The sequence below is a fragment of the Cibotium barometz genome, chromosome 50 (genome assembly GCF_041138505.1).
Source record: "Cibotium barometz isolate CiBa-2024 chromosome 50, ASM4113850v1, whole genome shotgun sequence".
NCBI classification, from domain to species: domain Eukaryota; kingdom Viridiplantae; phylum Streptophyta; class Polypodiopsida; order Cyatheales; family Cibotiaceae; genus Cibotium; species Cibotium barometz.
Window position 1 is genome coordinate 21,898,239 of NC_141095.1, and position 72,089 is coordinate 21,970,327.

At 44.9% G+C, this 72,089-nt stretch overlaps 1 protein-coding gene across 4 annotated transcripts; it reads right to left on the minus strand.

Moving 5' to 3' along the window:
- Nucleotides 1–3,947: 3,947 nt before the first annotated feature.
- Nucleotides 3,948–56,410, minus strand: LOC147609940 (uncharacterized). 4 transcript variants are annotated; one of them, XM_086786668.1, is made up of 16 exons: nt 55,937–56,410; nt 46,326–46,415; nt 44,700–46,214; nt 44,549–44,591; nt 41,518–41,596; nt 41,306–41,397; nt 41,147–41,216; nt 19,221–19,311; nt 19,086–19,114; nt 7,811–7,895; nt 7,643–7,732; nt 7,402–7,548; nt 7,270–7,313; nt 5,971–6,037; nt 5,815–5,864; nt 3,948–4,337 (listed from the first exon to the last, which is right to left on the minus strand). In XM_086786668.1, exons 1-16 carry the CDS (start codon nt 56,060–56,062, stop codon nt 4,211–4,213), a joined length of 2,745 nt encoding a protein of 914 aa, XP_086642794.1. In that variant the 5' UTR covers nt 56,063–56,410; the 3' UTR covers nt 3,948–4,210. The 4 variants fall into 4 exon arrangements, with proteins under 4 accessions (XP_086642794.1, XP_086642792.1, XP_086642793.1 ...); XM_086786666.1 differs by having other exon boundaries at nt 7,252–7,313; XM_086786667.1 differs by having other exon boundaries at nt 7,805–7,895.
- Between the last annotated feature and the right edge of the window lie 15,679 nt (nt 56,411–72,089).

Here is a 72,089-nt window from a genome sequence, read left to right on the forward strand (position 1 = left end):
CAACGGTAAACCACACAACCCGAGCGAGCCCACACCCCCATTTGGACCCTTGGGATGCTCCAATCCCAAGATATAGCTCCCACACTAGAACTCAATGCAAATGAGCGTTTATCCTAACTTTATAGCCTCAATGGTGAGTTCGCACTAATATAAGAGCTCTTTACCCAACCTCTAACGAGGCTTTATATATATTTATTTATTTATTTAGACACACACACACACATGTATGTAAGTATATATATATATATATATATATATATATACATATATATATGTGTATATATATATATATATATATATATGTGTATATATATATATATATATATGTATACATACATGTATGTGTGCGTATATACACACATACATGTATGTGTGTATACACACACACATGTATGAATGTACGTGTACGTATATATATATATATATATATATATATATATATATATATATATATATATACACACACACACACACACACACGTATGTGTGTGTGTGTGTGTGTACATAGATATACAAGAATCCACTAACATGTGCCTCCACGCAAGGCTGAGAACTCTCTTTTGATAGCTTAACAAGCACACCCATACCATTGCTACACCACATACAAGCCAATATAACACGAAAAAACAAGGGAAACAAATAGGGATTCGGCTAGTACTCGCCACACTATAGGCTCCAAACCAAATACAACAGTAAACCACCCACGAAACTACACATTGACACAACCTGAGTGAGCCCACACCCGCAGGGACCCTTTGGATGACCTAATGCCAAGGTATAGCTCCCACATTGGAACTCAATGCAAATGAGCCATAATTCTAACATTACAGCCTCAATGATGAGTTCAGACTAATATAATAACTCTTCGCCTGGCCTCTGACACTACACAACATGGGACATAACATTCTCACCTTCTTAACGAGAGAGATATTGAGAGACAAGCTCTGGATACTGGCATCGAAGTGAAGCAATGTTTTCAACACGATCCTTCCATTTAATTAACCAATCAAAAACTGTCATATTTCTAAGGGTCCATGAGACCACCTCGGATTGCGAGAACTCAAAGGTGACACCATGAGACACCGACATTCATGTCTTTGGATACATGATCATCACTTGCGAAGGCTACAAGCATTGGACACATCACCCTGCCAAATAGCATCATCTTGCATATCATACTCAATGAAGAACAAGCCCAAGCAACATTGCACTTGTTGATTATTCTAGAGGATTACAACTTAGGTGTCAAACTTATAGAGCAGCTCTAAAAAATGTTCCAAAAAAGCAAATCAACAACCATGGAACCATCAGCTTGTGCGTTGGTGATGCTAACAACATAGAGGATTGCAAACCACTATACGTGCATCTCCCCCCATATGCTCCACAAGCTATATACAGGCAAGGAAGTCAACTGGACTGAGTACTCCATCAAAAAGCTTCGTGGTTGTTGCTAGAACTATCAACGAAAGGTAAACTGCAACATTAATCTCACAAAGATAATCGTGTTGACCTCTCCCTAAACCTCATCCACCACCATTTCTCACAAGCAACCCTCTTGACGAAGTTTCATGAGGATCTCGCCTCACCACCAGATTCTGTGCAGGCGTCAGCATCTCCACAAGAAGCTCCATCAAAGAAGCAAAAACACTACCAGTGGTCACCACAACCACCACCGTAGACGATCACACCTAACACCCATCATTGCCTCTGATCTCCACCATTATGGCTCTTCGCCCACCAACCATTCTCTATTGCTGCTGCGCCTCAAGCCTGCACGTCACCTTCAAGCTCCTGTACTCTCCCACGCCATCGTTTACCTTGACACACCCACCTCCTTCGAAACCAATTGCTAGAGCATCAACTTTTTAGAAGACGCTCACGACTTTCATGACAACCTTCTGGCTACTGTTGCACCCAATATCCCTTCGCATCACAAGAGGCCTTTAATCTCTGTGATGCCTCGCAACCCAAAAAAAAAAAAAGGTTGGCCGCTCAAACCACGGCTTGAGATACTTTACACAAGGTACCACAACATTCAAGGACACAATCCAATGCTAGTCTAGTGAACACTATTAACAAATCCCAACTGGCCATGGCGATACAAAATACCAAGAAGCTCACCAATGATCTCATATCAAAGACAACTACCCTTGCGTCTAGCTCAATCTCTTTGCAACCAATGCACATCACAAAAATCAAAAAAACCCTCATCATCTAGACATACACCCACTCCAAGAAATAGGACATCATGCAACGCCACAAATGAAGAGCTTGAACGCAAGATGGACGTATTGATGGATGTAGCTGCAAATCTTAGCACACTTCTAGTGGATGGCCACATTCCCATTCAAACAGTAACCCTTTTGTTTATAATGCTAACCCTCTATTGCTTGTGGTTTGATAAAACATTAACCACCATCACAAAGGAAGGATGGAGATACAACCACCATGGAGAGTCGGGTACCTCAAGGACTCTACCTGTCGGTGACATCATCGCCTATGGAGCACTGAACAAACACAAGGACAAGCAAACAAGAGTGCGTGAGGGGGATGTCCATCATAGAGACGCATTTTAGCTTGAAAAGCAAATAAAGCATCATGGCACTCAAGCGCAGGTATAAGTGGGAGCGTTTACGAAACTACACAAACATAAGATTCTCTCGATCTTTAACTTTTCTAACTTAAAAGGTCCACCATCACTCTTCATCAAGGATGAAGCTCTCCATCACCGAGTACCTTGGTCACATTCCAAATCCAATTGTGGTGGCCACTTGCGAGTTCTTTCAGCTTTTAATCCTCATCCTTTAGAAGATTCCGTAACATCATCATAATAAAGGAGGGGATAAGTTAGTTACTTCAATTAACAAGGCCATATACACCACTTATGATGATCCACCGTGTATGCATGCTCGACACTCTTGTAAAAGACGCCATGTACTGTAATGTAGCTCCAGAATGAGCTTAATGGCTAATGCGGAGCTGAAAGCTCTTAATTTGTTACAAATAAGTGACCTAGAATGAGGCCAAAGACTCTTGTGAGCACAGCCTATTTGTATATAAGCCAACTTGTAAAGAGCTTTATCAACTTCCTCTACACTCTTGTAAAAGGTGTCCCGAAATATAATGAATCTAAAATTTAAGATTATTGGCCAATGAGACGCTTAAACCTATTGAACTGTCATAGATAGATAAGCTAGAATGAGACTAAATAATATTTTTTACTCTTGTTTGAGCTAATGCGAACACAACCCACTTGTATACAAGTCAATTCTAAAGAGCTGTAACTATTTTTCTAGACCTTTTGTTGAAAATTAAGCAATAGAGCTCTCATTCAAGCTTTTGAGAGTACATTGTGTTGTGTATATGAGTCCTTTCTTATGTTTCTTATTCTTATGGAAGCTATTGTTAAGTGTGTGAAAGTGGGAGGTTTTTATTTGCTTAGTGACAAGTGGCGAGAACAAAGCTTCCCTAGAGCTTAGAAATCTCTCGTGGTGAGGAGCGGCACATTGTGAAGATCCCAATGACAATAAGTTAAGGCAAAGTAAGTGCTATAACTAGTTAACACATTGATTTTCTTTCTTTGCGAGAAGAATTAAGAAGCATGTACTTAAACCCTACATAGCTTCGTATGTATGAGTACCAGCCGTATTTATTCTCATTTTTCAACTCCTATCTAATATATGCACTACTATGACTACATGCATTAACTTTATATACAAGACCTATATTAAGTGCCTATCTACACAACTATGGTGGTGCCAACCTACCACGTTATGGCATGAGTATCTACTTTTGGAGGACATGGAGTTCTCTCTACAACATCAGGTGATGTAATGGCTTGGCACAACAAAGAACCATGCCCCCAGATCTCTGAATAAAACCGGGCACCCCATCAATGTGTGTTTGCGTGTGTGTGTGACAGAGATACACAGAGAGAGAGAGAGAGAGAGAGAGAGAGGGTCTCGTTAATCATACAACATGGTGTGCATCGCCACTTAATGATACATTTGGGCCACCTCAAACCTCTATTGCTCCATTGAGAGAAGCACACCTCATGGAAAACATCCTTGGATGCTTCGAGGTAAGTCTTTTAATACCAAATGCCTTAATCAAATGACAAGGATCTCATGGATCAAAGAGATAAATTGGCACATGCCATTTTTCAACCCTTGCCCAGAGGTGCAGCCACGTTTGAAGAAAATCTGTGGTTCTACTTTGCACCTACATGTTTTACGACTTTTCGCTTTTTAGCTTTATCCCTACAAAAGGGGCTGTTGCAGCGACATTTAAATGCTTTTACTTGATGTGTGCTGTCGTTAAAATCGATTCCATAATCCCTGCATGTAAAAACAAAGCATCTGCAGTTTAAAAAAATGCCTGGAGAGAGAGAGAGAGAGAGAGAGAGAGAGAGAGCCTGCGGGGCACGCGTGCGTGGGTGGGGGGGGGCGGGGTTTGGGGTGGTGTTGAAACTCAGCAAAAGGGGATCCCTCTGTCAGATGGGGAGTTGCTGGTAAGAAAGAAAGAAAATACGTAATATTAACATCTACAAAAGACCCGGAGGGTCTAAGAGACCATAAGTGATACAATGATACCATGGATATACTCAGCCATGGAAAGGAATAAAAGACTAGTACTAGTGTATACAGATGTGATATCAGCACGTGACCCTGTATGGGAGAGACTAGCCGCGATCAACTAATAATGAGAGAGAGAGAGACCACCAATGTTTTGGCCAGGTGAAAGTTTCAAAGTGTTCGTGCTCTTTAATCCAAGCAGTACCAATGATATGGTATCCCTATGAGCAGGGCACAAATCCAAACTCTCAGTGACCCGAATGCTGATGCAAGTACTGGACAGAGCCAAAAAGGCCCAGATATGGTGAGAGCCAGCCAAGAATTGCCACCACCGCAGGTATCGGACTATATTGTCACCAGAAGTCTAGATGATGCAGCAGATTAGAAGGCAAATAATGAAGAACTAACAACAACAGATGCAACAGTCTTGGCTGCATTAGCGACAATAAATGGCCCGGAAGCAACTGGAACCGAGCACAGCATTTGGCTGTCAAAAAGCAAGCCCGTGTCAATCAACTTACTCAAACAACTGCCCAGATGCAGCAGCAGAAGCAGGCGTTGCAGAAAGACTACCGCTTAGCCAAGAAAAAGAATGGCTTTGCAAAGAAAACACAGAAGCTCAATGCTAGCAGCAGCAAGAGCTCAGAGTACCCACCTCCAACGCCAAGAAGAGCATCTAGCTGCTTACCTGTTGCTTAAGCAATTTCTCTGCAGATATGGTGACTTCCAGTGTCTTGACACCAGTCTCCGGGAGGGACGGGCTGCCCAAGCACTGATTATTTGAAGCCTTTGCACTGTGTGCAAGCTGGCCAGGTTCCGGGTACCTGCAAGCAGGGAGGGACAGGCTACTGGGGGCAGTTGACAGGCTGGTCAGGGTGAGGGTGGGTAGACTGCTAGGTAGTGGAGAAGGCTGGTCAGGGCACCCTAACTGTGGGGCGATCCAGATGTGTACAGGGGCTGGTTAGCATGTAAGAAAAAAGCTTGTCCCAACCACAGGAAAGACTACCCCACCCCTGTTCTTCATTATGATTGTTTCTCCCCTCAGTCTTGCTGTTCAAGACCCTCAATGAGCTCATGCGCAACCCAAACAAGCAGGAAATCCGCATCAAACCAATCCCTACAGTGTTCACCTTCAGACACAGGTTTTGGGTTGACTTGGGCTTGCCATAGAGCCATTGTTTACAGAAGTAAAATGGTTACAATATTTTAGGTACGTGGATAGAGCGCTCGCAGAACAAACCAGGTAAGCTCTTCCATCTCTTGTATGTCCCGCACAGCGAAAAAAGCAGCCTGCAAATCATGAAAACCCACATTTACTAAAAGCCCCATGCATAGAAAATACCCATTGCATTGCAAGGACTAGCATTTTAAAGAATATAGAGTGAACAGCACAAACATGATAGTAATGTGTGTCTCTTGTTTCGATCTGTACCGGCCGCATGAATAAATTGGCATCATTACACCTAGCCGTCACAACCAGAAGCTCAAAGTTAGAATGCTCATTTTCCTATTCCACATACAAACACACCCAACATAGTTATCAAGTCACCCTTTGAAAAGGGAAGGGTCACTGAGGCACGCCATCCTCAAAGCCTAGGCATCATGACAGCATAAGTAATACCATCCCCAAAGCCTAGGCATCATGACGATCATGTGCTCCAGGTGTAAGAGTATAGCCACACCTAAATGAGATCTATGTGCCGGAGAATGCACCACAATCCAAGAACTGTATGCACCAATATGTAACCTCTCAGGTAACCAAAATTGTGTTTGCTAGTAAATACATGTGTGCCATGCTTGAATAGCCCTAGCCTAAGAGTTGTAACCGAGGTTGCATGAGAATAATAGAGATGCTTTGCACATATGCATCCTAACCAGGTGTGGGATTGAAAGATGTTACACCATGGCAGCGTTTCCACAAGAAAGATCCATGGGATACAAGGATATCCTTAAGAATCGTGATATGCACGACAATGCAAAAAGAAATGCAGTACAGTGGCACAAAAGCCCAACTCGACCACACAAATAAGATGAAGAATTAAATATAACGTTTTTTCTTTTTTCTTTTCTTTTTTGTTGTGGGGGGGGGGGGGGGGGGGTGGGAGTGGTTTTGTCATTGTTGGCATTTAGACCTGAGAAGTAGCAAAATGCAGGAAGGGACCTAATGGTGGTTGTGCATAAATAGAATAGAAAATGAGAAAGGCAATCATAGTCCCTTTAAAGTCTAACCATAGAAGGCCTGCCTCTTCCAAACACCCATGCGTTATATCTCTCATGAGGAATGTAAATGGCGGTTGGAGCGAGAAAAGGTGGCAGAGAGAAATGCATGGGAGCGGCAATGGCCAAGGTCTTTCTTTTCTTTTTCTTCATCAAGACTTGGGCATCAAGCCTTGGTGGAGTGTAAGCTACTTGAACATATTGACATACTGCTCCCGGCGCCTCCCGCTCTATTGCTACTCTGTTGAGTGCTGCACTGCCTACATGTTGACTCATGAGGATCCTACTCAGGATTTCTTTTCAGCATACTACAACCTAGCCTTTGCCAGATCCTCAAATTATGATTTACGCATCTAATACAGGTGTCTGCAACCTACAAAGGACTTGAAACTTGAAAGTGCAACCCAACCACAGCCCAAGGTAAAAGAAAATGATTAATAACCATCACAAAATTAGTAACCTTTCCAGTTTAAGCCACCTGTGATTGACGAATCGTGAAACATTTCCGAAAATTGTTGCATCCTGTCAAGCCACAAAAGCACATTTTTCAACAGTTGTGTCCAGGAAGCAGAAAAACATGTTTCTAAGAAAACTCTCTATCCAAACCCACCAGCACCAAGGCTTCAGTATCATTCAAGCCTTCTCCGAAATGCTTCTTCTCCATGTCAAAGTCAGCATCCAAATTCATTGTGTAGGTGTACACACCATTTTTTGCATATTCCATATTGCGGTAGAATTGCTCCTCATTTGTTGCTACCTGCAAGAAGTATAAGCACAACATCAAATCTAGAGCCTCAACTTGTGAAGCCATTATGGATATAATTATAAAGCTGAACAGAAACAAACTATACCTCTCCTAAGTATTCAAATACAAAGGAGTGGGCAAGAATTCTTTCAAGTGTCCTCACACCCCAGCCCTTTCTAGTAGGGGTCATGAAAACCTGCACAAGCATTCATGATCTGATATAGAAGCCACTCACATGTTAAAAACACACCTTTCGATAAATACACACCTGCACCTTTTTGGTGATTCCCCGTTGAACGACACGGTTACCACATTTCATACTACACCGGCACTTGTTGCAACACTCCGTTATGAAGTCTCTAGTCATTTGAGCTGAAAAATGTCAACACTCCTCCCCCCTCCCTCCCTCTCTCTCTCTCTCTCTCTCTCTCTCTCACACACACACACACACACACGCACGCACATGCACACATGTGAAGAGACATCATGGTCAGTCTAGGCCAGCCAAGATAGTGCAGGCAAACTTTGATGAATAGAGGTGAGCTAAATGGAAGCTCCTAAACTTAAATCCATGGGTACTGAGTCAAAGGATGAGACATCACCTATGTGATTCAAGAAACGATGGGCATCCAAGAGCCACAAATTGAAACGGCTCGGTATGTGGGGAGACCACTCAGTCTTGGAGATAGTGACTGCTCACTTGGCTGTCCTCAGGAAGAGCACCACTCTGAAGGAAGCCACCCTACAAAGACTTGACACACATGCAGATTGTACGTAGTAAGGAATGTCTTAAACAAATCCAAGTAACAAGACATTGAAACATGTGGGCTGTATACCACTGTGGCAAAGTTATCATTGCCAATAAAAGAGAAGCAAGAAAACAAGGAGGCCAAATACGGATGCAAGGCCTGTGAGACCAAAGACACCATGCCATACAGCTCACCTTTGACCATGATATTATCTGTAATATGAAGAGATGCATATGACAGAAACATAACGAGATATATAGATGGCAATATGCTACTTGCCCCAAGATAGGAAGGCTTTGGCCAGATTGGAAACAAGATCCCATAACATGCCTTGTGCACAAATAGGAGAATTCTCTCAAAAGGAAGACACTACTAGTAGGAGACTTCAATGCAAGAACAGAGAGAGAAACAAAGACCCTAGACTTTCAAGAGGATGTTATCAATGCATCATCCTCATTCACTGGATGTATGTGTCATGCTGGGCTACCAATTAAGGCAACTACTTACATAGATATGGACTTTCCAAAAGTCGCAAGAGTTCAAAAGATCGGAAGCCAAACCACATGTATAACATTATTAGAATGCAAATACTCTCCGATACGTGCCCCCCCCCCCCCCCCCCCCCCCCCCCCCCAAAAAAGGCGCAGCCCCCACTGCTGCAGGCGTTTTTCAGGGCAGCCAGTTGACTGAAGGTGCTGAACAGCTAGGGTTAGGGTTTGGAGGTACTTCCAACATAAACGTGAGAGACAGAGAGAGAGAACACGACTAGCTCTTGTATTCAGTTATGATAAAAGTGAAGTACAATAGCCACATAATGAAGTGACCTAAAAGATGTGTTCACATGTCCGGCCATAAAGTGTGCCGGGTGGACCAAATCACTTATAAACTATTATAAGTGAAACTAAGCTAAACTGGGGGAAAAAACCTCCACTAACTAAAGTAAAAAGTGCCCCAGTAATCTACTGATGATCACTAGCACTCCTCTGGGTGCATACACAGCATAAAACCCAACAAACCCCCCTGGAGTGATATGTGATCACCGTACATCATCCACCAAAAGGAAACAAATTCAAAGCAGTGCGGAATGCTTCGAATTTCGGACATAGTAATGCCTTGGTGAAGATGTCTGCCACATTCTGATCTGTGGGACAGTAGATCAGACTGATATCACCTGCCTGGAGTCTCTCTCGAACAAAATGATAGTGAATCTCAATGTGCTTCGTGCGAGCATGAAACACAGGATTCCTGGCCACAGCAGTGGCACTCTGACTATCAGTATAGATAGGTGTAGGCTCCTCCACTGAAATATCCATATCAGTCATGAGACGACGCAGCCAGACACACTCAACAGTAGTAGTGTAGGCTGTCAGAATACGCAGCAGAGATGATGACCAGATCTGGGAACACGAGCAAAAAATGCATGCAGAAATACAGCACGAGAGAGAGAGAGATGTAGGTGTGTAACTTTGCTCTGATATACACAAGAAGATCCCAGTATGATACAATGAGTGGTATGGGGCTGGGGGCCTATTTATATGCCCCCATAGCAGCAGTCGGCCTGCTGTAGGCAGCCGATTGGCCCTGAGAACTCCACGACCAGCATCACATCCAGTCGGCCATATCATCAGCAGTCGGCCAGCTCTGGCATGGATTCGTGGACCAGTTCAGCAGTCGGCCAGCAAATGGGCTGCCTCCCAAGCCACAAAAAAATGGGAAAAATAGGGGAAAAATGCGGGGAGTGAGGAAAAATGATAAAACACCTCATAAGGGCGGGCACACCCACAACAAAGGCCCTGGTGTATAAATCTAGACAGGAGATGACTTCTAACACGCCCTCTCAGCTCCTGGCTGCGAAACCAACCACAGGGAGCTGGGGTGCCGCCTGAGGAAATCTTGAGAGAGCGACTTCGTGAAGAGGTCCACCGTACTGTCCTCCGTCGAACAGAACTCTAGCAAGATGTCATCAGCTATGATCTGTTCTCGAATAAAGTGTCTCTGGATGACCATGGGTTCCTCCAGTGGAACCCCAAACCTGCAGTGTAACCTCTGCATCCGCACCACCTCACAAGCAGCATCACAAGCAGCCCGGTACTCTGCCTCTGTCCGCGACAAGGCAAAAGATGACTCTCTTACTGCTCCAAAAACCTGCTCCTGGGCCTGAAGTAGACCTCCTCGTGTCCGGATCTCCTCCCCAAACCGAGTCACTCCAACCGTGGAGTCGGACTCCATCGAACAATCCCCCTCCTGTGTACAAGAGTCCCTGATCCTTCGCATGCCGCAAAAACCACAGGAAACGCAATCCTGCCTCCCAAAGAGTCATCCGCAACCATGAGCTCAAATGCCTCATCAGGAAGCTCCCGTCCAATCTAGTGTCCATCAACCAGATCAATGAACCATACAGCTTCTGAGTCACTGAGGCATCACACAACTCACAAGGATCAACACCTGTTACGCTGTATAAACAAGTCCTGGAAACCTGATGAAACCTGTCAACCACCCCCTCTGAGTCCGGAACCACAAAGCCTGGAGAAACCACCTCCTTCTACAAGTAAGCACCTGCCACCTGCCTGGCTTTCTGAAAGGTCCCCGTGGAAAGAACATCCTCAACTACTGGAGGTTCTTTGTCCCAAATACTACAAGACATCAGAGCATAAGTGACCTGTTCAGCTTCCTCTGACTGACGAACACAAGAACTACCAACATCAGTACTAGAAAGTTCCTGCCAACTGCTGCCATCTACTGGCAAGCTATCCACCATCTGGTCCCGGAAAGCCCGCACCTGCAACGTATCCACACTTAAGTGGCCATTACCAGACTGCCACTCATCACACACCTGAGGACCTGGGAGAGAGAGTGCTGAAAGCTTGTAAACTCCATTCTCCACTCCACCTTCCCAAACCACCTGGCCTGTTGCTTTGTCCCGGAGAGTAACAAAATGCTCATCAAACTCCACCCGTACGCCAGTCTTGCAAACCTGATGCATTGACAACAGATGAAAACCAAGTGCCGGAACATACAACACCTGGGAGGAATGCTTCCCCCCTCTGCCATCGGGAACTATCTCCATCCTGCCCTCATTGTGAACTGGGATAGTGGACGTATCCCCAGTAAGAACATGACCAGAAAGCCTGCAGAGATCCTGTAAACCGGAACGGGAAGGAGTCATGTGCCTGGAAGCACCACTATCGAGAATCCACTCCCGAGTATCCGTTGCGGAGAGTCCTCCAATCTCCTCCCTGCCTGAAGAAAATGAAACATCGGTGTCCATCACCTCCAGGTGCACAAAAGCCGGAGTCTTCATGATTGCTGCTGAGGAATCTTCACCCTTCTCGGTCTTCCGCTTGGGACACTGCCTCCAATAGTGGCCTTTCTCGCCACAATCATTACAGGTCCTCTCTGCCTTCAATTTCTCGCGGTCAGCGTCAGACTTCTTCTCAGAAGACTTCTCCGATGAAGCCTTCCCTTTGCCCGAGTTACGGCCTTTCGACCGTTGGCCAGTAAAGGCCTCCGAACCTCCACCCTGAGGAGGGTTCGTGAATCGTTCCTCCTAGTCCAGGACCATGGGCACAAGCTCCTCCCACGTGATGGTGCTGAGCCTGCCACTGGTAATCAACGACGAGTAAAATGCTGAGTACGAAGAGGGCAAGTGTGACAACAACGTTATGGCCATGTCCTCTGACGATATCTCCTTCCCAGCTTGAAGAACTTCCTGCTGAAGAGCCTACAGCTTGTTAATATGCTCTCGCATCGTTGACGACTTTAGAGGGCTCATAACCCGCATCTGTACTTCCGAGGAAATCCTCTTCATGGGCGATACCCTGTTGTAAAGTGAGGCCAAATGCTGCCATATACCTCTGGCCAGCGTCATGTGCTTTACATGATTGATTACTTGTGGTCTGCAGTTGAGAAAGATAAACGAACGGACCCTGGCGTTGACACGATCCCACATCTGTGTCTAAGCCTCCCGGTCCTTTCGAGTTGACGGTAACTCCCCTTCCTCAACTTCCGGCCGTGAAACCCCAACAATGACGAAATCAGCGAGGTCGTAGGACTCCAAAACAGATTCCATCATAACCTTCCATATGCCGTAGTTGCTCCCGTCCAACTGACGGTCCACCGGAAACGTGGGGAGTGTCGGGATCTTCACATCTCTCTCGGCCATCTCAAACAGATCTGCCATTGCGGGGATGTACTCTGAAAAGGGTGGGCGGGTGGGAACAAAGAAGAACTAAAACCTGCAAGTGGCTGTCCAGCAAATCAGCCCGCCTTCCTCTTGCTTCTCCTCTTCCCGAACAGTCCAAAACAGTCCACCAATCAGCCACAAAACCGTCCCCCTCTTGCTCACACAAATCCCAAGAACTATCTAGAGCCTAGGGCTCTGATACCATGTCAAAATACGCAGCGGAGATGATGACCAGATCTGGGAACACACGAGCAAAAAACGCATGCAGAAAAACAGCACGAGAGAGAGAGAGATGTAGGCGTGTAACTCTGCTCTGATATACACAAGAAGATCCCGGTATGATACAATGAGTGGTATGGGGCTGGGGGCCTATTTATATGCCCCCATAGCAGCAGTCGGCCTGCTGTAGGCAGCCGACTGGCCCTGAGAACTCCACGACCAGCATCACATCCAGTCGGCCATATCATCAGCAGTCGGCCAGCAAATGGGCTGCCTCCCAAGCCACAAAGAAATGGGAAAAATAGGGGGAAAATGCAGGGAGTGAGGAAAAATGATAAAACACCTCATAAGGGCGGGCACACCCACAACAAAGGCCCTGGTGTATAAATCTAGACAGGAGATGACTTCTAACATAGGCTGCTCTGTACTCTGCCTCACAAGACGAAGTGGCCACTGTGGCCTATTTCTTGCTTAGCCAAGAAATACACGAAGAGCCAAGAAAGAAACAATTTCCACTAGTGGCATGTCTGGTATCAAAATCACCAGCCCAATCTGAATCGCTGTAAGCATATAACTGCATGTCACCCCCCTCAGGATAAAGCAATCCAAGAGACAAGGTACCCTGCAAATACCGGAATACACGCTTCACAGCTTGCCAATGTGACAATCGTGGGCTGTGCATGAATCTGCTCAACTGAGATACGACATACTGAATATCTCGCCGTGTAGTACACAAGTAAATAAGACACCCAACAGCCTGAGCATATGTAGTGGCATTAAAGGAAATACTATCATCTTGTAGTGACAATTTCATCCCAGGCTCCATAGGAGTGCTAATAGGCTTGCAATCCTGAAATTTAAACTTCTCCAGAAGTTTAGCAACATATCGAGATTGCAACAACCCAATGCCTCTGTTATCCTGCACAAACTGTATGCCCAAATAGTAGTGTACGAGCCCCAAATCAGACATGTCAAATGTCTGTTGCAGTATCTCTTTAAAAGCTGCAATTTTGTCATCATTTGATCCCATGAGCAAAAGATCATCTACATAAAGACTGATGACCAGCAGATCTTTCTCTTCTTTCTTTACATACAAAGTGGCTTCTGATGGACTGTTCACAAAGCCTTGAGTGAGTAGGAAAGCATCTATCTTTGCATACCAAGCTCGTGGAGCTTGTTTCAAACCATACAAGGCCTTTTTCAGCCTGCATACTTTCCCTTCATGACCATGTTCTGCAAAACCTATGGGCTGATATACATAAACTTCCTCCTCGAGGTCCCCATGTAGAAAAGCAGTCTTCATGTCCAACTGGTGAACAACCCAACCACGATGTGCAGTCAATGCAATGACACACCTAAGTGTCGACATACGGGATGTAGGAGCAAATGTCTCCTCATAATCAATGCCCTTCTTCTGTGCATAGCCCTTTGTAACTAGACGGGCTTTGTACCTGTCAATGGATCCATCTGCATGTCTTTTCAACTTATAGACCCACTTAGGACCAATGGCTTTCTTGCCTTTGGGCAGATCAACCAAATCCCATGTTTGATTCCTTTTAATAGAATCAAGCTCATCCTGCATGGCTGTATTCCAATGCACATTGTCTCGTGCATCCACAAATGAATCAGGCTCATCATCATCCTGTAAACTGGCTACCATAACCATATTCAAATCCATATAAGGCAGGGGCAGGGCCTACATGACAAAACAAATCCCTACGAGATGTGATATACTTTGAAGCACCACTATCAAAATACCAAGTACATGCATGCTCTGTCATACTGAGTGCCTGTGAAGACCAAGAGACATCATAGCTGCATGTATAGAAACAGTAATCCCTGTCCTCAACAAAAGAAGCAGTCTCTCGAGGAGCTTTAGAGGCATCATTTACAGACATCCCAGATTCCTTTGCCTTCTCTTTGGCAATCCTTTTTCTACACTCTGTGATGTAGTGACCTGGCTTCTTACAGTAATGGCATTTGCCCTTCTTCTTGGGCTGTCCATCACCTTTCTTGGTATCCTGAGATGAACCACCATCACCTGAATTCTGATTTGAACTCTTTGGCTGAGATTTGCCTTTCCCTTTTTGACCTGTAGTAAATTTGCTGGGATCGAAGTAGAATTCTTTGAAGGTTGGTCCGAAGACTTTCCTTTTCTGTCGTGCTAGCCATCAGTACGGAGAACTTCCTTTTGTGCTTGTTCCCCTGCTCGGTCACGGGTTTAGATTTGGAAGAGACCATTGTATCGTCATAAATACGAGCAGAATGAATGGCGTCGTCCAAAGTTTTGCATTTGTAGTTTTCAACATGTAAACGATATGAGTCGGGTAAACTGGCTACGAAGAAACCCAAAAGAGTAGTGGAATCCATCTTCGTAGCTTTCATCTCCAAGTCTCTAAATTTCTGGAGGTAGACCTCATAAGTGAGGTTCTGCGAGGTCATGGTTAAACTGGCAAACTGAGCAACGATATCATAGTCATCCTCCTTTTTGAGGAATTCTTTCTTGAAGACTTCTTCAAACTGTGTGCCCAGGTTGTAGGTTTAGGTTTAAGTTCTTTCTACCAAAGCAAAGTTTTGCCTAAGAGGAAACCTGCTGCTAACTGAATCTTTTTGCCATCGTCATATGGATGAAATTGAAAATGGACTTGCCACTTATGTAGCCATGTGTCCACTATCTCCTTGGTATGCTGCTTTTGCTCGCCCCCAAACTGTTCCGGAGTGATGTTGGGGCCTAAAGAAGATGCCAAGGTATCCATACCCGAAAGAGTAGATAGGGTAGTGGTCAATAAAGAGATAGAGTTCTGTAAAGCTTGCATCTGCGTGGCGACTTGTGCTTGACGTTCTGAGAAAGAAGCTTCGAAAGCAACTTTAAACTCTTGGAAATCAAATTTTGAAACAAAATCGTCGAAAAGATTGCCATCGGTGGCTTCCGTAGTCTTCACGTTCGGAAATGGGTTCCATCTCCGACTCTTGGGTCGACATCTAGAAGAGGGCAAGATGAGAGAATGCTTCGCCTTGTGCAAAGAAGAGTGCTAGAGAGCTTGAGAGATGTGTGGCAAGAAGCCTTCTTGAGGGGAATTTATAGCCTTCCCCAAAAGCATATGTAGCTTTTGCTTTTGTGTTTTTTTTTTTACTATATATATATATTCTTTATAAAAAAAACACCCATAAAGCAAGGCATGGGTTTTTTAAACCCCTTTTTCTAAGGTTCAAAAAAAAAAACAAAAGCAAGGCGTGGGTTTTTTTTTTTTATGAAAGCTAAATTTATCAAAAAAAACCCTCCACCCAACGACTTTGCTTTTCGCGATTTCCTTCAGCAACCTTAGCGCCGCCTTCATGCCACCCGTCGACTGCTTGCCTGCCTGCGTGTACCTGCCACCTGCGTGCACCGTCTGGAGGGCTGCCTGCACACATACTTGCTTGCCTGCGTGCGCCGCTTGCCTACCTGTGAATACCAGCCCGCCTACCTACGTCTGGTGCAAGGCTCTTGCGGTTGGCTTCTTCGCTCTCAGAAGGGTGGCGCAACCACTCAAGCGCCACACAGCTCTCAACAACCGTCGATACTTCTCTCTCTCTCGTGGATTTATAGAGAGGCCTAGATACATGGAGGGCTTTTTACCACACGGTTCCCGAGTGGCTATTGGTCAACTCAAAGTTTCATCACACCAATTGGAGATTGAGACTGGCAGAGCAGCACGGATCCCCCGAGAGGAGAGGGTATGCAGATTGTGCAGAGAGGAGGTGGAGAGTGAGGAGCATTATGTATGCAGATGCAGAGCATATACAGCCATCAGAGAGAGATATCCCATTCTATTCAGAGAGCCACGTTCCCTACGCCAGATCTTTGAGGTAGCAGACCAGCGCATACTGGGGAGATACATTCTAGACATACAGCGACACAGAGAGACATTATTACAGGCTCAGACAGCTCCAGAGGGGGGGTAACAGACACAGATTACTGCATTTTTTCAGAGATCCATCCCCCTCCCAGCCCCTACACGGCAGGGAATTACTCTCCAGAGAGCAGAGACACTTAGAGCCCGCAGGAGACAGAGGACACCTGGCTTTCGGACACCACGACTATACCAGAGAGAGATGAAAGAGATCAGAGCTCAGTTTCACAGAGAGGGTGCGGAGCGACTGGCTCGCTTCAGAGCACACCCAGGCATGTTCTTCAGGGAGCTGTAGACACCCCCTTCACTGATGTATACCATTTTATACCCCCAGTATGGTACAGGATGGAGCTAGCTAGGTTGCATATCATGATTGTATACTCCATGCATATAGCTTTGCATTTCTCCTAGTAGTAGAGCTCCATCCCCTGCACACCCAGATTCAGTTTTTTTTTGTTCAGTACTTTTTCATTTTGTTGGGATGACAGAGGATACCCCATACAAGTACTCCGATTTGTCTCATAGGCCGAGTTCGGTCTTTTGGAAGACGTTAATAAAATCTTTCTTTCTTTCTTTCTTTTCTCTCTCTCTATCTCTCTCTCTCTCTTACAGATTTACAGCCAACAGGCTTTTCACCTCTTCTCTCTCTTTCTCAAACTGGTCATACACTTGAAAAAAACACACAGCCCTTCTTCTTGCTAAGCAAAACAACCCTTAACAAGACCTTAATCCCATCACGGGTTCCGACGATGCAAAAAAAACATCCTGAATCTGAAAAAACAGCAGTATGCACATAAAAACAGCAATTTTCTCGAGCTCATACCTTTTCTTTGACCTCTTTTTCTCTACCTACCGACTTGCTCGTTCTCGAGGCTTGCTCTGATACCATTGTCAAATCCCCATACGATCACCTCGTACAACGCTCCTGATACAAGACTCGAAACCTAAAAAATAAACCAAGCAACGTGAAGGGGGTGCAAGCCTGACTCACCTCCCAAACTTGACAGCCGTGGGCAAGCCCACAAGTCTTGGTTGTCCCCACTGAGCAATGAGCTGAGCTAACTAGTTGGACGTGCCAACCAGTCCCTACCTCGTGACGTTCCATACCGCCACGAAGCTACTCTGGCGGGCCTCGAGACTGCTGCTGGCCTTGGCTGCATAAAGCAGGTGCACGTCTGCACTAGATCCAGGCTCCTAACCATAGAGCTCTCACATAGACACGCGAGACTCTATAAACTATTGACTAACCTTGGCCACCCTTTTATAGGCTCTTGGCCGGTCACCGGGTGTCCACACTTGGGCGCCCACCCGTCCATACTTGGGTGCCCGCCCATTAGTCTATCCTTAGCCCAGCTCGCCAATTAGCCTGTCTTTTAACTCCAAGCTTCCCCAAGCCTCGAAGCTAGTCTTGTGTGCATGTAGCACACAGTAGATACACACTGTGCACAATGCATCCCATTAGGAGTGGACTTGGGCACTGAGCCTTGGGTGGTCTTGGGTTTGCCATAATTGTACTTTGTTTTGAACAATCTGCACAGCACCTATCAGTTTCTGGGGATCAAGACTCCGGGCATCCCATTGAATCTGTTGATCTAGCCCATACAAGAAAGTTCCTTGTCGGTCTTCTCTAACTAAAGACCTAACTGTGTGATCCTAGTAGAAAAATGAGCACACTTGCAATCCCATTGAAAATGCCATTTCTGGGGGCATATTGGTGTGAGATTGGAACCACCTCCAAGGCTTAACAGAATTATATTGTATCAACAAAAGATCACTCTCCCTCCGGTAACCTGAAAGAGCCCAGGCAAGATCTACTACAATCTTTCCAGTCTAATCGGTATAAAAGGCCTTCTATCTGCCCAACACAAGCACCAGAAAGGCAGCATCAAGAAGTAGAGCACCCATAAGAACCTACGCTCCACTGTACCCACGGCAATAGCCTAGAGGTTGGAACTTGACTCTCGATGGAGAAACTGTGGTTTTCAAACTCCTGGAGGACACCCCACATGCTCAAATGCATGTACCATGCAGGTGGGCACAATGTGGCTGCCACAGCCACACACTGGACTTCATCGATGACATGTTGGGCACTCTCCACCTTCACCCACGGCACTCGCGCAAGGACAACAGCATGCAATCCAGCTCCTCAAAGCTTCAGCTTCGCTGGCACAGCTATGGACATCAACGATCGAGGCTTTGCTCCAATGTATGGAGCCTACAACAACTCTGTAGGGTGTTTACTACAAACAGTGGAGTGGCGCACTTGTGGGGTTCGTCCTGCGGCATGTCCACTGGCTGGCACATTTGGCGTGCTCATGTTCCCCTTGTAGGTGTTAAAAGATCATTTGACTTGCTCATGTTTTCTTTTAAACAAAATATAAGATAAAATTTGAAAACTACAGGACTTGTGCATCCTACTCTCATACAAAAAAAATGAAACAAAACTGCCAAAGTTTAACTCCAGCAAGCAGCACAGGTCAGAAAAGCTAAGGAGCAAGAAAGTACCCATTTTGAGTAGCACATCCTGATTGAAACTGCAGGATCAATTTTGCACAAGTCAAACACTCACCTACTGCAAACCATACTCCCACACAATCCTAAGAGGCTTTTTGGAACCAAAGAATGGCGTAAGAAACATACACTTGTAGCCAACCGGTCAATGAGTTGGCCATTTTCATTGTACGCATACTCTCCACGAGTCGAATCCGTACATTTGCAAGCTTCCGGTGACCTGGAATAAGAAATCGTGAGTACCTAGAGTGGCTTTTGATAAGTAAACATAGAGATAAGTTTTATTTGGAACTTGAGGACAGGTAAAGCATTGTCAGGGTCTATGACTGGTTTGGAAGGGCCCCTTTCCCTAAACTACCTGAAATCATTACTCAAAATCATTGTTCTGAATGTTTTGTAAAAACCACCTCTCTACAGGCAGAGCAGCAAACCTGCCAGCAGCCAGGCGTCATGTATGGAAAGCAGGTGGCTTTTAGCTGGCCAACCGGTCCCCTGACCTGCTGATTGAGGGGGTCGTTTGTCTTATAAATAGACCCCTACCCTCCTCTCTTTAGTCATCAATAGAAGCCACCTCCTTCAGATACCAAGCAGTCTAGAGAGCTCTTCAGCAGAAAGCAGACAGCATTTGAGGGAGGCATGGTATTTTCATCAACTTGGATTCTTCTACTATTGGTCACCTTTTGGATTAGTTCACATTAGTTGTGGAAACATTTTGAGCAATTCATCATATAGTAGTAAAAATTAGTACATTTTCTGGGAATGCTTGCGTTTTGTGTGTTTCAGTCTTCTACTGTGTGGATTTGCCAAAGCCACAAGGACTTGGGACAACCTATGTGCAGAACTTATCGTGCGATTCCAGCCTGCACGATTCAGCTGCAAGATATGAAGCCAAAAAGGGACAGAGTACAAGACTAAATCACCAAGTTGCAAAGTCTCATTGTCCGAAAGACAAGAAGCCCAAGGTGTTTCTTCTTAATTTAATGCTTGCAACTAGGCGGTAGTATTAAGTGTTAAATATTATAGTGACGAATGTGGGAATAAAGAGGTGCTAGGTGGTTGTGTAAACTAGCACATAATAACTTAGTCTTCTAGGTTTAAAATAAAGCAGTTCTAGTGTTCTTTTGTGTGTGGGCTTTATGTGGAGCTTTATGTTGAAAAGTTTGTTAACAGCCGGAGAGGTGCAAGGTGACACTGCCTCATCATCAGTGCCATACTTGTACAAAAGTAGTACCTTTTTTAGGATTATATCGTACGCCATGACTCCATTGTGAGCCCTAGTCCAGAGACATGTCAAGCACGAGGTACATAGGTATTTCCAAGCCTTAGGTGTCAGTGTCTTATCACTTAACCCACTTGGAGACAACTCAATGCATATACATGGTGGCCCACAAGAAAGGCTCATAGGCTGGCCATAGGGCTGGCCTAGAGCCTTGACTCTCACTTCTAAACCACTTCTGCACGCTTCTAAATGCTTGCTATGCTAAGTAATTGGCCACACCAAAAGGAAGCATACAAGAGCCCTACTGAAACCGATCCCGTCAAGTGGGAATAGACTCCGTTGGACACCCACACGCGTAATAGCACAACTTAAATATCACAACTTGAATGGACAACTTAATAACAACTGAAAATTGAAATGAAATGAAATGTTGATCAATGGACACCAGCACTAGGGCCGGAACCGGCCGACCCCCCCCCCCTCAATATATGATATATTATTGGGAGTATTTAACAAATACAATGCTCCATGGGTTCAATGAACCAGATGATGTCCATGTACAACTGAGATGAATACAGTTACCAAACAAGAGACTCGAAGTAGACGTTCAAAGGAGAGCAGTCCACTTGAGTAATCTAGTCTCTACGGTCCTGTGCCTTCACTGGAATCTGCAGAGAGCGCCCCACTGGTGTTCCAGGACCACGCACAAACAGGCGCTCCCGTACTAGCGCCTGGCTCTCCCGATCTTGGCACCCATGGACCGTGGTTCTCCAAAAGCTCGGACTACCCGGCACCGAACGGGTGTTAGAGGTAGAGAGAATCCTTTATCAGATTTACAAAAAAATCCTTTACTTAAATCTCAATCCACTTACTTGTAGCTCGCGAGTGGAAGACAAATACCCGATGCATCTAGGTGCAGCTACTAAAGATGGACACCAGGGCGCAGCAGCCTAGCGGCAAGAAGGAAGAGTACGCAACTGCCTGGAGGTCTGAGCGCAGCCGCTTGTGGAAGAGGGCAGCCGCCTGTGTTGATAGAGAACAGCCACCTGTACAGCCTGTGGAAGTGCAGCCCCACGCAGCCGCCTGTGTGTAGAGAGTACAGCCTGCTGTGCAGAGTACAGCCTGCTGTGCAGAGCACAGCCGCCTATGGAGAGGCGCAGCAGCCTGTGGTCGCCTGTGGAAAGGAAGCGCAGCTGCCTGCAGAAGAGAGGCGCAGGCGCCTGTGGAAAGGAGCGCAGCCACCTGCTGAGGAGAGGCACAGCCGCCTGTGGTCGCTTGTGGAAAGGAGGTGCAGCCGCCTGTAGAGAGTGCAGCCACCTGTAGAAGGTGCGCAGCCGCTTGTAGTCACCCGTGGGGAGGAGGCACACCCGCCTGCAGAAGACAGGCGCAGCCTACTGGGAGAGCACAGCCGCCTGCTCTGCAGAGCGCAACCACCAGCTGGAGAGCACAGCCGCCTGCAAGGGGAGGATGAAGGATGGTCGCCTGCACAGTGCTCCCAAGCTGGTGAGATGGTCGCTCCTTTGTAGGTGTTGGAGAGAGAGCACACGACCCTAGCTGGCCAGCCCCTCTAGTTTGCATGGAGGCGGCCAGTTCCAAGGTGGGGTGTGGGTAGGTGGCCATGCACCCAACCCCACACATAAAGGGTTCCTTTTACCCTTCATGATTAAACGTGGGTGCCCACCCTACCAAGGACATCATTAAATATTTGGGAGGGTGCCCACTCTTTTAATGAATGTGAACTAACAACCTTATAAAAATAAAGGTTAGAAAGAAAGCTACTAAACAAACAAGTGCAATACACTTACCACCTGTTCACACGCAACAAAACTCATCAGAAGACAGAGCAAACTTCACAACTCACTGGCAGGCGTCCCCACTCAATAAGTGGCACGTCAAACAGGCAAACACAAGAATACAAGTCATGCGAAAACAGTTCCGGACATGCAAAACATGAATGCATGTGCAAATAGTATCATGGACATATCTCCCGCTCATGGAACAAGTACAAAACATCTGTCGGGCCACAACAGAAAACATAAATCCCGATCTTCCTATGGAGTGACAGTCCCATAGGTAAGACACAGATCCAGGCACGAGCCTCCCTATGGAGTGACAGTCCCATAGGCAAGACACGGCACAAATACTGGCTCTTCCATGGCATGACAATCCCATGGATAGAACAAAGTCCAGGTCATACACGGGTGACACCAGTCTGGCTCCCGTCCATACGACACCATCCTGCTAACACACCGGTGGCACCAGTCTGGCTCCCGTCCATGTTATGCAAAAATACTGGCCCCTTCACATGAGACACCGGTCTGGCCTCAAGTGAACGAGACACTAATCTGGAGATGGACCAAATGGTCGGCCAATTGGTGACACCTACACCCGGTCGACAGCCTTACAGTGGCTTGGACAACCGATCAGCCAGGTTCAGTGCAGTTGGCCAGCAGCCAGCACCCCGAATCACACGTGTGAAGCGATGATGAGAAGTGATAGCATTTAATATATACCTAGATGAATCCAGGTCCCAAGTGTTAGCACATTCATCCCCAGTTTCTGCCCATTTCTGGTGTCCTTTTGGTCCCTTTTGCATGGCCCTTGACTGTGGGCTGGCCACCCCTTTTTTCCATATTTTTCTGGGATTTTTCCCAGCCCATTTGGTATTTCACCAGTCGGTCAGCTCTCCTCACCTATAAATAGGTGGGGCTGGCCTCTCACTTTTCATTCAGTCTTGTACATATTTTGCTCCCTCACTTATGAGACTACTTGTGTCTCTTGCTTGGGACTGTTTTGCTTCAGTATATTCAGCATAGTTGCTCCATATCTCTCTCTCTCTTGCACTCTCTATTCAGCACACTCTAGTGCTCCTTTGCTTCCGCTCTGTGCACTCTTTCATGGTATCATCTAGATCTGTCTGTCAGTCTTCCTCCACCGACACACATCCTCCGCAGAGGCAAGGTCCGGCAAGCACCGATTCTTGTATACGAGAGAAACTCCATCAAACCATACTCCCTGAGAATAGAAGTAACCTGCAACTTCCATGACTGAAAGTTACCACCTTCCAACTTGTTTGCCTCATCTAGGAAATAACAAGAGAGTGGTACGGAAGCCAAATTTGAAGCTGTCATCATTGATCCAATCAATAGGACCAACCCTCATAAAATAAAACTGTCCAAATCAGAAAACGCTGATATAGGACTCTTCCTCCCACCAAAACGTAGCCCTAAGAGGCTCGACAGCACCCGAAAATCCTCCTGTAGCAAAAAAAACGTAGAAGCTTCTGTCAAGTACCTCCAACCTTGAGGTCACCAGAAGAGGGAAGCAAAAAAAAATGCAGATTTGATATAGAGAGGAAAGGCAGCCACACAGGGCTGGGAATATGCTGTAAGAGGGTGCAAGAGGGAAAGGCCACAACAAGGACAGTAGCTTAGGCTCTTCTCAAAAAAACGCACAATCTTAGAAGAAGAAGTGTCCTCCACAAGTACCAAGAGTGCCACCAAAGCCCGAAACACCACAAACCCCCTCTGCAAAAGGGAATGACCACTGGAGAGGAAAACGCAGCTAGAAAAGGGCTGCTGTCCTGAAAAAACAGGCCGCCTATGTCCAAACTCCAGGTGGAAAAGAAACACTGATCAGAAAATACCTGATGGCTGCAAGAGGTGAAGCCAATCTGAAGAGGAAGTGACCAGCAGGTGCTGTCCAGAAAACGCAGCGGCAAAGGGGCTGCAAATCTGAGAAAAAACGCAGAGGAGAGGGTGCTCAAGTAGGGCTGAATCTGGGGCAGCAGAGGAGTCGCTGAACCGGGGCTTTCTCCTCCTGAATTGTCAGGATTCGGTTCTTCAACACATCATCTATGCTCCTGATGATGCTTCTACTTTCTATGTGTGGCAGTTGCTTTGTGACCTGTATGGTGATGCCAGTGATCGGCAGATGGTTTCTACTTCTGGGTGCTATGCAACCAATGATCTTGTGGATACTTCTTTTGGAGATGTTCCTACAACGAAGGATAGTGGGCTAGTTTTGCTCACTGCATCTGAGGATTTTGTTTCTCCTGTTGCCTTGCCTTCAGTTTCTGTGCATACTTCTCCTTGCCAGGCTGATATATCTGGTAATGTTTTTGAGAAAGACAGTGGGCTATCTTTGCTCACAACTTCTGAGGGGGATTCATCTCCTATTGCTTCGCCTCCGATTTTTTCTTCAACACCCAATGACGAAGATGTGTTGCTGGTCTCTTTGCCTTCTATGGAGGAGCCTGCTTCTACGATGTGTGATGCTATTGAGGAGGCTACTGCTACTTCAGTTACCACTACTGTGAATGTTCCTCTTTCCCTTACTCTGTGTGAGGATTCTGGATTGTGGTCAGGTGTATCTGTGACCGTGCCTAGGACACAGTGGTACTTCCAGGGCTTGAAGGATTGGGATTTGGATTTGGTTGGACTTGTGGAGTCCCAACATCAGTTTTCACAGGGGGTGTCATGACCCTGTGAAATTGGAACAGCACAAGTGTGGGCATGGTGGTCGGTGAGCAAGATAAATTTTTAAAGATTCATACTTGGGTGTCCGGACAAAAAGGTAACATGTGTGGATAACCCCAAGTGTGAAGGGGGACCAAGGTATTAAACTTTATAAGGTTTATAAACCTTGGGTGGCCCTTAGAAAGTTTTAAAAACTTTAAGGGAGGGCCACTAGGATAATTATGGAGGGGGGGGCTACTCCACTTTTACACGCCTCCCTCTCCATCTCTCTCTCTTACTTTTTGGAAAAGACTAGTCGGTTGGCTGCGTGGAGAAAACTGGTCAGCTGGCTGCAAAGAGAACAAGCTGGCACAGGTCGCCCGAAGAAGAGCCGTACAGTACAGCAGCTGCAGTTACAGATTGGTACAGACACGTACAGCCTGGTACATGTGCTACAGAGGGCGACTGGTACGGACAGGTACATGCGGCTGCTGCAATTTTTCTCACGCAAGCGGCTGCAGGTTCATACTGGTACGGACAAGCGACTGTAGGTACAGACTAGTACGGACAGGTACAAGCAGCTGCAGGTTTTCTGACGACGCAGGCGGTTGCAGGTCAACTGGCGCAGACAGGAACACGCTGTGCAGGCCGACTAGTGCAGAACTGTGCAGGGCAGTTGGTACACGCTGAATCCTTCTTTTTCTCTCTCTCTCTCTCTCTTCTTCTCTTCCCCTCGTGTGAGCTCTATAAAAAAAAGGAGGGTGGCTGCACTTTCAAGACAGCATACTCTATACTCTAGGGCTGGTGTTTTTGAAGAGGATTGGACTGAGGGACAGCAGTGAATCTGCTGAATATTTTTCTCACTTTCCACTGGCTTACGACTGCTTCAGAGTTGCTTCTTCTGGCCCTTTGTGAGAGGAGGGGTGTGGCAGTTGAAGGGTGGAAACAGAGTTAGATGGTGGATTTGTTCTTTGGCTGAGTTTGAGGCTATGATCATGGAACAGCCAGATGTGTGTTTAAGGCTTCCCTGTTGCATTGTCTTGGTTGATTAGAGAAGACAGCAGTGTGTTGTTTTTGTGGAACACAGATCTGTATGTGTATCCTCTATGCTAAGAGGCCTTGAGGGTTGCCAGATTGGACATGCAGGTTTCTTTTCCTTGACTGGCTTTGTTGTACTGAGTTAAGCTTTTCCATTGAAATTGAATAAAGAAATACCGAAAGGGGCGCCAAGCTTTGGGGCCAACAGGTGTCGTTCTCCTTTTTGTTTTGGAGGATTCTAGCTCTTGTTTATTTGTTAATTGTTTGGACTACAATTGTATAGGTGACTGATAGTCTACCGCACTTTGGTTTCTACCAGAGGCCGGTTTCAAGGTTCCGTTGCCGGGACATATCATCAACTTTCTTAAGGGGGTGAGCTCGTGGTTGTCTCGAGGAAAGCCATCGCTGAAAATTTCAGCAACATGTCAGCGCAGGAAGATGAATATTTTTATGATGAAGAGGAAGAGCAAGAGACCTCTCCTGAGAGAAATCAATCTGAGGATATTCTTGCAGGAGAACAGGCTGCAGAAGATGCACAATATGAGGATGTAACGCAGCCAGAAGACATGCCTAGTAAAGAGGAAGATGATGCTCAGTTTAAAAATCGTTTGGCAAGGGTAATGGATGTGTTTATGCAGCTCCCTCAAAGTGAGAAGTTTGCTGAATTTATGAGATCCCGTTCTGAGCCTGAGAAGAAGAAGAAAGTGCGTTCGAGGAACCCACCTCAGGGCAATAGTGGTGCCTTCCCCACAGGATCCTTCTTTTGGACAGTTTCCGAACATGCAAAACACTTACAAACTCACAGAGTTCCTTTTTCGGACAGCCACCTATTCCGCAACAGTCTATGCATCCAGGTTATTTTGGTGGTGGCTCTGTGTTCCAATCTATGACTCGGGGTTACCCTCAAGGAGGCATGGGTATGCAAGGGAATTTTGGAGCTAATTTTCAGCCTGGAATGCAAGGAAACATGTATGGGGGCATGCAGCCCGATATGCATAGTGGTATGTTTGGAAACATGGGAGGAATGTATGGTATGCCAGGTGTGGGAACTGGCAATGTTGACCCTATGATGGGCATGAATGCTGGGGGGTAGCAATCTTGTGAAGCCACTTCCTTACAATAATCTAACGCCTATGGGTAAGGCGAAGGATTATAAGGAAGGGGGAGCTGCAGTGAAATTTGACATGTTCAGCGGGGCCAAAGACAAGCTAAAGGCACTTACCTTTTTACAGCACTTTGATGCTGCTTTTTTGTTGGTATTAGGAGTGAACTAATAAAACTAAGGAGGATCAAACATGGTTATAGTCATGGTTAGGTCATGATTATAACCATGATTAAGAGTGAATTAAGAAACACTAATGAGACATAGCTTGGGCATTATAATGGAAATACACGAGTTGAATCTTCATTAGCAAAGGCCTCTTATATAGGCAAGTAGTACATGACCACATGACATCATCTATGATGTCTTACAAGCATGAAAGGCCATCTCCCCCCATGTGGGTATGCCATCTCCCCCATGTGGGTATGCCATAAATGAGAAATATTCCCTCTAGGCTATATTTGATGTAGGCGCCCTTTTGTGGAGGTGAAGTGAGTGAAGTAATCAAGGTTACATAGCCCCTTTCAACCTTTGAATGGATTTGGGTGTAATATCCAACAAACCCTCCTTCAACCAAATCCATGACAATGCTACCTTTATGATGGCAATTCTAGGTTCTAGTTACAACATACAAAAACTAGTTATGATGACCATGCTGGTGCCCGTAGGTCTTATTCCAGTTAGGTTTACAATGCTAGCAATGATGGATGATGCTAGAATACCATAGTAAAGCTTACAATGAGATAGTTATGTTTAGGATGGAGAGGTTTTTAAACATGGTTTGGGCTATCCCTTGATTTTACTCAAAAGGCCCAATCTTCTTCGATAAAATTGGCCTCTTCGGAGGCCTCTTCTTGTAGCTCTTCTTTGTCTTGACTTGCGAGAAATGCCTTTTGTGCCTTTTGTTTGAAGAAACAATTTTCTTCAATATGATTGTCCTTGCCGCAGAATCCACAAGTCTTCTTCTTTCCTTTTGTGTCGATGAAGTTCTTCTTCTTGAAGTGTGACTTGTTGTTGGAGAAGTATGCCCCTTCCATTATCCCTATATTCTCTTGCTTCTTCTTGTACTCCTCAAGGAGTGCAGCTTCAATGGCCTCTAAAGTAGGATCCGGAAGATTCATAAGAGTTGACACTAAGTGCCCATATTCATCATAAGGCATGCTTTTCAATAAAACTGCAATGGCATCTTCCTCATCTATTGGTGCTCCTATTGTTGCAAGTTGTGACATTAGGCTTTTCATATAATTAAGATGAGTAGGTAAAGACTCAGAAGCTTTCTTTTCAAGTTTAAAGAATTGGATTTTCAGCCCTATCTTGGAATGCTTCCCTTTTGCCCCAAATAATTTCTCTAAGATTTCCCATGCTTCAGCTGAGTTGTTTGCATTAGAGATATGATGTATGTAGTTGTCACTTAGACCTAATGCAATTATGGCAAAAGCTTTCTCATCCCTAGGTAACCATCCTTGTTCACCATCTCTAGTGGTAGGTTTTTTCTCCTTTCCACTAGCAACTCCCCACAGGCCTTTCTTCATGAGAATAAATCTTACTCTAACTTGCCAGGTATGAAAGCCTATCCCATTAAACTTATCAACATGAAATGAGGATGTAGACATGATGATAAAGCAAGGTCTTACCACTTGAGTATCCCTCAAGGGCAGTGTCTAATGCTTTTACAAGATTAGATACCTTCACCAAATAGATGGAGGTTATTTATGAAAAATTCAGACCAATCATGCCCTCCTAAAACATTGTTTGCTCTTGAGTTGTAGACATTGTTTCTTACCCGTCTCCTCGGCTTTCTGCTTTTCTTCTTAGGCCTCAAATGTTGAATATTTGATGATTCAGCATCAGATGGTTCAGTCATTGTGATTCAAAAAATGATATAAACAATATCATCATCACAATATAGTAATATCATCAAGCATATGGTGACCAATGTGATAATGCTTTCAAAACAACTTCCAAACAAATGGGTCACTTGGAGTACTTGAATGAGATAGAAGCCTAAGTCTAAATACAAAATGCCTTTAGCACCTTCAATAGCAATGACTTGAGGCCAGATTAAGCACTAATTACTAGTGATTAAGTGAGTTAATCATCCATGCTTTAACTGTTACCAAATGAACTTTCTGAGATTATGTCAGACCTCAATCCACCAAACCACAAATCCATTCAAGAAACTGACTGCACAGGCGTGTTTGCAGCTATTGAAAACCCCCAAAGCCAAGGCGAATTAGACAATCTTCTACTGGTTCAGTCGGTGGATTGATTTCCCCCAAAAAAACTTGCGCCGGTTTCGCCTGCAATGCTGGCGTCTCTGCGCAACATCCGCCTAATTCCTCCGAGCTGCAGCTTCTTTATGATGTTGAGAATGCACGGTTTGAATCCCGTACGATTTCGTGGAGGCGACTGTGAGCTGTGGATGCTCCAAGACAGCCCTATTTTTCAGGCTATGAAATGGGAAGAGATAAGATTATGATTAAGCTAATTAATCACTAATGATGAGGCTAATGAAAAGGATGAGGCTGTATTAATGTGGCTCTGATACCAAATGTTGGTATTAGGAGTGAACTAATAAAACTAAGGAGGATCAAACATGGTTATAGTCATGGTTAGGTCATGATTATAACCATGATTAAGAGTGAATTAAGAAACACTAATGAGACATAGCTTGGGCATTATAATGGAAATACACGAGTTGAATCTTCATTAGCAAAGGCCTCTTATATAGGCAAGTAGTACATGACCACATGACATCATCTATGATGTCTTACAAGCATGAAAGGCCATCTCCCCCCATGTGGGTATGCCATCTCCCCCATGTGGGTATGCCATAAATGAGAAATATTCCCTCTAGGCTATATTTGATGTAGGCGCCCTTTTGTGGAGGTGAAGTGAGTGAAGTAATCAAGGTTACATAGCCCCTTTCAACCTTTGAATGGATTTGGGTGTAATATCCAACATTTTTCTGGTGAAAATTACACGGAATCCTCTAAGGTGAGAAAAGCTGCGACTTTTCTCAAGGGCAATGCATTGAGTGGTGGTCCACTCTTCTTTTGCAGGGCATAGCACCATCTACTTGGATACTTGGATACAGTTTAAACAGGTTTTCTCTTCCGTGTGGCTCACATCTACTTTTGAAGTGGATGTAATGACCATGGCACAAGTTGGATGCATCGAAGTGTGAAAATCTTGAGGATTATAATAAGAAGTTTTGGGAAGCTTTACTCCCAGTTACTTCTTGTCGTGCAGTGCCTTTGTCTGAGCAGGTGGAGAAGTATTGTTGTGGGCTGCCCAAGGAAGTGCGTGACTATTGCATAAAGACTCGAGTAACAAATATGTCGCACATGATAGAAAATGCTATGACGGCAAATGCGTTACTCACTAGAGTCTCATCTGGATTTAAAGGAAGTAAAAGCTCAAGCAAGAAATCTGAAAGTCAGGGCATGCTTCGCATGATGCAAAAGGGTCTACAGAGAAGCGGTATAAGAAGTTACCAATGCCCAAGAGAACTCCTGAGGAGAGAGAAGCTTTGATGGATGCTCGGAAGTGCTTTTTCTGTACTGAGGAGGGACATATGTCTTTTAATTGTCTCAAGCGTATGTCCCAAATGGACTCTGACACTAAAGGGGAGCCCAAGTCTAAGAAACCAAAACCTTCTGCACGGTTAGTTCCTGATCTTGTTGGGGAACAGCCAGGTGGTGAAGAGACTGAGTTGTGTAGGGCATGGGGCAAAGTGAGAGATCAAAATGCCTTGATTTTCTTTAACACAGGTGCTAGAGCGAACTTTATCTCACCGGATTTGGCTGGCCGATTGGGGATCCGCGCAGAGGAGATGGGGTCTTTGTATGAGGCTAATATGGCTTGTCCTGGATATGCAGAACCCGTTACCTCTATTATTGGGAAGCTCAAGCTTCATGTGCAGGGTTATGTGGACAGTGAGGAGTTCTTTATCATGCCACTTGATGGGTGTGATGTTTTGTTGGGTATGCCATGGTGCCATAGAGTACATGCGGTGGTGGATACGTATAACAGGAAGATTACTTTGACTCATAGAGGGAAAGAGAATATTTTGGATGTAAAGCTTAAAGGGGAATCTGTTCATATTGTATCAGCTTCGGCCATTTCATCAATAATGAAAAAGCATCTTTCCGCGTACTTGGTTTTTGTAAAGGATGCAAAAGATGATGAGTCTAAATCTAATTTGTCTATGTTAGATAAAGACAGGATTGATTTCTTACGTGAGTTCCAAGATTGTTTTTCCAAGTCATTGCCAGGAGAACTTCCTCCGGAAAGGCCAGAAGATCATGCTATTGATCTAATTCCGGAGAGTACCCCACCAAATAGACCGCCGTACCGTGTTAGTGCAGCCCAATAAGAGGTAATTATGAGCCAGGTACAGGAGTTGTTAAAAAAGGGGTTGATCCAGCCTAGCTCATCAGCCTTTTGCTCACTGTGCTCTTAGTGCAAAAGAAAGATGGTTCTTAGCGCATGTGTATAGAAAACAAGAACACCATCAAGAATCGATTCCCTATTCCGAGGATAAATGACATATTGGACCGCTTACAAGGCTCCACAGTTTTTAGTCGGATAGACTTGAAAAGCGGGTATCATCAGATACGCATTAGACCTGAGGATGTGCATAAGACAGCATTCAGACCACTTTTGGGCTATATGAGTTCTTGGTTATGCCCTTTGGTTTGACAAATGCTCCTGCCACATTTAACAGGATGATGGACAGGATTTTCCGGCCTCATAGAGCGTTTGTGGACACATTCTTTGATGATATGATTGTGCATTCATGCACAGAGGAGGAACATAGAAAGCATTTGGCCATTGTGTTTGAAGAACTCCAGAAGCATAGGTTGGTCATTAATGGCAAGAAGAGTGAGTTCTTCTTGGAAGAGATACACTTCTTGGGTCATATCGTGTCTAAACATGGAGTCCGTATGGATCCTTCGAAAGTGGAAACAATTCTCAATTGGCCAGATTTGAGGACCGTGCATGATGTACGCACCTTTTTGGGATTGTGTTCCTATTACAGGCGGTACATACGATATTTTGCTGAGATTGCTTCGCCCCTTCATGCTTTAACTAAGAAGGCAACTTCGTTTCAATGGGCTGATCAGAAAATTGCAGCCTTTAAAAAGCTTACTTTCAGATCCCGTATTGGTATTACCGGATCTCCCAAAGGCTTTTGTTGTCCAGTGTGATGCATGTGGGAACAGCATTGGAGCAGTTCTCATGCAGGAAGGACATGTGATAGCCTTTGAGAGTCGTATATTACAGAATGCCGAGGAGCATTTACAGATTTATGAGAAAGAGATGTTGGCTGTAATTCATGCTCTTTCTACATGGAAACACTATTTGCTTGGGACTGATTTCACTATGCAGACAGATCATCAGACTTTGCATTATTTCCTCACGCAAACTAAACTTTCTGAGAAGTGTATGAGATGGGCCAACTTTTTGTCTATGTTCCACTTTCAGATTGTACATGTGGAAGGCAAAAAGAATGTTGTGGCAGATGCTTTGTCACGCAAGCCACAGGTCTCAGCAGTTTCACTTGCTTATCATCATGAGCAGATGAGATGAAAGAGCAGTATGCCCAGGATGAGGATTTTGGAAGGCTCTATGATCAGATGTCTGAGGGTCAACGGCATGATCATTATACTCTCAGGGATGGCTTTTTGTCGATGCATGGTAGACTGTGTTACCAGGCAGTTACGACTGAAGGTTATGATTGAAAGTCATGCTCCACCATATGCAGGTCATAGAGGTATTGACGCCACGGTAAAGGTAGTTGAGACTTTCTTTTATTGGCCGACCTTGAGAAGAGATGTTGATGCTTTTGTTAGGCAATGCATCGTATGTCAAAAGGTGAAGTTTGACCGTCAAAAGACACCAGGATTACTTCAGCCTTTACCTATTCCAGATAGACCATGGAAGAGCATTGCCATGGATTTTATATTTGATCTTCCGAGGACACAAACGGGGAATGATGGCATTTGGACTATCATATGCAGGTTTAGTAAGCAGGCTCATTTCATTCCCGTGCGTAAGACGATCAAAGTTGAACATATGGTGAAGTTGTACATGGCGAACATCTTCAAGTATCATGGCCTGCCTTCGTCTATTATTAGTGACCGTGATCCACGGATGACGAGTTTAATTCGGAGAGGGTTGTTTGACAACATAGGTACAACTCTCAAGTTTTCATCATCGTTTCATCCACAGACAGACAGTCAATCGGAAGAGGCTAATTCCACAGTGTTAGATCTTCTTAAGTGTTGTGTCAAAGCACAAGCAACAATGGGAAAAGTATCTTCCTTTGGTGGAGTTTGCTTATAACAACACCGTCCATACCTCGACGAGCAAGGTGCCTTTTGAGATTGTGGAAGGAGGGAAGAAGGCACCACCTATTTTGCACACAAAGGATAAGATCTTTGAGGCTGACCAGTATGTGGAGAACATGGATGAAGCTTATCAGAGAGAGTTAAGTTGGCACTCCAAAAAACTTAGCAAAAGCAAAAGAAAGCAGCAAACCGTCACAGACGTGCATTAGAGTTTGCATTGGGTGATTGGGTTCTTTTGCGATTTGAGAAAGCTAGGCTCAAAAAGATGAAGGGTAAAGAGCGCTTATTCCCTAAGTTGAGTGAAACCGATCCCGTCAAGTGGGAATAGACTCTGTTGGACACCCACACGCGTAATAGCACAACTTAAATATCACAATTTGAATGGACAACTTAATAACAACTGAAAACTGAAATGAAATGAAATGATGATCAATGGACACCAGCACTGGGGCCGGAACGGGCTGGCCCCCCCCCTCAATATATGATATATTATTGGGAGTATTTAAGTGATACAATGCTCCATGGGTTCAACGAACCAGATGATGTCCATGTACAACTGAAATGAATACAGTTACCAAACAAGAGACTTGGAGTAGTCGTTCGAAGAAGGAGAGCGATCCACTTGAAGAAATCTAGTCTCTACGGTCCCATGCCTTTACTGGAATCCACAGAGCGCGCCCCACTGGTGTTCCAGGACCACGCACAAACAGGCGCTCCCGTACTAACGCCTGGCTCTCCCGATCTCGGCACCCATGGACCGTGGTTCTCCAGAAGCTTGGACTACCCGGCACCGAACGGGTGTTAGCAGCAGGGAGTATCCCTTATCAGATTTACAACACAGTCCTTTGCTTAAATCTCAATCCACTTACCTGTAGCTCGCTAGTGGAAGACAAATACCAAAGTCGCCTAAGTGCAGCTGCTAGAGAAGGACACCAACTGGGTACAGCCGCCTATATAACAAGAGGAGGATCACTCCTGATTTGCATGGAGGGGCACACGACCAACAGCTGGCCGGCCCACCTAAATCGCATGGAGGCGGCCAGTTCCAAAGGTTCCAAAGGTGGGGGGTGGGTAGGTGGCCATGCACCCACCCCCACACACGAGGGGTTCCCTCCCACCAAGACCCAAACATGGGTGTCCAAAATGGGTGCCCACCCTACCAAGGACAAGAGATATTTGGGAGGGTGCCCACTCATTAATGAGTGTGAACCTGCAACCTTATAAAAAAACAAAGGTTAGAACGAATGCTATAAAATAAACAATTGCAATTCACTTACCACCTGTTCACATGCAACAAAACTCGTCAGAAGACAGAGCAAACTTCACGACTCACTGGCAGGCATCCCCACTCAGTAAGTGGCGCGTCAAACAAGCAAACACAAAAATACAAGTCACGCGAAAACAGTTCCAAACATGCAAAACATGAATGCATGTGCAAACAGTATCATGGACATATCTCCCATTCATGGAACAAGTACTAAACATTTCTGTCGGACACAATGATGGGATGACAGAAAACATAAATCCCGGTCTTCCTATGGAGTGACAGTCCCATAGGTAAGACACAGATCTAGGCACGAGCCTCCCTATGGAGTGACAATCCCATAGGCAAGACACGGCGCAAATACTGGCTCTTCCATGGCGTGACAATCCCATGAATAGAACATAGTCCACGTCATACACGGGTGGCACCAGTCTGGCTCCCGTCCATGTTATGCAAAAATACTTGCCCCTTCACATGAGACACCAGCCTGGCCTCAAGTGAACGAGACACAAATCTGGAGATGGACCAAATGGTCGGCCAATTGGTGACATTGAGCATGCGCTATTATGGACCTTTTCAAGTATTGGAAAAGATTGGTGAGGTGGCCTATCGTTTGAAGCTACCAGATCACTGGAGGATTCACAATGCGTTTCATGTGAGTCTACTTAGACCTTTCCGTGGGGATGTGCCTGAGGATGTATCAGATGAGGCTCAGCCGGAAGTTGAGGAACTTGATGAGGTTCTTATTCCAGAGCAGATACTGGCACATAAGGAAAGAAAGGTACGAGGTAAAGTTTCCCATCCCTATCTTGTGAAGTTCAAGAACTATTCACCGATGGATGCGAAGTGGATGGAGGAAGGTGACTTAACAGATTCACCTCAGGTTTTGCACCTTTATCTCGATGCCTTTGAGTTGGAGCCGACTCTTGTTACGGCTCATTCAGGTTCAGCAGAGCATGGGTCTAGAGCATTGCCTGATGCTCAAGAGGGGGGTAGCACCTCCACTCCCTTGATACAAATAGGCTCAGATGACATCTAGAGGTCGCTTGGTGCAGCTTTTGTCTCACCCGAAGGTACTGATGGCTGACAATACATCTGTTTATGGGACTTCTATGATATATGTGTACTAGTCACATTGGATGTTGTAGTTGTGTATGGTTCACAGTGGTATACAACTTGGACTATTACTACACCATTGGTTTGCAGTGAATGTTGCTACATATGCATGGCTTAAAGAGATTGGGACGCTGATCTTGCTATATTGTACTTTTTACTTTGGATGTCTTGCTGTATCACTAGATTGCAATCGAGGACGCTTGCCATTTTTCAAGAGGGGGGTATGTCATGACCCTGTGAAATTGGAACAGCACAAGTGTGGGCATGGTGGTCGGTGAGCAGGATAAATTTTTAAAGATTCATACTTGGGTGTCTGGACAAAAAGGTAACATGTGTGGACAACCCCAAGTGTGAAGGGGGACCAAGGTATTAAACTTTATAAGGTTTATAAACCTTGGGTGGCCCTTAGAAAGTTTTAAAAACTTGGAGGGGGGGGCTACTCCACTTTTATAGTACACGCCTCCCTCTCCATCTCTCTCTCTTGCTTTTTGGAAAAGACTGGTCGGCTGGCTACGTGGAGAGAACTGGTCGGCTCACTGCATAGAGAATAGGCTGGTACAGGTCGCCTGAAGAAGAGCCGTACAGTACAGCAGCTGAAGGTACAGACTGGTGTACGGACAGGAACAGCCTGGACAGGTGCTGCAGGGCGACTGGTACGGACAGGTACAGACGGCTGCTGCAGTTTTTCTGACGCAGGCGGCTGTAGGTCAACTGGCGCAGACAGGAACAAGCTGTGCAGGCCGACTGGTGCAGAACTGTGCAGGGCAGTTGGTACACGCTGAATCCTTCTTTTTCTCTCTCTCTCTCTCCTTCTCTTCCCCTCGTGTGAGCTCTTAAAAAAAAAGGCGGGTGGCTGCACTTTCAGGACAGCATACTCTATACTCTCAGGGCTGGTGTTTTTGAAGAGGATTGGACTGAGAGACAGCAGTGAATCTGTGGAATATTTTTCTCTCTCTTTCCACTGGCTTATGATTGCTTCAGAGTTGTTTCTTCTGGCCCTTTGTGAGAGGAGGGGTGTGGCAGTTGAAGGGTGGAAACAGAGTTAGATGGTGGATTTGTTCTTTGGCTGAGTTTGAGGCTATGATCATGGAATAGCCAGATGTGTGTTCAAGGCTTCCCTGTTGCATTGTCTTGGTTGATTAGAGGAGACAGCAGTGTGTTGTTTTTATGGAACACAGATCTGTATGTGTATCCTCTATGCTAAGAGGTCTTGAGGGTTGCCAGATTGGACATGCAGGTTTCTTTTCCTTGACGGGCTTTGTTGTACTCAGTTAAGCTTTTCCATTGAAATTGAATAAAGAAATACCGAAAGGGGCGCCAAGCTTTGGGACCAACAGGTGTCGTTCTCCTTTTTGTTTGGAGCATTCTAGCTCTTGTTTATTTGTTAATTGTCTTGACTACAATTGTATAAGTGACTGCTAGTCTACCGCACCTTGGTTTCTAGCAGAGGCCGGTTTCAGGGGGCAGCTGAGTTCTTACATCTGGCGATGCCGACCTTCAAGGAGGATGCTATTGTATAGCATTTGGCTACTCTTGGTACAGAGTTGGAGCAAATGGACTCTATTTCTATTGAGGGTATTATCTTCTTGGAGCTACAGGTTTCTAGGGATTCCTATGACACTATGTTTACATTTGGGTTTGGCACCGATATTTGGAGTAGCACAACGCAACCTTCATGGTTGCTTTCTTCTAGAAGAGCAGTGTAGAAGAAAGAGCAGTGTACCTGGCAGCTTGTTCTATTGCTTTTATAGCTGAGTTGCTGTGGAGATTGCTTGTGGAGCTTTCCTGGTACCTGTTGCTGCTGCATTCTTTTGTCTTTGACAGAGGACGACTTCTTCAGCTTCTCGGAGTATGTTCAGCATCTAGTGCTAAGAGGGGATGTTAGCACAATCATCCCCAGTTTCTGCCCATTTCTGGTGTCCTTTTGGTCCCTTTTGCATGGCCCTTGATCGTGGGCTGGCCACCCCTTTTTTCCATATTTTTCTAGGATTTTTCCCAGCCCATTTGGTATTTCACCAATCGGCCAGCTTATCAGCTCCGGTCGGGACCAGCTCTCCTCACCTATAAATCGGTGGGGCTGGCCTCTCACTTTTCATTCAGTCTTGTACATATTTTGCTCCCTCACTTATGAGACTACTTGTGTCTCTTGCTTGGGACTATTTTGCTTCAGTATATTCAACATAGTTGTTCCATCTCTCTCTCTCTCTTGCACTCTCTATTCAGCACACTCTAGTGCTCCTTTGCTTCTGCTCCGTGCACTCTTTCACCAGGAACATGCCCAAATTCACCTTATAAGAAAGTGCAATTTATAGCCTCATGGTAGTCATCCACAAGACAATAAACCATCAACTCCATCATGTATAGCATGGACTAGATACTATGACATCCCCACTAACGTCATCACTGCCCAATAGTGGGTGTAGAACTTGGTATCAATATATGCTCCCACACACCCCCCCCACACACACACAGCATACATTCATACAAAGGTATGTGTACTGAGTTTCTATGACAACTCCAGAGATACAGGGCAGACTCAGCCATAATGAAGCCTAGCACCAAGGATCATAACAAATAGAAAGAATTATTACAACAAAAAGGTAGTTGATAGGGCATATCAACAGTCGTGGGCATTTTCAGCAGGCTGACAACAGTCCACATAACCGACCAGCATCATAGGAAATCATCTCATTCATAGAAGTCAGCAATAAAACATTGCAGAAGTATGTGTGCTTGAGTCCTTGGACTGGTGCATACATCAAGTGCGCCACACACTCATTGTGCTACGGTCCAAGGCAGTCCGAAGCTATCTTCAGCATTCAGCATTCAGTAATGCATCTCCCTCAGCAGATCTGGGTGTGCATAAGGCTCTCCGAAGTGGCTTCACAGTTGTCTTCAACCCATTTTCGGCAGACGTCTGGTCTACATTGTTCTTGCGTTTGGCAATCCTCAGTCAACCGTCTTCAATAAGTTTTTTGCATTGTAAAGAAGTTCTCCAAAGCAATAAAGCAAATACTCCTGCTTGCAGGAGGGGGCCCTTATATGGGTAGATTGGGACCCAATCTGGTGTCGTCTCTACATTCTCTCTCTATCTCTTCAGCTCTATCTCCTATAAAGATAAAAGTGGATTGCTTCATGCTCACTAACATAAAGGTATAAAGAAGGTTTTGCTATGCATTACATGATCCTACTGGTTGCGATAGTTCACTCAACAAATATAAAGCCCGCTTGGTGGCTAAGGGCTATGCCCAAAATGAAGGCGAGGACTTCTCGGAGACTTTTTCTCCCACCGCCAGGTATACCACCATTCGCATTGTTCTTGCAATTGCTGCTCACTTCTCTTGGCCCATCTTTCAGATGGATGTCAAGTCTGCCTTTTTCAACGGGGACCTTCAGGAGGAAATATATGTTGAACATGCGTGAAAACATGTCCAAACCTGCTATTTTATCCAGGCCAAAAGGGTATTTTTTGGCCTTTACTTGTCTTTGCTGCTGGCCGACAGCTCACCCTGACCGACCAGCAGTCCTACTGCGTATATATAAGAAACTCAACATAATTCAGAAAACATACAGAATATTATAGCTCCGAGTCTTGCTGCAGCCGGTGCTTCTTCGTCTACAGGCAGCGCATCGTTACCTTCTGCTGCTGCCGGTGTTTCCGCATCTACAGATTGCGCATCACCTGCTGCTGCTGCTGCCCGTTTTCATCCTCTTCAGGCTGTGTTTTTACCTACAGCTACTGTTCTGCAGTAGCCTTCGTCTACAGTACATCAGCGTTTCTCAGGAGCTGTTCTGCAGTAGCTTTCGTCCACAGTATATCAGTGTTTTATCTACAGCACATGGGACAGCAGCCCTCTGTGCTACAGTATAGCTTTCCAGCATTTTTTCAGCTTCTATTACCTCGGGATCGCGGCCCTCTCCACCCTCATCCATCATCACCGGGACAGCAGCCCTCTCTGCTCCTTTACCTCGACATCGGGACGGCAGCCATCTCTGCTCATTTCTAACGTGGATCGTCTACCCACAATTCCGGAGGACCACCCTTTCTTACCAGATGTTGATTCTCCTTATTCAGATATAGATCATATGGAGGATGGGACTTCTTATTCACTGGATAGCCCCGTTCGAGGTCTTTCATTGGGAGACGACCAGCCCATTTACACCTATTCACCCTCTACACCCTTGGCATCTCTTCTTTCTTCTCCAAGCTTATCAGACTTCACTTCCATAGGAGGATACATGCCTACAGCCAGTGTGCCAATACTGGACCCACGTATCCAACCTCATCTCAAGAGCCCTGCTACTCAATCTAGCCAACATCCTGGACTTCGGTATGGGACTTTTTCTCGGGAAGGACAGGTACCTCTTCGGTCATTCAGAGATCCATTGTCATGCACAACCTCAAGCACAAAACCCTCCCACCCAACCCATGTTTCTTCTTGGTAGTGTTGGCGTGTAGCCATTACCGGCTGCACCCCCATTGGGTCCTGCTTATGGGTTTTACCCAACACAGGTATCTATCAGCACTATGCCTCCTAGTACTGTGGTGCCACCCAACATTCCGGGGTATCATGGTGTTTACCAACCCCTCTCTGACACTACTACTTTTCTCGCTTATGTGCCCACTCAAGGGTTTATGCCTCATTCAGGTATTCCACCTATGCCGAGTGCCCAATCTTATATTCCATCTTATGGAGTACCCTCGCCAGGTCCTACACCTGTGCCTGGTATTAGTGGATTTTCTGGAGTTCCTCCTCACTCTTTACACTCCGGATATGGGTACCAGCCATCCTGGACCCCCCCACCTCCTTCCTTTCACGTCTCTATGTCCAGAAATACTTTCACAGAAAAGACTCGTTTCAATGGGTCTAATTACACCACCTGGGCTAATCTTATGGAACAAGTTTTCACTAATCAAGGTTCCTGGAAGCTGGTGAAGGGACTTGAACCAAAACCCCATCCCTCTCTATCACTTCCTCAAGTTATCCGCTATTGGGAGGCTAGGAATGCCACTGCCATAGTGGAGCTTATGCAAGGCCTTCTGCCGGAGATTCATTCACAACTCCAGCAATTCCCCTATGTCTCTGACAGATGCGCACACCTTGCACAGAGATATGTTGCACGTGATCACACGCGTATCTCAAAGAGATACCACACCAAAGACTCTCCGCTGCCTCCAATTAAATTGAATTTTGACTAATCCAACCAACCCAACTTGCTTTCTGTAAAGTTTGGTACTATTATAACACTCTTAGCCTGCTGAAAACATGCTTTTCCCAGCTTCTTCTAGTTCCAGTAACCCATCCTAGACAATTCACTCAAAGCCATGCTTATCCCTGTTATCAGAACTCATGGGCCCTTTGTTCTCATCATAGTCCAGCCACATGATTAGAATGATTACAAAGAAGTCGATAGGCACATGGACACGAGCTAAGATACTTACACTATTCATACTCAATAGCTTGTGGAGAAAGCTGCAACCAATTAAGAGTCAAACCCTCACCTTAGACAATCATCTGAGCAGCAGCAATGAAGGTCCCCAATTCTACTGAAGGATGTGTCAACATGAGCAGCTGCAAGAGTGTAACACACCACAAACATCACATTGCTCTAATTTGAAAAAATCAATGCAAAATTAAGACATCTTAAGGTAGAGGAATACCCGCTCTGATTACGGAGCTTGTAACATACAGAAAATCTTCAGGTAAGATGTCTGCATTGTATTCGTTTACACATGATATTGGCAGCTTTTCCCTGAGGTAACATTTCGTCTTACAATATGATTTGGGAATGCATACAAGTCAAGCATCAAAGTCCTCCGAATAAACCATTGAACTGCTACAAGCAATCAGTTCAAACAATGAAATCACCTACAAGCCTCTACTTATATCGTAGCTGACCACATAGCCCCTTTTCTTCCCAGGGATATCTGGCAACATTTCATGCCCACCACCTTCAGTTGCATTAACCAAAACAACCATAGTATCAGATCCATTTGTGGGATTTTAACTAACTTAAATAGAGCCAAAATCTTGTTTTAAATATCTGATAAGAGCTCTCAAGAGGCATGCCTTCCATTTTAAAAGATGGTAATTTTTTAAATATTAGTTGTATAACCATTAAAAAGTAATTTTGATTTAATAACGACAATGACTGTGTATATGTATATATGTACACACACACACACACACACACACACACACACACAATGACCACACGCTAGACATCCTTCAAGATGATGATATAGCCTGAACTTATAGGTGACTATAAGGCCATAGGTGAGGATGGTATATATGCTACCTCTATCATATCCCCCATCAGCCACCTTTGCCCCCACCACCTCCACCTTCTTCACGAAGGGCATGGTCCTCGAAGCCATCTGCAGACTACGTGATGGGCGGGCCCACAATCACAAGGGACTCACGGCCGAGTACATCTCACATGCCAATGATACCCTCGCACACCCACTAGCCTACATGTTCAATAGAGACCTTTGTGAAGGATTTCCACCCTCTAGGTCCACTAACACCATCACCCCCATCCTCCAATCCAAAGATCTATGGATCGGTGCTAGAGGCGGAGCTCAGTTCATTTGCACAGAGACACGGATGCAAAGCCTCAGGACATGCAAGCTTTCAGAGGAGCTATTGTGCCCTTGACCACATCTGCACCCTCCGTGCCATCAAGGAGGGCAAAGCATGACATCAGAGGATCTACTACTGCTTTGTGGATTTCTGCAAAGCTTTTTAGTAGATTGTACTCCGAGCCGGCCTCCTATAGCGTCTACACGAGATAGGAGTCCCATCTAACATGGTCTGGAGCATCATCGCCCTATATGAGTCTGTCATCGGACAAGTGCGAGCCCCAAAGGTACATTGCAAGAGATTTCTACTCTTGGGGTGAAACAGGGCTGCCATCTATCACCCACTCTTTTTGGCCTCTACATTGATGAGCTATCGAGCTTCATTGATAGATTAGGCGGGGTTGGTCCCACACTAGCAAGCATATTGACCCCCCTACTACTTTTATGCATATAACATCGTCCTCCTTTAAGATTAAGCTGAGGGGCTCTGGGAGTAAAACCAAGGTAATGATCGTCAATACCTCTCGCCCCTTCACATCCAGATTGAACTTCACATATAGAGGGGATCTTGTGGAGATTGTCTCATCCTATGTCTACCTTGGTGTCACTTTCAGTGGCCCACGCTTTACCATGGTTCCCGCAACACATGCCAGAGTGACACGGGGATATGCAACCTTGAGCTTACTTGAGCGGCAGTGCTTCCAGGCACATTTCCAAGAGCCCAGGACGAAGGGCTGGCTTTTTGACACCCTTGTCACACCAGCCTTGATGTATGGAGTAGCCTTCTGGGGCCAAATTTATCCGATGAGGATTGGCAACGAGTTGAGAGGCCCCAAGTCATGATCTCCCGTATGATCCGCAGCAAACCATCAGTCCCACACCAGATTATCCAGGCAGAGTTTGTTGCAGCCCCAATGGTAGTGTATGCACTCTTCTAGATAGTCACATACCTCCATCGCATCAGTCACATGGATCCCCACAGATACCCGAGGCTTGCCCTAGAGTCCTCAAGACAGCTAGCACTTGAGGGCCACTCTGGAGTATGGTATGCACCAGTTTCCACTTGGTTCTCAATATATGGGCTCCGCATGGACTGCGTACCCCCCCTTCAGTACAGTTTGGACTCCCCTTTTCTCCAACTGTCTCACGAGGATACCAACCAGGTTATCCGGTTAGATCTTCTCAGCCTCTACACCCATTGCACATGGATCACACCTCCGGAGCTCCCCACGAAGATGCACTTCTACAGAGATCACTTCCTCACACTCATTGAGGATGGATTCATCCAACAGCCAGGCTACTTGAGTGTTCACATGTCCCATGCCATGCGGATTGCGATTGGCCAAATACGGGTTTCATCCCACTGCCTCAAAGTGGAGATAGGTAGAGTTGAACGCATCTTCAGAACCGGGAAGCTCATACGGAGACCCAGAGAGGAGAGAATCTACCAATTACACCACATAGAGGTTGAGACGGAGGAGCATGACATATGCCACTGCCCAGTATACTATGAGATCTGCGAGAGGTTTCATTGTCTATTTCGTGAGGGATTTGGTCCACTCTCCAGGATCATTAACTTCCAAGACCAGCGTTGCCTAGGCCTCTTCTTGCTTGAGCTCCACGGACACAAGGACACCTTGAGAGAGCTTCCGCCGTAGCCACCTCGCCCCCTCCTTCACTAGCCAACCATCACCAGTTTCTTCTGGACCCAGGAGGTGGACGACACCAATGTAGTGGATCTTGTGGACCCTCCACGAGCTGCTCTTGACCTACCTCGCCCGAGAGGAGTTACTTCGGACCGAGCCTCCACACTCCAGCGTGCCCGACGCCCCCACCCCCCCCCCCTCAGCCACGATCACCTCATCAGCTCCAGATCTAGGACATGCTCCACCGCCATCGAGCTACCTTTCCACGTGACATAGCTCAGGGAGAGCTCTCGGCCATACTCATTAGCCCCATGCTTGATATTTTGGAGAGTGGTATACCATCTACTCGGAGCTGATGTTGATCTCATGTTTCTATGTTCTGAGTATTCCATGATGAGTTTCCATGGACAGTTTTGTATCACCCTAGTGAGATAGCTATGTTCATGTTTTCTTTCTGTTTTATTTTCCATTCCATGATGAGATATGCCATGGACATTATTGTATCACTTTGGTCTCATAGGCCCATTGGGTCTTTAGTAGACGCTTAATATCTCTCTCTCTCTCTCTCTCTCTCTCTCTCTCTCTCTCTCAGAAAGAGAGAAAAAGAGAGTGCATGCACGTGCATGTGCATTTGTGCATGCATGTGTCTGTGTGTGGATTGGGACACGATTTCAACCTTCTAAAAGAAAGCTATTCTGCTCAGTCCATCGGGTTTCCACCTGCACATCAGTTGAAAAGTAAACTTCAAGAATCACCAACAAGTTTCTATTAGATGCGGGCTATCACAAACAAGAAACAGAATCCTTCTCAGAAGAACTTTAGCTTACTTTGAACCCCTCTTTTTTCCATGCCATAAAGACCTCAATGGCCCTTTCACAGTTTCCTTCCTTCAAACATGCTTCGAGTTGCACTACCCATGAGCTTTCAGCAGAACCCGTGACACAACTTTGTGCATTTGCACCCCCATCGGACTTACTGCAAGATGTTTTCTGCCCATTTTTTGAGGGCACAGCATCTCCTTCACAAGTTTCTTCCTTTTTGATCCCCCTCACAGCACAGCTCTTGTCCTTGCTTTCATTTTCACTTAATGAGCTCGGGAGTTCTCCTATTACATCCGGGTCCAAAACCACAGAAATCTTTTCATGTGCAGCACCGTGTTCCTCTGCTACTGCTTCTTTGACTGTGCCATGTTTAACCACAATTCCAGAGTTGGTCCTGACATCATCTGCTGGCAGCTGACTAGTAGAATGCTGTTCATGGTTAGAACTCCAACCTTTGAGTTCAGCACTCTTGGGATTCATACCTTGTGGGATGGTCCCATGCCCCGTTGCCAGATCTTGACACCCACTTGGTGTCGAGGTCCTTACCTCTGGAACAAGCTCAAGCGTTGCTCGAAGCCCAGGCAACCTTCCCTTTTTCTGGAATGTGATTGAAGTTTCCATTGAACCATTTGATTCTTGCCCTCTTTTTCTTCCTGCTTGGTGATCTTTACCGTTTGATGTAGTCTTCATGCTGCAAGCATATGCAATCCCTGGCCTGATCTGTGAAAACTGCTCAGATTGTTCCATTGAGCTATTTGATTCTTGATTTGATATAGTCTTCAAGCTGCAAGCAGATGCATTCCCTGGCCTAATCTGTGATGTTAGTGTAGTGTATTCATTCTGAGATGAATGAACCCTATTCAGGGAACCCTTGTTAGAAACGGGCACAGATACACTGCTACCATGCTTCATTCTCTCACTTGAACCTTCTTCAGATGACTTGTGACGGGAGCTTTGCCATCCTCGAGCAGCCAAGGAGGGTGAAGTGGCATTCACAGCATTAAGGTGTGTATTCTTCAATGAGCCTGATTTCTTAAATTCGGCCTTAGAATTCAACTGCTGACCTGATTCACAAGGATGGGCTCTACTTTTCAAACCATTTGTATTATTTGGTGTCTCGTTGAGTGGAAAATCTATAGAAACCACAGGTGTCACTTGTTCAGGTGTGTTAGTGACTGGAAAATCCACAGGCGTCACTTGTTCAGGTTTGGAGGTTCTACAGAATTTCCCTTTATAGTGCAATCGCAGTGCATTTCTATCCAATCTGCCAGTCTTTTGTGATGTAGAGACCTCCACTCTGTTATTAGATAATCCATCTGACAGAATAGGTCGGTCACTCTTTGCAAGGCTCAAACAGTCAAAACTGCCATCTGAGAGCTCCTCCTTTTTTACCATTTGCCTTTTTGACAAGTTTCCATTGCTCTCTTTGGCTCGAGATTTCTCCCTGTGATCACTCATAAGAGGAGTGCCAATCTTTCTGATTTCCTCCAAACGGACTGGAGACCTGGACTGCTGACAGTCCTGTCCCAAGCCACACCACACAAGCAACGGCAAGGTAAATAACATTTGTTAACTCTTGTTATGAGAAATCATCAAACACATGGGGGCATGAAAACGTGCAGCAGAAGTTACCGAGACTGCATTGTCAAGAATATAGTTGACAAGAACAGTAAAATTGTCTCGTGGAATCCAAGCAAAGGCTTCCTCGTAGCTGCCAAAAGCCTGCAGACATCCAAAAACTTATGAAGCCATACATTCAATTACTAATCATGACAACAGATTGATTGGTTTCTTATGTATGATGCAACTCCATTAGGTCTTCTCCCAACAACTTTCCAGACCGCATGATTCCCAAAAACTTCATACCACACATGGAAATCTAAGACTTCATTCTAATGCTATGAGTCAGGTAGCTCACTGCAGTAGGCTGAGGGATTAGAAGCACTTTGCTTAACACAGCAGTAAACAGCAAACATAGCAGCTTAGCATCTTGCAAAGAATTTGATTACTGAAAAGAGCAAAGAAAGCCAGGAGTAGGATCCATCTCACAAGTCACAAGTGGCTCTACCAGCTTTGACTACACTTTTGAACTATTCATTTTTATAAAACAAAAAATAGGCTCAATTCTAGCCCACTTCCATCACATTTATTCGTGAAAACTGTTGTTGGAGAACTTCATCCTGGAAATCTCATAATTATTTCAATGTGGTTAACCATGAGTCATTAAGAAAAACCATGGTTTGGGGTTAATTAAGTGAGCCTCTCATTATTAATGTTTATTTCATGCATGAAATGGCTAACATATGTACTTGCAATTTTTTTATGTTGCCATAACAAGAGACAAGCTTACGGATGCATCCAAGGATCATAAGTGACAAGACGATATTAATTATCCCCAAGAACAAGGCATACACCTTATTCACACACCATCTACAAGTCACAAGAGAGCGCCCAAGTGGTGCTAGACTCTCAGGAGGGTGTGCCCGAAGAGTCATGTTTCGAGCTCGCTACTATTTTACGAGACGCCACAGTGCGAGCTCGCCACACAGAGGACACGATTCAGGATCTCCAAGCTCAACACTCCGATCTTCAGTAGCACCTTCATGACACACAGCCTGAGCTCACCAACCTCCGCACTTCATCTTCTCGTTGCACTGAGGAGGTGCTGACAATCTACGAGATCAAGTGGTACTGCAGGACAGGGCAAGGAGCTCGTATCTCTCCAGAACCTTCTCAATGGATCCCAACCCTCAACATTACTATGGTCCAAAGTTCTTCAGTCAGCACTCAAGGTTTCCCTCCAGCTTGATGCGGCGTTAGTTATTTTTTCTCACTTCGTACATATTACATTTCATGATCTACTGGCAGTATAGTGCTTTCCTTTCATTCAAATTTTACCAATTAGCAATTTATTTTTCCATCTCAGTTCTGTTTTCCTCACCCAAGACAATGATGAGCACTCCAGTGGTGAATGCCACCAAGGGTGCCCACAGTGTGCAGTGTGCAGTGTTTCAGCTGGACCATCCTGCCTCGACCATGCTGGGTGGACCATCCTGGCTGATCATCCTAGACCATCCAGCTGGGTCATCTTGGACCATCTTGGTTGGACCATCCAGTGGCCACAACAACAGATCTCCAAAGATTATCCAAGAAACGCACCAACGGAGACATGGGAGGTGCACATGCCAAAAGATACCGCACTATCACACCGGTATGACTCTCCAAAGCATTAAAAGACACATCAATGGAACCATTGGGGCATCCTATTATACATACCACTTTTCAGCTCAGTCTGCTCCGTCACTGTCATCTCGTCTTGTTCATCCTATTTGAGTCAATTGTCATTCCATCCTGTCTGTTGTCCATCGCACTGTGACCACTGTTGGGTGTGCACGGTGCAGTGAGGGGCATGTAACAACTTCTTGGAAGTAATACAAGTGACGTTTACAGTATTCTTGTGCATTGTTCTATGCTTACATTAAAGCCTGTTTTAAGGGTTACATTGTGTCATGAGTGTCAAGGACTCCCGGGAATAGTTTCCTAGAAGAACAATCACTTTAGCGTGCTGAGCAACCAACCCTACTACAGGTACACGCTTGTGAGCCAACGGGCACCTTCAAGAGGCTGCATACATATGTCAATAGTGATCAATGGCAGGTGTGTCACACTCCTATAATTACGTAATGCTAGATTTGAGTATAGGAAACAAAAGTGGTTGACAACTTAGATCTGCTCAATTGCTCGCTGAAGCTCCCGCCCATCCCTGCTTGCGCTTCCTGCACACCTGCGCCCCCCGCCTACCTGCCTGCTTGTCCCCTTGAGCCTTCTCTTGCCCCCCCGCCTGCTGTCGCTTCTGCGCCCCCCTCCCACGCTGCTCTGCCCGCCGCCCCCTCCTTTTGCCCCCTCCGCCTGCTTTCGCTGCTGCGCCCCCCTCCCTCGCTGCACTGCCCGCCGCCCCTCCTCGCCTTCTCGCCCCCCCCCCTCTTCGCGCCCTCCTCCCCTCTGCAGCGCCCCGACCCCCCCCTCCGCCAGCATTTTTCCTCCCCGCCCCTCTTGCGCGCAGCTCCCCCCCCCCCCCCCCCCCCCCCCCCGGGGGGCTTCTCCTTCGCCACTTCACCCCCCCCCCCCCTTTCTTGCTGACTTCCGCCCCCAGGGGGGTTTTTTTCCTTTTTCTCCGGCCTTCGTCTTCCGCCTCTTTGTGTGCAGCTCGTTTCTTGCAGGATCTCCACTTTCGCCTCACCTTCGCCTTAGCTTCAGACTCTGATGGAGGCTCCTCCCGCCCCGCCTCAGAGGGACTCATCCGCAGCCCCCTCGCCCGCCCCTGAGGACACCCCCATCAGGCTTTCTCTTTCGCCGGAAGAGGAAGCGAGCCTCACCGCAAAGGTGGAACGCCTCCAGGCTCATTCCACCATCTGCCGTATAGTCGGCACTCGCCCCAGCAGAGGGGAGATCCGGGATCTTCTCCAGGCCCGCCTTCTTGCAGATGTGGGCAAGATTCTGGACGTACAGCTACTGGGCCGTGGACATTATCAGATCGAGTTCGAGACCGCCCAGAGCGTGGCCAAGGTCCTTGCCATGAGTCCCCTTGACATCAGGGGTGCTCGGGCTTTCTTCAAACCTTGGCAGCATGGCTTTGACCCAGCAGCGGGGCTGAGCAGGGAGAGCGCCTTTTTCATGTTACAGTTTGATTCCCTGGACTCCGCCGGGGGTATCTTCCGCTCCTCTCTCGGCTAGGAGCATTGGTGGGCTCGGTACTAGAGACTGGCCCCACAGCAGCTTCAGTGGTGGCCAGAGCAGCTGGGCTACCCTCCGTCAGAGTTTTGGTGTCTGACATCTCCTCCCTTCCTAAGGTCATTCAACTACCTAGGATAGGGGGGGGATGGATTGATCAGAGAGTGGAGTTCTCGGGGCTCCCGAACCAGTGCTTCATTTGCAGGCAGGTCGGTCATCTGGCCAAGGCCTGCCCTCGCAGGAGACCTCGACCCTCACCACAACAGCAGGCCCCTGATGGCCCGCCCACAGATGTGGCACGGCAGGCTGCCTCCGGGACACCTGCTCAGGCCACAGAGACCTCGGAGTGGCAGCCTGGACAGGGGCGCCGCCGAGGGAGACAGCCACAGCAGCACGCCCAGAGACCGCTGCAGCAGCAGCCACAGTCTCAGCCTCACTGGGTTCCCGTGAGGAACAGCTTTGCTCCCCTCCAAGAGGAGACCCCTACGGTGACGACTGAGGACCAGGAGATGCCAGCACCCCCTCCTTCACCCCCCCACCCCCGTCCCCTCCCGCCGCCTCGCTTCCACCTTCGCCTCCTCCCGTCCCCGCTCCGGTTTCGGCAGCGGCTCCCTCTCCACCCCCCTCGCCCCCCCCTCCTCCCCCCCCCCACCCGCCTCGCCTTCCTGGGAGGCCCTGGCAGTCCCCTGGCGTTCGCCCGCAGTCCGGAGGGCGCTTAGCACCGACCTCGCTCGAGCACCACAGAGGAGACCTACCATGCCGATTCGGGCTTCACGAATATCATCTATCCGCAGTCGGCTGAGTCGCCTCGGTGTTAGACAGCGATCGGAGGCTTTTGATTACGCCTTCACTCGGCTTTTTGGAGCAGAGGGCCCCCATGAGCCAGCACCCATCCGAGTTCATGTAGTGATACCTCCGGCCCGCGGGGAGAAGGCACTTGATTCAGCGGTGGCCTTCTCATTCCCTCTATGTGGCCCTTGCGACCGGGAGTGGACTCTAGAGCTCGCTCTTAGCACTTTGAAGACTCAGGCAGTTGAGTTTTCTCATCATGTGAGCGATCTAGAGGTGACAGATGTGATAGGCCGGCTATGGGAGTTGGCTCATTTTTTCTTGGATCCCGGGAGTGTGGATGCCTCAGGGAATCGTCATTTGGTCGTGCGTATAGTGGCAGACTTAGCACGCGACCCTGGATATGTATGTATACACGAGGTTGCTCTGTCAGAGTGGGAGGCAGTCGCCATGGGCCACAGCCACTAGCGCCTGATCCGTGATTCTTGCAGTACACCGGGTGGGCAGATTCGCAGCCGCTCGGATGGGGACTACTCTCCATCCAAGCCGCTTGCGAAGGCCCGCCATACGGCTGAGACAGCATCCACCTCAGCAGGTCATCCATGAGGATTATCTCATGGAATGTAAAGGGCCTGGGCGGAGCACATTTTATACGCTATCGTGGTTGCTTGAGGCAGGAGCTTCAGAGATGCCTGGTTGGTGGCAGCATTGATATTTTGATGATGCAGGAGCACCACTTGGGTGAGAGCAGGATCCGGAGATATGGTTCGATGATGCCTGGTAGATGGGATACCTTTTGGTCTGCAAGGTTTGGTCCTTTGGGTGGACAGGGAGGAGTATGCATGGTCATTGCAGATGTATGGCGACAGGCCATTGTGGATCGAGGGATCATTGTGCCTGGTAGAGCACAGTATGTCATTCTTCTGAGGATGCATGATGAGCTATTGGGCGTGCTCAACGTCTATGTGCCTAATCATGCTAGTGCCAGAGCAGAGTTCTGGACCCAAGTTACGGATGCATTGCCAGAGGCCGCACATTGGTGTGTCGAGGGAGACTTCAACATGCTTGAGGACCCGGCCGATAGGGTGGGAGGCAGTCATGTTACAGTGCACGGCACGGAGCTTGCAGCTTGGGACCAGTTTTGCATGTCACTGAGGATCACTGATGCATGGCAGCATCGGGCCTTCTCCCGCTCTCAGGACAGCCTTAGTTTCTCTCGGTCGGATCGCCGACAAGGAGGGACTAATCTATCACGGATTGATCGCTTTTATGTGGGCGACTGGTTAGGCGAGCGAGGGGGCTCCGTCGGCATTCTCGCTAGCACCTCATTTTCAGATCATGCACCAGTTATCCTGACATTGGAGGAGACGACACGGGAGCCCAGCTTGCAGTTGAGGATCCCAGAGAGGGTACTTACAGATCCCAGTCTCGCTGAGGACATTGAGAGGATCTGGCATGATAGTCAGTGCTCTGACCAGGATGCAGCAGGCCAGTGTGCCCAAGGACTCATCGAGCTTAGCTCTTTTCTGCACGCTGCAGCTTTGACACGGCTGGGAGAGATTCGCGAGCGGAAGCATCAGCTGAGACGCAGCCTTGCTTTGCTACAGCGCCTTCAGGAGCAGCAGCCTGCATGTGAGTGGTTGGCGTCACAGCTGAGCCAGGCACGCCAGGAGGTTAGAGAGGCAGAGGAGCAGAGACATGAGTTTTACTATCGTCGTCAGGCCTCTCAGTGGGGACGCAGCTTGGTGATAGAGTGACTGTGGACGCAGCTTGGTGATAGAGTGACTGGGGAGTTTTTTGAGATCACTGGACCCCGCCATGCTCGGGCAGGAGTTCGTCAACTTGGTAGACCGGATGGATCGGTAGCTACTGAGCCCGGGGAGATCAGAGCCATTGCCACTGCATTTTATAGACCTGCTTTCAGCGGAGCCAGCCACCGAGGACAGAGATGCTTGCAGACAGACTGTGTGGGTCCATGTGTAGAGGAGGGTCACAGATCGTATGCGTACAGTTCTTGGTGCGCCTCTTTCAGAGATTGAGCTTGCCGAGGCCTTGAGGGTCCTGCCGCGACATAGTTGCCCAGGGGAGGACGGACTGACGCCGGCCTTTTTTATGCGCTATTGGGACCTTTTGGGGCCAGGCCTCCGCAGGGGCTTTCAGTATGTTTTGGACACGGGGGTGATGCCACAGAGCTTTTCAGAGGGCTTGATCTTTCTTATCCCCAAGGGGGAGGGAGTATCACATGATATTCGGCATTGGAGGCCTATTACGATTCTCAACACTGTCTACAAGGTCTTAGCAAAGGCCTTGAGTTTGAGGATCCAGCCCTTTTTGGGGGAGTTGATTCATGCTACCCAGACAGGATTCGTCAAGGAGCGCAGTATCCTTGACAACATCTTTACTTTCTGGGAGGCGACGGCCCGAGCTAGATTTCTTGGCGAGGACTTGGTCGTGATGCTTCTCGATTTTAAGAAGGCATACGATAGAGTTGATTGGGGTTTCTTAGAGGGCACTATGCTTCGCCTGGGCTTTGAGCCAGGATGGATCAGAGGGGTGGCGGCTCTGTACTCCACAGCTCGTAGCCAGGTGTTGATTGCAGGAGGACGGAGGCCGAGTTTTGAGCTGACCAGATCAGTCCGACAGGGGTGTCCCCTTGCCCCTTTTCTTTTTCTCTTCTTTGCGGAGGCTATGAGCATGTATTTGACGGCAGAGGAGGTTGGTTTAAGAGGACTCCAGCTCCCAGTCCGGGGGGGAGGACCTGCTTGATGCTGAGTTTGCAGACGACACGGGCTTATTTTTGCATGGCCAAGAGGCCAATCTTCTTCGGGCAGAGCAATCGCTCCAGTTTTTTAGTGCAGCTTCGGGAGCATTGATCAATTGGCGCAAGACAGTGGCCTTTTGGATCAGTAGTGCTCCCACTCCGGCATGGAGCCCGGACCCCGGCTTTAGATGGATTCCTCCTGGCACAGCAGTGCGGTATTTGGGATGCCAGATTGGACTAGATTTGTCACCTGAGCAGCAGATTGCCCCGCTTCTTCTGAGCATTCGGAAGAAGCTTTTGTATTGAAGTACATCTCGACTATCCTTGGCTGGGAGGGTGCCATGTGGTACATTACGTCTTGCTGGATCTTCTCGAGCTCTTGCATCAGCCAGGTACAGAGGCTGATCAGGAACTTTCTTTGGTCTGGCGGGACGGTCAGCCAGCCCGAGCAAAGGTTGCATGGGCAGTTATTACACTTCCGCTGGCTCAGGGAGGCCTGGGCATTATAGATCCAGTCGATCAGAGTAGAGCCTTATTGGGGAAGCTTATTGTTCGGAGGCTGCTTCCAGGCGCTGAGCCTTGGAAAGAGCTTCTCTTGCAGCGGCTGCAGACTCGGGCTCCCCCAGCACAGGGGGCACTTGGGCACCAGAGATTCGCTGGATCTTCATAGAGATGAGGAGGACAGGCCTCAGTAGAGGATGGGAGGACAGATTTGCTTTGAGTATCCTGAGAGCTTGGGAGCTACTGAGACCGGGGCTCTCTCGGCGACCTCCTTGTGTTGAGGAGCGGCCAGACAGCCGCTCATCTGGAGCCCAGCGGTTCGCACAGAGCAGGGTCATATGCCCGGTTCTCGACCTCGTCTAGCCTGGGGACCTTTAGCGGCAGGCCCAGCACGCAATTTTGGAGACTGGCAGACCTTCTGCAGTCTCCCAGAGGAGATCCAGGTGGAGAGGCTGAGTCACTTCAGAGGGGGGGATGATTATGAGGGATGATATTCAGGAGGCTCTCACAGAGGAGTGGTTCACGCCTTTCGAGCCAGTGGCCCCACGGTGGATGGGAGCCTTTACTCAATTGGAGATCCTGATTGCTGTCAGAGCTTGCACTGAGGATGGCAGATGCCTCTACTATGAGATTCAGGATGAGGGCAGACTTCAGAGAGTGGAGGTGGAGTCGCCTTTGGTTGCAAAGTGCACCTTTCAGAGGATACGGGTAGTGGCCGCCGCTTCTCGGAAGTGGCATATTGACCTCGACCCTGCTGATGTGCTCCCAGATTGGCGCATATGGGCATATGCAGCGCGCCCCTTGGCCCGGTTACAGTGGGACCCTGGGGAGTACGAGTGGCATGATGCTTATGCATCCCTTGAGGCCACAGAGATCACCTTTTTCCAGTATACTGTTCGGCTGGGGAGGCATATTTTGACGGCGAGGAGGATGGTCTCTCCAGCTGCAGCGGGGCATTGGCGGCTACAGGGACTCTCACAGGAGTTCCTGGAGGATTTCTGGGCTCGGCTCTGGGCTAGTCGACAGGCCCGCAGGATCTCGACTTTCCAGTGGCTGGTCGCCCACCACAGGGGCTCAGCAGTTGGCACCTGGCTTGTTTACAGCGGTCTTCCGACGGCCTGCGTCCGATGCGGCCACCCTATGGAGACACAGAGACATTGCCTTTGGGATTGCCCTCAGGCGCAGCAGATTTGGCTGCGGATGCTGCGTATTCTGGCCCCCCTCTCTCCAGAGGGTATGTTTACGTGGGATGCCGCTGCTTGGTCGACTTCGTCAGGGCCTGCTATGGGCTATGAGATGGAGCAGGACAGTCAGGCCATCAGATTCTTTAGGGGCCAGCCTCGCCTGGTTCCGGCACAGGATTTCTCGTCTGTGAGCTGGACACAGGAGAGGGATTTACGATGGGAGCTCCTCAACAGTCTCACCATCTGGTTCACCTGGAGGGCCCGGTGTTTCACGGCCTTTGAGGGGAGACTGGAGCCACCAGCAGAGACTGTACGGGGGATTTGGCAGGAGTTGATCCACACCCTGAGAGGACAGTATGACCGCATCCGAGGCGACTCGGACGAGGCGATCTTGCGGCGCCAGGCCTTTCACACCACCTGGCGCAGCGGCCCCTTCTATACCTTACACACGGGATCCCCCCGTTGGCATTACAGGCCACCTGTTTGGCTATCCCCCCCCCCTATTGTATGATTTAGCCCCTCAGTCCTTAGTACTGATGCTTGTATTTTGCAGCACCTAGGGAGAGTCTCCCGAGCTGCCTTGCTGTATTCACTGCTCTGTTTCTCTTATGAGCAGGAGAGATCTTTTGTAGCCCTACGGGCGTTTTTATATAACTAATGAAAGGATCTTTTCTCGGAAAAAAAAAAAAAGGGTGGTTGACATATCCACATACATGAATCACAAGGAAACAGAGTGGAAGTGGGAGCAGCCAGAGATACAACGTTTCCAACAAAGTTCTTGTTACTATGGCTAATAAGCCACACACATGTACATATATGCGTCTAACGAGCAACACACACATACAATAGTAACAAGGAAACGAGAAACCAAAACGAAAATGGCAGTTTCAGGAGGCCTCAAATGGGAAATGCCACATCAGCAAGGGAGATGTAAACTAAGGAGAAGAGAGTAGAAGGGAGAGAAGAAACACACTAGTTTTGGAGGGAAACACCAGGTGTTACTGCGAAACATTCTTCTGCTGTTTCCCCCCCTTTCTTGAACTGCGAAACATTTCCCCGATGAAAACATTGTCGGGGGGACATCCCATTTCCTACATGCAGCGGTGATGTTTCTGCCACTTCCAGTAACTATGACATGCATGCACTTATACATTCATACATACATACATACGAGATACTCAACAAACATGCATTTATGCATTCATACATACGAGATACTCAACAAAGTACATTTAATAAAGCAGAAAATGATTTAGAAAAGCGATGGCAAAATTGACCTTGACAAGGTCTTTGATTGCATTGCAAAGCTGCGATTCGGAGAAGCCAAGGCCAAGCTCCAAAGCTTGCTTCAGAAGCTCCGACTCTGTATGTAGGGCAGCCTCTGGGCAGTCCCCTGCTCCCATGGCTGCTTCTTCTTGAGAGGCAATGGCGTATTCTTGAAAGGCGATGCCTGTCTGCGAGAGAGGCGCTCACACGGTGCCTCCCGTGGCTTTTTTGTCTTCCTCTCCTTCTTCTTCGGACATGCCCGTGCAGTACGAGATTTCTGTGTGAAATTCTGGCAAGAAACCTTCGCAGAATCGAAGAAAAGCTCTGTTAACGCTGCTTTTTTCTTCTCCTTGCAATGCTTAACTTAGCAAACTATTTCTCAAGCCAATTTGGCAGAATTACCACAAACCAAACCCTCCCTATTCTTGTTCATAAAGTACTAATATACAACACACTGACACATACACTCTTTCTCTCTCTCTCTCTCTCACCCACACATGCATATGCTTACATATTTGCTCACATTTTTTAAATTGTCCGTTCATGCATGCTCTATAGTTGTGAATGGGTACTTCTCATGTTCATGTTCCACCCATCTCCATGATGGCTCTAAAAAGTGGGAAATTTCCCGCATTTCAGTGGCTCCTCTTTGGCTTCATTTTAGTGGCTCCTCTCTGGCTTGACTCTGCCAAGCACTACCTTATACTCACATGACTATCTTAGACTCTGTCACGATAGTGTAGGCATCTAGTTTTGTTCTTTTTCATTCTCTAGGACGCATTATTTTGTGAAGCTACCGTAACACTTTCTTTTGGTCTCATAGAGCCTTTGGGTCTTCTGTAGATGTAAATGCAACTCTCTCGTTGTTTCTGTTTTATTTTCCATTCCATGATGAGATATGCCATGGACATTATTATATCACTTTGGTCTCATAGGCCCATTGGGTCTTTAGTAGACTCTCTCTCTCTCTCTCTCTCTCTCTCTCTCTCTCTCTCTCTCTCTCTCTCTCTCTCTCTGTGGCATGCAATTATTAAGGCAAGCCTATGGTGATTTATTCTTTGGATTGATAAGTTGGGCACATCTATTGATCACCTTAGTCTAACATAATCTTTCAAGTTTTCCTCACTTGAAAGAAAGATTTTAAAAAGGAGTGTTAGAAGGATTTGAACCCTTGTCATCATGAGGTTGAAAGATGTGATCTCTATCATCTCCAGTTCATTATCACAAAAACAAAACCATATTTTACTAACACTTTTTATAAGTGGGCCAATATTTCATTAGGTATCTTTTGAGAGCATTTTCTAAGAAGTGAAGTCCTTGCCTCCGTACTTAATGGAAAACTAGAATCAATTTATCATCAACATAATGACCAAGAGATTAACGGTGTGTATAATCACAACTTTGCCCTTGGAAGATAAGAATAGTGACTCTCGATCCTATGTAAAGGCTCTAAAGCCTTGTAGCCCATGGCAATAGAGTTCTTATTCACCACTCAATATACTTGCATAATTATGCAAAAACATCATGTCGTCCATTATGTATGGCCCTTGCATGATCACCCAATTTGTGTGTTACTCTTCAATGGCATAGTAGTTTTGCACATACCATGAGAATTTTGCACCAAAATGTAGGTATAAACTAGAACTTTGAGAGTTATGCATACAATCATTACTCTTTCATCTCATTAAAAGAGGGATAATTTTTGTCATGATTTAAAGCTTAATATATGATGGTGATAATTTTCATCTCATTAAAAAAGGGATAATTATTATCATGATTTAAAGCTTAATATATGATGGTGATGTGTCATGGTATTCTTGTATAAGTCTTATTGTAGTCATATATGCCTCGTAAATATTAAGATAGAGGTCTTGCAAATATTAAGATAGAGTTGACCAAGCTCTATAAGGCTTAATATATGTCTTATTATAGTCATATATCTCAATATATGCCTTGCAAATATTGAGATAAAGTTGACCAAGCTCTATAAGGCTTAGTTCCCAAACCATTTATATAAAGTTATGTATTAGTTTAAGCCCATAGGTTTGTTTACTATTCAAATGATGTGGGGCAACATCAATGATGATTTGTAAGGCTTGTGAATGTCAAGAATAATGTTAGAACCTCATAAACTGACCTTAAAATCACTAAAGTAATAGTATTCGCTTAAATTCAACGTTTGACCTTAAAATTATCAAAACAACTCTCAACTAGTTAAATCCATGACTTGTGAAAATGTACAATTGAAAGATTGATTATTTCTAGCATTGGACTTCTAAATTAACCTATGGGGTATAATCAACTTGATAGAAGTCCATGAATCTATTTTCACCTCACAAGTCACTAGAGCAACTTATGGTTCATCAAACTCCTAAATTCTAATGTTCCGCATGGTTTTTTAATCCTTATATTGTAAACCTTACTTGCCATTCAAAATTGTCACAGGATCTCGTACTTCTCAAAGAAATTAATCAAAACCACATATACATCAAAGAATAAACCATAGACTTGAACAAAATTGACAAGATTGAGCATAAAATAAAAATATGAGATAGAATAGACATTAACATTAACGTGCTAATAATATAGCAATGCCACGCACAAGCGTACATAAATAATTTATATAATCATTTGGCACATGGCCAACAATGAAATGGATCTAGACCAAGAATCAAGAAATCAAATACACAAAAGACCAATTCTAGCATCCATTTGATGGGAAACAAGCACACATGAGAAATACATGAGATTAATATGAAGAAAATAGAGAAAATCCATATGCACATGTAGCAAAGGAGGAATGTGAATAAGGCCTAAGTGATTTAACCTCTCACCAATGAGGATGGCTATCAAGCTTGCTTTCGAGCCCTATACCATGAATGCAAGAAAGGAGCCATGATTATATGTAGATGTTCAAGGGTTGAATGACTATCCCTATAATGAACCCAAGGTCCTATTTATAGTAGCCTTGTTCATGTCCCATTATTTACATGTTTTTTGACCGTAGCTTGTGCTTCATTACAAACCATCTCTTCCCAAAGATTTTGTCCTCAAAATCATTTAAGATATCTATGATTCAACAAGCCTCATTACAAACCATCCCTTCCCAAAGATTTTGTCCTCAAAATCATATAAGATATCTATGATTCAACAAGCCTTAAATGAAATCAATGGGAAGACTTAGTGGTGAAGGTCCCAAATATGCTCTTCAATTGGAAGGAAGTCGATGCGACTTCATCTCCAATGCATATGTGTGGGTCTCCAAAAGTAGCCATGTTGAAGTAGTATGAACCCATGAATCCATAGCATGAGCGATGTAGAACTAGACCCTCCAATCATGAAAGAAGTGCCCTTGAAGCATAGTGGATTGTTATGGCAGCCAAAGTCGATGTCAAAACCACTTGTGAATCTCTCATGAAAACACTTCAAAATGAGCCCCAAATGACATGTGCATGATGCCAAAGCATCTACATATTATAAATTACCATTATAGTAACCATTAGAGCTCATTGTAATTATCAAAAGACTCCCAAAAGTTTCAAAAATGCACATCTTCCATTAGTCATTAAAGCCTATATAATGCATATCAAATGGTCAAACCACATCCTCCCATAATAGACCTTGTTGTTCCACATAAGAAAGTGGTTGCCCCGGATCCTTATCCATAAGTAAGTCCACTAAAGTGTGAACATCTCTCTCATAGATGAATCCCATCGACTGGGGTCAAATGTAAATGTATCCCTTTGAAATGCCGTGTCATCAACAATGTGACCATTATTCTAACCACCTGGGTCAAATGCAAATGCATCACCCTCTTTTATGAAAGAGTGATCCTCATGTGACTCTTCAACTTGTGTTCCTTCATGATAATCCTTAAACTCTTCAATTTCATATAAGAATTGGCAAATTGAGCAAAGTCTTTGTGATTGCATATAAGAATTGGCAAATTGAGCAAAGTCTTTGTACTCCTTCTTAATAAAAGAAGGCAATTCCATTCAACTATCATGAGCTTCCACTTGCCTTTGTGCAAAAGACATATGCTCCCAATCATGTTCAGCCACATTATCATCAACATACAACTCTTCTTTAAACATAGAAGATTGATTTTCCTTGGAATGTGAAGATACTATTTTGGGTTCTCCATGGTTTGGTTCTAAGTGTTTAAACCAAGATGTATGTTGCTTTCCATGTAATTAAGAGGGATCGGCTTGGAAAGATGTAGGCCTCATTTCCTTCATGAGAGGTCTTTTAGCCTCTGCCATGAATCCATATGTGGAATTCTTTCTCAATTCTTTATAAATTTTTCACGACGAGTAACCTTTGTAAAAGCCTCTTGCATATGTTGCTTGCCTTCTCTTTGGTCTTCAAAAGAGATCCCATGAAAGGGTTGCTTGTCTCCTTGATGGCCACCATGACCATCATCATGCTTAAGTTGACCCATTGGTTGGGTTATCAATCCAATTCTTGTAGCCATAGTGTCAAATTTTGTACTCATTTCCACCCTTTTATCCATGGAATCAAACTTTTCATTTATCTCCACCATTAACATTTGGAGAAGAGTGTCATTTGAAACGGTATGTGAGGATTGGGGGTTATGATTTTAGGACTTCCGACATTCACTTCTTCCTTTAACCTCTCTTGAAGATTGTTTCAATGTCTCCTCCAGTACCTCCATGTTACCATGTTCCACCATCTCTTGACCCTCTATATCCTCAGAGTTTAATGCCTTCTTTCTCGGCCTTTCTTTAGACTTGGGTGACATGAAAATTTACTGTTTTGGAAAATTGGCTATAACTTAGGGTAGGGATCTCGGATTGGGGAGATCTAATGCTTAATAGAAAGCTTATGAGATGCCCTATCCAAGCATGTAAAGACCCAATTAAGATGAGGTGCCCTAGGATTCACATGTACATAGGTTGAAAATGGAAATTAGGCTATTGATGAATACTCAAAACTCACTGGATTTGGATGAAATTTGGTGTGTGAGCTCGTAAATGATGAGTACTAACTATGCCTAAGAGGGTTTGACCAAAGTCAAAGTGTACGTATGCCCTGTTTTGACTTTTTGGTCAAAGTTAACCACCTAGGTTTGACTACCCCAATGATGTTAAAACAGAGAGGTTAAGGGATTGTTGTGTAGGTCTAAGGGAGTACTATGAGCTTATACAAGTACCTAAATTTCAGTCTTAATGTGCTTTGACTGAATTAGGGTCTAGTACCTATGCAGGAATTGTCAAGAATGGTTCCATTGGGCTCATATTGCACTGCAACTTGCGATGCATTGCCTCTTGTTCTCCCCAAGTGTAGTGACCATCAAAAGCAACTCCATTCATTAATTGTGTGCCATCAATTCACTCCATGCATAGAATTTATGGAGAAATTTTGCCATAGTCTCCTTTGTGTTATGAACGAAATTTCAATTTCCCAAGCAATCAAAATGGCATTCCCATGATATCCTTTGCATTTGCCAATGCACTTATCATATCAAGGCATTATTGACCATAATTGCATAATGCATTTGCATCATTTCCATTGTAAAACCAATCCATTGTTTCAATTCATGTGCATAGTGTTGGCTATTATGACTTCTTGCATTCCATATGTCATTGAAGCTTGAGTGTCGATGGAGCGTTGCTTTCTAATCTCCTAGCCAAGCCTTCCCACCCCCTTAGCGAGTATTCTCAAGCCAAGGGTTGGGGCCAAGTCTTTATGTTGGATACCTAATCCTCCAATGTACCACTTTCCAAGGCAATCATGGCACACCGGATTCATGACATTCTCCCCTTAGCTTCTCCACCATATGCCAAGGTACCCTCACACATCACTAGTCTTCTAGGAATTGAGATGTGTGAGTATCAAGTGTAGTGTTGGTGTGTAAGATTCAATGGTAGAAGTAGAGATGCTTACCAAGGTTTTTAGCATGAACTCATGCCACAATTCTTATCAACAATGAACCAAGCATGTACTCATGCTTCCTTCCATTGCGTAGTAGTTGCTTCCAACATCAAAGGCACAACCAACAACCACCATTTATGCTCTCTTGATAGCATGTGTTAGCCATATGAAGTCCCATGTGAGCATATTGTCAACAACTCTTCATAGTAAGCCCCAAATGTCCTAAAATAGAAGCTATGCAATTGAAATGGGATTGAAAGAGGCTTGATTAAGTGCAAGTTATCAAGATTGATCAAGGCTTAATCAAGAAAAGCATTCAAATCAAGATTATGTCCCTTAAAATCCTAATCCTTCAAGAAACCCCAAAATACATTCAAGTGGGCCAAGAAACCCTAAATCTTGATTGAAATCAAACATTGAACACATGTATAGGTAGAGGAAGGTTGGGATGGCCTCATTATGCAAGAATTTCATGAAAAAGTTGATCCCAAACCCTAATTTTCCCAAGAAAATTCAAAATGCAAGAAAAGAAAAATTCCCATGAAATCCCCTATTCATACAACAATTGATCACATATATGGAAGTAGCCAAGCATGAAAAGGAAGATTAACTCCAAAACTTGATGAAAAACCCTGATTTTTCATGGAATCCCTAATATGCAAGAGAAGAAGAAATTGAAGCATTAATGAGATTAGGGACTTGCTTACTCTTTATACTTATTTTTCCAAGCATTGTAGCCATCCATTAATCCAATTTGATCAAAAAACGGGCGCAGCCCCACGGGTATCTTCCATCAAGAAGATCACCATTACCAAGCTTGAAATGAAGCTTGTGCTTGCTTGCCACATTCCCAAGCGTAGCCAAGTAGTAATGTGCAACAACAAGCTCTAAACAACATGAAATGAAGCGAAAATGGCTGCAGCCCTCCCCCCACGGGCCAAAACGTGCAGAAAATAGCTGATTAAGAGCTTGGAAGCTTAAGATGTAACCGTAAACCACATTAACTCAAGATTGAAAGCCTTGCGAAGCTTAATCTTAGCATTGAAGCTCCAAAACCCCAAGAAAAAGGGCAAAAACGATGGCAGTCTGAGAGCACGATTTGTGAGTCAAGAACTATGGTTTTGTGCTTAGAATGTAACAAAGACTCTTCTCTTTCAAAGCCCTAATCTTTTGTTAGCTTTAAACCCTAGATTGAAGCTCCATAACTCTCAAGATCAAGCACAGAAAAGGGGGAAAAAACAAAACGTTTTGATTAGTTTGTCTAATGTTGATTAGTGAGATTTCTCCCAATTTGGTCCTGAGATTTGAAACCTTCTCACAGCCGTGTTGTCGTTCTCTTACCAACCATCCTAAGCTTTATGAGCTTTAAAGCTTATTAATATTATAATCTTTAATATCTTATGTTTACTGTCAGGACTATGGTCCTACGGAAGTCGAACCCTAGCATAAGTTAATAGCTTTCGAAGTCTCGAGAGTATTATTAGTGCTAGCGGGGTTCAGGGGTTAATGGGCGTTAGGGTTTGGTCGATGTGTGTACACATCTAAGTTAGCATGGCTCTTAAGTAAGATGGGCGGCCGGGCTAGGAGGTGTGGACACAGGCCAGGGTTTTGGTATAAAACCCAACGAGAAACCCTAACTCATCATTATATGGTTGGGAGGTGAACCGACTTCCACCCTCTCTTCTTCTCCATGCCTAGGCTATGGCGGCTTGAGGAAGACGCAGCCGTAGCGGAGGCGTTACATTTACCATAAGCTAAAAAGCTTATATTTATTTAAGCTTCAAATTCGGCCTTCTTTGCCTTGCCTTCAAATCTCAACAAGTGCCCAAACCTTGGGTGTGATTACTTGATAATATTTTTAGCATTTTTAAAGAGTTTTGGAATGTGCTTTTTCTCGGATTTTCGACATCAAGGAGTCTTTGATAATTCATATTCTTGTGTCAAGCATCATCGACTTCAAAGATAACATTTTCATTGACTTAAAGTAGTACGACAAGCTTCTTTCCACCAACAAACAACCATCAGATAAGTTTGTTACTTTTACAATTTTTAAATTACTGCGCCTTCTCAAATTATTTTACAAAAAAAGCAATAAAATTTGACAACAAAGAAGAAGACTTCTACTACGAGACGAGAATTTCGACTCCTAAGGTAACACACTCATTTCATTTGATTATTTTTATAATAAATTTTATTTAAGTCTTTTTGTAAATTTTAAGGAGAGTTTTTATGTATCAAAAGGACAACTTCTTGGAGGAACTGCCCCTTCACTATGTATTAGCCTTATGGTATGGGACATAAAGATTAATTCTGTGTGAAGGATTCTGATGCATACCTCTCTCTAGATTTATGTGGGATAATTTTTGGTGGTATGGGACATTAAAATTTATTACACATAGAAGTCCTTGATACAGTGTCTATCTATCATATAGTTAGAGAAGATACTCAAATTTATATATTATAAGACAATTATCTCCTTTACTCTTCGCAATAAGCAAACACACAACTGAGGTCAGTTGCTTATCCAGGCAAGAGGGATGTTACATAATGTCCACCCTTTAGCTGAACAGGGACACCCGGACACTAGTGTGCCATCCTAGTGAATTGGTATCGTGGTGGGTGACCCCGCATTAAATACTGGTTACCTATAGTGTTATTGGTATAGCTTGAGACCATGCTTGACGGGTGAATGTTGTTGAGGTGTCACAAGTAGTGACATGCTTGACGAGACTATGTGTGGTCAAAGTGAAACAAGTGGATTATGCTAGACAACTAACTGCACACGATCAAAGCATAAATTTATGTAAATGATATGCCATGCTAATTAAAGTGTAACAAGTGGTAATACACACCATGCTAGATGATGTGTATAATGATACTCTCATCGTAGTGTAACAAGTGGTGAGCGTATGTTGTGTTTATGTCTATCAATGTTTCATATTGGGATTAATTGTGGATATAGCAATTAATTGGAACAACTAATATGTCTATGTTTGTGAGATAAGTGATGAGCAGTGCGTATATCGCACATGGAGGATCTATATCATCTCGGGATATTATTATTTTGTATGAGTTATTTTGTTTGTAATGAAGCACAGGCTAAGGTCAAAAAACATGTAAATAATGGGCCATGAACAAGGCTACTATAAATAGGGCCTTGGGTTCATTATGGGGAGCTTTTAGTCATTCAACACTTGAACATCTACATGTACTCATGGCTTCTTTCTTGGAGATGGCCATTCGTGGTCTAGGGCTCATGGCAAGATTGATAGCCATCCTCATGGTGGGAGTTTAAATCACTTAGGCCTTATTCACATTCCTCTTTTTGCTACATGTACATATGGATTTTCTCTATTTTCTTCATAATCTCATGTATTTCTCATGTGTGCTTGTTTCCCATCAAATGGATGCTAGAATTGGTCTTTTGTGATTTCTTGATTCTTGGTCTATATCCATTTAAATTGGTATCAGAGCTTTGCTTTTGATCCACTTTCTTAAATTTTTTGAGTGTTCTTGATTTTCTTGATGTTCTTGATTTTTTGAATTTTCTTGATCAAGAAGATGGATATGGTGACTTTGGATTGATGAATTTATTTATCTTTGGGTAGTAGCGCTTGGTGCAACAAAGCGAAAGGATGGAAATAATAAGGATGAGTGGCCAACAACTTGAAGGGAAAAGAGAGAATATTTATTTTAAAAAAAAGCCAAATGAAATTCATGGAAAGAAAGAAAAATAATAGCCGACGGACTGAGAGAGAGAGAAAAAGAAAATCCTCCATAGCTAGAATTCGCATAGTGCCAGAGCGACGATTGATGGAGGCAGAAGAAGAAAAGTAATCAAAACTTTATTTCTTCCCTTACAAATCTTCAAGATTTTAGCTTAATTAATTAAAAGATTAATAGCCTGCAAAGAAATATTTAAGAAAAAGGTTTTTTCTTTCCTTTACTCCAAAATTGGCTTGAGAGCCCACCATAGCCATCGATTATGCATTTCTGACTCGGGGGGTTCACTAGATGTAAATGCTCTGTATTACTTGCATTTAAGGCCTACTTTAAAAACCCCTTATCTATGAATTTTTCATGAATAAAACACACCCTTTTTCTATTCAATTTGTGAATATCCCCTTTAAATGGTACCCTTATGTATTAATGTAAAAAATGTGTTAAAAAAGGATTTTAAAAATCCCTTCTGTTGAACCCATGTGCTACGCTTACATATTTATGAGTGACCTCCAAGATTTCTGATAGTGCCATGGGTTTAGCAATCTTCTGAAAATTGAGCTTAAGCCTCTGTCAATTGCTGATTCTATCCATACGATTAGATCATACGATTCTATCCATACTATTAGATCATAGAGAGGCTAAGAATTGAGAAAAACCACTTTTCATGAGAGAGGGCAGTTCTAGTTAAAATAGAGGTGGTTTTTGATGAAAAGGGGACATTAATCACTAGCCCTTGAACTTGTTCTCCATTCTATGGCTCATAAAATCCCCATAAACCTTTTAAGCTTTGTCCAAGAGTTTTTGAGCTTTTTGTCTTCTTTATCCTTTAGATTTTTTAAAGCTTCCCCTTATTCTTCAAGTGCAAGTAGGCATAGCTCTGATACAACTGTCATGGGACCTCATGTACTTCTTGAAGAAATTAATCAAAATCACATATACATCAAAGAAGAAACTATAGACTTGAATTGACAAGATTGAAAATAAAAATATGAGATAGAGTAGACATCACCCCATCAACATACTATTGGGTACAATCTCCCCCCTCATGCGTGTAGCTCCCACTTCCACGACATGAGTATTTTGAGAATTGTATTCAATATATAACCCAAGGAGCTAATAATAGTTGTGCATATAAATTTGGGCTTTCTTTTCCACTTTAAAAAAAATAGCTCAAACACTAGATCTTGTTCACACACAGTGTGTAAAATAACTAAAACTCTTCTATCATATGTGTTAATAATATAGCAATGTCATGCACAAGCATGCATAAATAATTTACACAATCATTTGGCACATGGCCAAAAAAAATAACTTATACAAAATAATAATATTTCGAGATGAGACAAGATCCTCCATGTGCGATATATGCATTGCTCATCACCTATCTCACAAATGTAAACACAATAATTGTTTTAATTAATTGTTGTATCTACAATTAATCCTAATATGAAACGTTGATAGGCACAAACACAACATACACTCACCACTTGTTACATTACAATAAGAGTATCATTATACACATCATCTAGCATGGAGTGTATTACCACTTTTTACACTTCAATTCGCATGGCATGTCATTTGCATAAACCACTTGTTATGCTTCAATTGTGTGCAGTTGTCTAGCATAGTCCACTTGTTTCACTTTGACCACACACATTCGTCAAGTAATGGCGCTACTTGTTACACCTCAACAACATACACCCGTGAAGCATAGTCTCAAGCTATACCAATAATTTGCTAGGTAACCAGTATTTTAATGTGGGGTCACCCACCATGATACCAATTCACTAATTTTGACACACTAGCGTCTAGCTGGCATCCCCGTTCAGCTAAAGAGTGGACATTATGTAATAAAATTGTAGTTTTTTAATGTTTCCTTATATTGTAAACCTTACCATTCAACATTGCGATTGAATCATGAGCATCAATATTTTACAATATGCATGCTTATGACTAAGTGTTAACACATACTAGCATTGAAAATAAACCTTAGTGATTCTTCTCACATAAAACAATTAAAAGGATCAACTAGAAATGCATATTAGCTTATTATTTCCCATTCTTGACAAGTAAGTCTATCGTAATCAAAAGAATTTTCTTCCAAGTAAGCTTCTCTTAATGAATCCACCTTTACTAGAAATATATGTAATCAACTAAAATCTACAAAGTGTACACTATTCCTTAACTAAAATACCTTTCTATGAAATATTCTCAATTTAGCGTAGACAATTTCAACTCCCTCCCCCTCCCCCTCGCCCCCCCCCCCCCCCCCCCAAGATCAGGACCCCCTCTTTCATAGGATAACTACATAACTATGGCCATAACATCATTACCCTTTCCCATAAATATTGGATTTTTAAACCTTTTATGATAAATACTAAAGTCAATTATTACACAACTCAACAAAGTGATATTATCTTAGCTTAATACAGATAATCCTAACTTTTGCACATTATAAGATTACGATTGGGACAACATTAAGTTTTCTCTTTTACAACTTACGAGATTTTAACTCCACCTAGGTTATTTTAATGCAACCTTTTCTTTGTATAAGGATTCAATCTCTTAAATTTCATTCAAATTCTCCCATATAACTTGACATACAAGCTTTAGTAAGGTTACTAATTGGTCCCATTGGCTTCCCTTCACATTCTTCTACCATGGATTCTCTTTCCATTCTTCCCTTAATGCTAAATGTGAAATATCCTCAAGGGCATTTCACACTGAACATTAAGGTCAAGATAATAATAAAAAGTATTGAACCTTGCTCTTAGGGGGGGGAGAGAGAGAGAGAGAGAGGCTTAAAATATATAAAACCCATGTGTCATGTGTTTTAACCCTTACTATGATTTCACAACATTTGAAATGATGTCATGCCAGAATACAAATTTGAAAAACAATTGCAAAAGGGGAATCAATACACATTGTGAGTATTTATTTACAGTTTTATATTTGTCTTTGAAATTAGCCATTTTGGATGAACCACCATAATGCACTTGCATTTTGGCTAAAATAATCTTTTTACCAAAATGCAATAGTTGGAATTCTTGACTCGTTAGCTACCTTTCGACATGGGAGAATATGACATGAATTTAGGAAACCATTCAAATCTTTTGAGACTAACTTTGAGGAATGCAAAATTTTTGTAGAAATTCCAACTCGTTTACTCTTGGAGTTTCCATAACCCTTGCAGGACATGACCTATCCTTTTAAGGCCTTCTCTTACATCTTAGGTAATGACTAACAAATGTGAGACTTAATTGAATATTGTTTAAAATCTTTTCAACACTTCTCATTGTTTGATCTTGACCTTGGTAAAGTGCCTTATACGTATCCCATACCATATATATAAGCATTTAATCTCAAAGGCTTCCCTGCACATTAACTTTTCCTCCATGTACTCATATTACTCTAAAGTATAACATGACAACCATGAGTCTCAGGAAATGAAACATTCCCTTAACTTAAAGCATATCTTGAGTCCATGAAAGCCTTAAGTAGGAGCCCAAAACAAATACATTTTGGTTTCTAGTAAGCCCGCCACTCAACCATGACTTTATCCAAAGTACCTTTGGATGAAGAATGGAAATACGATGACAACCATGAGTCTCACTAAGTGAAAAATCCCCTTCATTTAAAGCACATCTTGAGTCCATGAAAGCCTTAAATACTAGCCCCAAACATATCATGAGTGCCTTGACATGGATTTTGAAGTTCTTTTTCATGGATGTTTGTTGGGTCATCAAGTTCTTCAAAAAAAATTAGACACAATATTATGTGCCTAAAAGACATAATGAGATCGGTGTGAAGTGAGTTTAAAGTGATGTTATTGGGAGTTTTTTGATCAATAAATAAGTGAATGCATTGCTCATAATTTATTATCCCATGAGCAATCTTCAAACAAACACTTGACAATGGGCTTTGGAAGCATGGGACATTGGAGTTAGGTGATGTGTATGGTTGGTGTATGTTCATTGTATTTCCGTTCTTAAGCTCAAAGGTATTTTGGATGAACTTATGGTTTAGTGGGACTTACTACTGACAACCCCTAAATTTGTGTATTTTTGGCACAATTTTATTGTCTACATCGACACATTTTTACCACTTTGGCCATTAAAATCATTTATTTGATAAGCTTTCATTGTAAAATCATATGTAATTGGCATGGCAAAATAGTGGGTCCTCAATTCTTTAACCCATTACCAAAGAGTGTGTGTTTCTCAAAATTTGGAAAGGTTAGGAGTTTCCATTAGTTTCTTTTGATGTAAAACTATGAAGCTTATTCTCAGGTTATAAAATGCCATGTAAAGACAAATATTTTCAAGAAATAGAAGAACGGGAAAGAGGAGAGTACCGTCTCGTGCTTCTTTCTATTTGGCTTGCATTGGCACAAACACTCTTTTCTTGCTTCTCTTTGTGCTAATTCTTTCAATCTATGGAAGGAGAGAGTGAAGAAGAGGATGATGAGAGTGATGATATCCATTGTGTGCCATAGTTCTAGTGTGTGTTTGAGGGGAAGTTTTCTTGGGTAAGAGAGCTTTTTTTTTTTGGGACCAATAGTAAGTATATATATTAGCTAAAAAACCTGATACACCAGTAAACCATTTACATCAGAGTCTTTCTCAATCTTTACATCTACTTTTCACACTTTATTTCATTCAAAAAATTACAAAGCAAAGCCTATCTCTCATCTTCCAACAGAAAACTAGACTGTTCCTATGAAATGTGGTACCCAACAGAAAACTAGACTGTTCCCATGAAATGTGGTACCCCAACAGAAAACTAGACTGTTCCCATGAAATGTGGTACCCCAGCATAATGAAGACCTCCATCTTGGGTAAGAGAGCTTTTCATGATCTTGGGTAAGAGCTTTTCATGCAGATTTTGTGGCTAGCAAGTGTACTTGCAAGCTTCCCTTAACCGGTTTTGGTAGTATTTTCGTAGCATGGCAGGGGCTATCACTGGTGAGGAAGAGAGATGGCTTCAAAATTTGCAAGAAGCAGTTGAGAGGAGACGTAGAAGGATGTGCAGTCGAGCCTACTAAGACTGTGGTGCAGGCGGGCCTGGCATTTCACACACAACTGCAGAGGAGGAGGAGAAGATGAAGGTCGATGGTAGGCAGGTAGGGGAATTGGTCTGAGAGCTAACAGCGTGCTGCACGATGATCTTCATGGCGGTCATGCTCCTCTGCATATTCCTTAATGTAACGGCCAGATCCTCTTGCAGTGCGACTTAATAGCCTGCGCATATTTATCAACAGAGAGCGAAGCAGAGAACAGAAGAGATGCCTGGTCTGCAGCAACATACGAGCCCGACCTTGAGGATACTTGCAGCCGTCGTCTCCTGCAAGGTGCAGTGGGCATGGACTCCAGCGCGCGCAACCTGCACGCTGTTCGTGATGTAAGGGGAGGAAGAATAAGATAATAGCCTGCGCATATTTATCAACAGAGAGCGAAGCAGAGAAGAGAAGAGATGCCTGGTCTGCAGCAACATACGAGCCTGACCTTGAGGATACTTGCAGCCGTCGTCTCCTGCAAGGTGCAGTGGGCATGGACTCCAGCGCAACCTGCACGCTGTTCGTGCTGTAAGGGGAGGAAGAATAAGACGATGGAGGCCATCGCCAGCGTGCCTCGCGGATCTATCAGAAAGAGCATTGCGCGAGAACTTTGAGGTGAGCTCTGTGGTTTCGTGATCATGACGAAGTCGTCGCCAGCGTTGCACGTTCAGAGCAGCTCACATTTTGATCGCCTGCACAACCACCAAAAAAGATTAGGTTATTTTCTTTTCAAAAACCCCTTAATCAGCTAAGGTTTAAATCAAGCATGCTCTGGTGTGAATGTCCTTTGCAAGCAGTGGCTCACATGCCGAAGGTTCGAACCTGAATTTCAGCTTTCTCTGCACATTTCGGAGGCTTGGGAATTATCTTCTTTCCAATCCATGCTCCTCCAAGAATTCCATGCTTATATCACTTATTACAGAACCCATAGTTTAGGTTATTTCCTTACAAAATAAAACTCATCTTTTGCCTTTCAAATCATAAAACCTACACACAGTTCTTCAAGCTTTACACATGTGAGGAAGTGCTTCAAAGCTGATTTTTTGATGGGGATTTCAACTGTGGTTTAACTCATGGTTTGTTTGAGAGCTTCAAAGATGGTGGTTTTCATTGCTTCTTTGCTTAAGTTGTGGACATTTTTGTGTTCATTTTGGAGGAATGTTTTTGCCTTGTTCTTTTAAAATCAAAGTGGCAAATTCTTTATGAAGTGTTGGTGATGATGAAGAAGAAGAAGTTGGAGATTGGTGGTGTGGAAGTGTGTGTTAGAGTTTTTGGATGGGTATCATTGAGGTGGTCCAATGTGAAAAGAAGAGAAGTTACACTACAAGAGGTTGAGGACATACCGACGCCAAAATACCGACGCAAATGTCGAACGTCGGTATGTCTGTCGTCATGTTGGAGGAGACAAGTATGGCGGGGTTTTTTTAAATTTTCATTTCCCGTCGCGTATACCGACGTCTATACCGACGCTTATTCCGACACCGATACCG

Bases quoted from the DNA above. Each gene is read 5' to 3' on its own strand.
- LOC147609940 (XM_086786665.1), bottom strand. From the start codon at position 56,062: ATGGGAGCAGGGGACTGCCCAGAGGCTGCCCTACATACAGAGTCGGAG. The intron at 7,314-7,401 runs GTGGGTTTGGAT...GTGGCTTGACAG, and splicing joins ATACTGAAGCCTTGGTGCTG to GATGCAACAATTTTCGGAAA. The intron at 5,865-5,970 runs GTTTGTGCTGTT...CATGATTTGCAG, and splicing joins GAGACACACATTACTATCAT to GCTGCTTTTTTCGCTGTGCG.